At 44.1% G+C, this 71,931-nt stretch overlaps 2 protein-coding genes and 1 long non-coding RNA gene across 18 annotated transcripts in view; all 3 read right to left on the reverse strand.

Annotated features, from left to right (window-relative positions):
- Positions 1-14,350, reverse strand: part of LOC146651703 (titin-like) — a 175,950-nt gene extending 161,600 nt beyond the window's left edge. For 13 of the 16 annotated variants that reach the window (XM_085384070.1, XM_085384057.1, XM_085384069.1 and 10 more), the window contains exons 1-18: positions 14,107-14,349; positions 9,584-9,687; positions 8,067-8,270; positions 7,385-7,672; positions 7,216-7,301; positions 6,923-7,131; positions 6,620-6,758; positions 5,069-5,329; positions 4,493-4,606; positions 3,848-4,108; positions 3,176-3,238; positions 2,830-3,088; positions 2,486-2,549; positions 2,155-2,355; positions 1,468-1,610; positions 1,128-1,273; positions 279-506; positions 1-167 (exon numbers count right to left, since the gene is read on the reverse strand). The exon at positions 1-167 is cut by the window's left edge and continues 75 nt beyond it. In XM_085384070.1, coding sequence (XP_085240196.1) covers positions 1-167; positions 279-506; positions 1,128-1,273; positions 1,468-1,610; positions 2,155-2,355; positions 2,486-2,549; positions 2,830-3,088; positions 3,176-3,238; positions 3,848-4,108; positions 4,493-4,606; positions 5,069-5,329; positions 6,620-6,758; positions 6,923-7,131; positions 7,216-7,301; positions 7,385-7,672; positions 8,067-8,270; positions 9,584-9,674 — 2,924 coding nt within the window. In that variant the 5' untranslated portion in view covers positions 9,675-9,687; positions 14,107-14,349. Of the gene's footprint in view, positions 168-278; positions 507-1,127; positions 1,274-1,467; positions 1,611-2,154; positions 2,356-2,485; positions 2,550-2,829; positions 3,089-3,175; positions 3,239-3,847; positions 4,109-4,492; positions 4,607-5,068; positions 5,330-6,619; positions 6,759-6,922; positions 7,132-7,215; positions 7,302-7,384; positions 7,673-8,066; positions 8,271-9,583; positions 9,688-14,106 lie in introns of all 16 variants that reach the window. The other 3 variants (XM_085384072.1, XM_085384056.1, XM_085384059.1) reach the window with 3 other exon arrangements.
- A 12,146-nt stretch (positions 14,351-26,496) lies between these two features.
- LOC146651707 (uncharacterized) lies at positions 26,497-33,175 on the reverse strand. The gene is made up of 5 exons (XR_014907956.1): positions 32,857-33,175; positions 28,907-28,972; positions 28,401-28,556; positions 27,856-27,948; positions 26,497-27,557 (listed from the first exon to the last, which is right to left on the reverse strand). It is a non-coding gene; the product is annotated as an uncharacterized LOC146651707 (long non-coding RNA).
- Positions 33,176-33,842: 667 nt separating this feature from the next.
- LOC146651708 (uncharacterized) lies at positions 33,843-49,824 on the reverse strand. The gene is made up of 6 exons (XM_085384533.1): positions 49,799-49,824; positions 41,077-41,124; positions 40,827-41,007; positions 34,298-34,396; positions 34,148-34,225; positions 33,843-34,022 (listed from the first exon to the last, which is right to left on the reverse strand). Exons 1-6 carry the CDS (start codon positions 49,822-49,824, stop codon positions 33,843-33,845), a joined length of 612 nt encoding a protein of 203 aa, XP_085240659.1.
- Between the last annotated feature and the right edge of the window lie 22,107 nt (positions 49,825-71,931).

The raw sequence follows: 71,931 nt of genomic DNA on the forward strand, positions 1-71,931 counted from the left end.
CCAGAACTGACAGCATTACCCTTCATGTTGGTGGCAAACGCGGTGTACACGCCTTCATCTTCGGGTATCACTACAGGCAGGCGAAGGCTGGCCCGTCCATCCTGAAGAACCTCTATTTGGTAATGGTCTCCAGCCCTAATACGCTGGCCATCTTTGAACCAAGCAATCTGCCAAGAGATACGACGTGATCGTAAAATCATGTGAACTCTACTTTAGAGCTTTTTATGTATTTCAAGACCATTTCTCTAATTGTAACATATTTCTTAAAGATTCAGCACCTTGGGGAGCGGCATTCCAGACATCTTGCAGTGGAAAGTAGCGCTCATCCCCTCCATGATCCTGTAACTTTTCACTGGCGTGTCAAAGGCTGGCTGTACCGCCTCAGTCTCAGTGGCAGTCACCATCAACTCTCCGTCCTCTGTCACAATCTCTCTGTAGCTGATTTTCATAATGGTAAACTCAATCTCCTGGATGATCCTCTGCTCAATGACAGACAGATGGAATTCCTGCAGATATGATATGATGTCAGTCAGTGGGTCCTGATCATAGTCAAGCCCAAGGAAAGGTCTTTGTAGATTACGAAAATGATGATTTTTATGCTTGCTTTAATTTTTATGCATCGGTTATTATATTTTCTTCCCAATAACGTGCATATTTAACGCATATTTAAAGGCACATAAAGGTTTTACTAAAGCTGGATAGTCAACCAGGTAGTGTGGGAAATTCAACGACACCAATTCTAATGAGAGCTTAGTCTGACAGTGCGCTCTGAATTACAATATCAACTGCAGTTACTACTGACAACAGCAGTATCTGCAGCTACAGGGACCCCAGGTTTTTACTTAATCTCAAGGTAAAGTGCTTACTTAAGTTTGTGCTGTACTCATCGTCATGATGTGATATACAGCACACAAAATGATAGAGGTGTCCACATACTAACTGTTCTATCAGGATTTGAGACTTTGTGGCATCTCCAGACTTTTTTTTGTAAACAGCTCACTGGAGCTCATATAAACTATTACACAGGATAGTGACAAACACTCCACATAACCATCTAGTTCCTTATGATGGCTTTGACATGGTTTGGTTTTGTATTATGATCACAGCTATGGCTAAGGATTCTCTACCTGTCCAGAGATAATGGTGGTGGTTATCTTCTCCATTGTTGTGACAGTGACAGGGGGAATATCTCCCACCTTGGGCTCTTGCACAATGGATGTCACTTCAGTCTTAAACATTGCTTCCTGTTTCTTCATGTAGGCTTCATATTCCTCTGTTGGCAAAAAAACAAAATAAAAAAACAATCCTATGAGTTCAAGTAGTTTCCATCATCTCTTTAAGGACTGTGCAAGCTAACTGTTTCTGCATGAGCTGTATGGCATAATATCCACTGACAGTCCCTTTATCTCTGCTCCTTGTGTTATATCTTTAGGACAGCAGTTTGCCATCACTGCAGTATTTACTGACCTTCCTCCAGCAGACTGGCGGAGGCAGAGACTTCTCCAAGCTTATTCTTGGCAAACACGGCATATTCTCCAGCGTCATCGGCGAAGGTCATGGAGATCTCTAAACGGCACTCTCCAGTCTCCTTCTTGTAGGCAACTTTGTATCTGATGGAGGGGAATGAGCATTACAGGCCCCTGAAGGCTGCAGCGTGATCCATCACAATAGGAGCAAACAGTGTCCTAATATTTTACCCATACTTCGTCTTACCAGCACCGTTTGTCCTAAGAGCCCACTGAAGATAAAATCATGGATTCAGGTCTAAAGGGATTGATCTCAATGCAGAAGCAGGAATGAGAGCTGGAGCTTAATGTGCTGGCAGCTCATTACTGGGTGAGACAGTTGACCTTAGCTGAACCATGAGCCAGATGTTTGGTTTTGCTAATCCTGTGTTATATCTGACAGGGACTTTAGGATTGGTGTCAGTTGGGTTTGAGAGGGGGGGTCCGAGTTGTGTATTCTGGTAGAAAGCTGAGCTCTAATGACGTGTTCATTTCTTACAGTTTTACAGTGATGACTTTAGCACTTTAGTCCTTGAGTTAGGGGATTTGTTTTGCAGCTGCATTCACACGTCAGATAAAATATAGATCACGTAAACCACAAAGGTCTCCATGTAAGGACAGTGAAAACCTGAGCACAGGTATTACTCACCTGTATCCGGTAGTGAGTGGGACACCACTCTTCTTCCAGATGATGTGTGGTTTGGGGCTTCCCCCAATCTGACATTCAAACACAACACTTCCACCCTCCACTAGCTTCTGGATGGTGGGTTTCTTGATAAAGAAGGGAGCAGCAGCAGCAGACTCTGACTCCACCATGCTCACCTGGGTCTCCTCTCTGGTTTCTCTTAATCTGGAAATAAAAATGTTTCCTTATTTTCAGGCCCAACCTGTACCGCTTGTCATCCGTTTCAGTGATGTAAAATAAGAAACCAATATGTTTGACGATTTGATGAATGTAACTCAAACTTTAAGTGACTCACTGAGCAGTTTCAACATGTTCTGTAACAACAGCAATCTCCTCTCTGCTCTCGATGTCTTCAGACACTGGTGGGGAAAGACAGTTCATCACTGTAAACGCATGAATATGCAGAACGTATAGACGGGAAGGGATGAGATTATGTTACGGGAAGATTTCAGGTCCTGTGTGTATCAAGAACAGGGCTCGGTGCATGCATGTGAACAGTCTCTGAGGAAAAAAGGGCTCAAATTAAAGTTATCCTGATATCTGCTGGACAGGCTGGGCATCGTTCCTCAGTATGTTACAGCATACTACGAAAGAAGATTACTTCCTGTGTGAGTGACACTGCATTCTGCTTGCACTGACCCTGGACAAGCAGGTAACAGGACGTGCTGACAGTTCCCGCCTCATTGGTAGCTGTGCAGGTGAAGCGGCCGCTGTCTTCAGCGAATGCTTCACGGATCACCAGTCTGGCAAATCCGTTCTCGTAGGTGATCTGGAAATCAATGGAGCTCTCAATCTTGTAGTCCTCTCTGAACCACATAATGATGGGGGTGGGATGACCGCTGATCTGGCACTCCAGGGTCACAGACTCGCCCTCGATCACATTTGTGTTCTTCAATCCCTGCACAAAAAAATATCACAACATCTTTACAAAAAGGTCTCTTTCCCTAAACAGTGTGGACATGTGATCTGAGGGCAGTCCACTCACAGAAATCAGCGTGGGAGGGACCACGGCACCACCGGCAGAAGGCACCGCAGCTGCCTCCACCACCTGTAAGATATTCACAGGTATGTTGGGAACATTAGGCTGAAAAACTACAGCAGCTATAGATCCCACACATGGACACAGTGACAGAAACAACCAACACACACACACACGATGAAGAAGAGATAACACAGCACATATGATGGAGGGAAGGCTGGATGGGCTGCAGAGGTGAGAATGAGGTTGTCAATAGCATGGAGAAGCCAGTTAAAGTTTATTACAGGGATATTTAATTATGGATTTTCACAGAAATCAAGAAAACCATCAAGAGAAGTTGTAAAAACCAGAAGTATGACCTGTGTCCCACAACATTTTTCTTCAGCTGTTCTTTAGTCTAATAAATGGTGAAAATGTCAATGAAATCAGGAGCATTCAAACCCGGGGTAACTTCTGCCCTTTCAATCAGATTTTTCCAGGGTTCAAATAGAGGTTTTTCAGCCTGTGAACGAGGATCTAATCAGGCAGCTCATATTAGGATTTATCATCTTGAAAATATCTGATAAAATTCACGATACTTTGGCCAGCTGTTGGCAGCTAACGGATCGTATGGATCTTACATCCACATCAGGTTTTCTTGTCCTGTTTAGACCCAGCTCTCTGAGCTACATTACAAACCTGGGCTCCCCAGTCCTCATACATTCTCTCCATTCTGCCTGAGTACACCACCCCGGTCTGTAACTCAGAGCCAGAACGACTCTGATGTTTGTCAGTGAAGTGTTTGAACGGTGGTGGGATGGTCTCCAGCATCTCTCTGGTCTCTGCAACTCTGCGAGATGGACTGGGAGACTTGACAGGCTTGATGATCTTTCGAATAGTGGCAGAAGACGAGGATAACTCTTTGTGCAGAGTGGCCATGGCCGAGCCGGCGATGGAAACCTGACCGACCCAAAGAGGAAGAGCCACACCGTCATCAAGAAAATACTGTTGAGTCTTTTCTGAAATGTGTGTTAAACCACAGCACAGAGGAGCTATGGCACGTTAGTCTGATTAATGCTACAACAGGGTCAGATAGAGGGACTTTAATTAAGATGGATTAATAGGAGGTACCGGATCAATCAAGTTTATTAAATAAGGGGATGAAGCAAAAGAAGGTTAAGGGAGGATTGATTTAGTTATTTTATGGATAATATTTGATCACGTTGACACTGCATTAAAACACAAGTTTGCATTTCAGCCAATCAGCAGTTCAATAAGCTTGCCACAGCAACGGTCCTATCACATTATTATTGTCCACAGCTCGCCTGATGCTTCCTGTCTTACCTCACTGCTAGACTCGAGTTTTGGGACAGACACTTTAGAAACTGTGAATTGTGGAACTGGAGACGGGGTGAGACCAGTGTCCACACGGGAGGAGATTTCTGTCACTCCCTGAATCTGGAGCAACCAACACAACAAGAGTCAGAACCTCAGGAGGATTTTAAAATCTGCACAGTATATTTAGAAGATGACTATGTGATTATCAAGAGATTTGTGCTTCAAATGTCTTTTTTATGGTTGACTACGAGGTGACTTCACAGAGATGAATCGGTCATTATTCACCAAATAATTCAAACAAGACTTTGCCCAAAGACACATTTCATACATAATTAAATAATTGATCGGACATATGGACTGTTTTTTCTAAGATACTCTTTTTGTAATTGTGCAAAATCATCTTTTGTAACTTTTTCATTTTGATGGAAAATAAAACATCCATCTGTTCTCTTCAGCAAAAAGGGGGGGGGGGGGGGGGGGCTGAGTAAAATACCAAAATAAAAAATAAATGAAAGAATTCAAATCTGCTGATAGTTTGGTCAAATCTCTTGGTAATCGTTGTTCACTGGAGGCCTAGCTAACCTGAGGCTGCAGCACGGCTGCTTCACGTGTAAACTCCTGAGCAGTAGAAAGCATGTGCCCACTTTGCACTCTTGTTGATGTCAAAGCAGCTTGATAGCTTTGATCAGCAGCCACGGCGGCGGCCTGCTGCCTTAAGTCCACCTCTACAGCCTCGTCCTCTTCAGCTCGACCCCCCTCGACAAGCGCGGGCTGACGGACACGAGCAAGGTCGACGGCAGCCACCACGGTGGCCACTGCCCCCGCTCTTTTCCCTCCCTCAGCCTGGAGACACAACAGATCTCAGGACATCCAGCACAGCGGTACAGAAACAGACAGGTTCATGGGGGAAATCACTTTGGTAAGTATCTCCATCCCCTCGTTCAAAGAAAAATACAGAGCTGGGAGAAAGACCTGATTTGCCCAAATTTGCATATAGACTGGGTTTAGTTAGCTCGACTCTGTTAACGCAGGTCTAAAACTCTGGGCTGGATGGTTGTCCAATAAACAAGAGGCTATTGAATGAGCTTCAGAGGTAGATCTTGGATTACGGGCAGAGCCAGATTAGCTGTCTCCCCAGCTTCCAGTTTTTTGCAAAGCTTAGCCTGACTCCAGTTATCCAAATGAGATAATGAGGTACTACGGTTTTTAAAGCCTGACCCATGCAAGCTTAAAGGTTTAAAGTCATTTGAAGACAGCACATTGGTTCATCTGTTTGTCAGCAGTAACATTAGCTGCAAAGAAAAGTGACAGCCACAATCTTGTGGCGACACAATAAAACAATAAGACCAGTCTTCTGAGTTAAGCTGAAGCGATCTCAGACACATCAGGAGGATGTGGTATCAGGAGGACATCAGGTATTCTGACAACATCGTCAGCTGAACCGAGCCAGGCTTGCTCTCTACTGGAAACAGGTGCTAAAGTCTTGTGGTTAAACACAGAGGACACAGCTCTTTGAGGGTGTATTTTCCTCCTCTTCTGTGAGTAAAGATGTTGCTTCTTGGTTTTTAAAGTTTTCACATGTTTCCCCCCCCTCACCGTATGAATCTGTGTGGGGCTGAAAGAAGTTACAGTCCCGCCCAGCCTGCAGAGATGTCCCATCCCTCATCATCCAGGGTAAAACGCACATCATCAGCTTCAGATGATTCTCTTTTCATTTCAAAGACCAAATGTTCAGACTGCTGTGTGATGCTGTGCCAATGATGTGAATATGAGCAGGGCAAACAATCAGGCACATTAGAACAAGGAACACATGGAAAAGAATTGGCTGTAAGGTGGAGGAAGGTGGATGGCAGGTTCTGTTTTTCAGAGTAAACCCATAATACCTTTAAACAAGGACCTGAAATCCACCGCAGAGGCTGTGAGACATGAACGTCACAAATAGAGAAGTGGAAGTAATATTTCATGACCAAACACAGTCAGGGAGCTGATGGTAACGCAGCTGAACCCGAAGAAGAGAGACTCAGGAATCTGGGAACCTCACGTTTCATTGAAAATGCCCATTTTTTGTGAAGTGTCTCCTGGAATGGTTTATCTGTGGATGGGAATATGTCGTGCTACCCCAGGGATGCTCACCTGTTTGACCATGGTGACCTGCTGCTCCCGGACCAACTGAGTGACAGTCCTGCCCTCGGCCACGTAGTCTTCCTGCTTCCAGGGCGGGAGGACGTCACCGGCGGCCTGCTTGTGTGCGGCGATAGGGGACGGGACTGCCCTGAAAGGTGAGACTGAGAGTTACACAGCTGCCCTGATTGGTTTATTCATCGAGCACACCGATCAGCAGATCTCTGTCAGTAATCATTCGCTGACTTCTTTCCATGTAAAAGTTACGAACAGGCAAATAACAGCCAGCGTTAACCCCTCCCAGACTCTACCCACCTGACAGGCGTGGGTGTGGGTGCCTTCACATGTCTGACAGGTGACGGTGACTGTTGCCGTCCCCCGGTCACCTTGGCCACCAGTGATGGCTGACTTGGTGACTTGGATGTGGGTTTCGGAGGAACTCTGGGTGGAGTCTTGTGAGCCAGCTCTGCGCCCTCTATCTGCATCTCCATCATGGCGGAGGCCTGGAAACTGGCCTCCATCTTCTGGGGACGGACAGCAGAGTTCATGAAGTTAGATTAAGTATGAGTAAATTAGACAATCACACATTTCTTTGAGGATTTTTTTACCTTTTCTACTCTGGTGTGTCGGGTCTCTGAAATCTGGGCGGTTGAAATCAAGGTCTTTGTTTTCTTTGCTGGAACGGCTTCTTCGCCTGAAAATGTCTCTTCTTTAGTCTGTGTTTTTCATCAAAGCAATTTCCAAAAGGAAGAAGAAGCAGAGACGAACGGTTCTTACCCTGAACCAGCAGTTCGGCTGTGGAGGTGGCCCGTCCGCTGCTGTTGGTGGCTGTCACCGAATACGTCCCAGAATCCTCTGGGAAGGCTTCAGCAATCAGCAAGCTGTGCAGGTCTCCGTCCTGGATGATTCTGAAGTCGGTGGAGCTCTGGATCTCAGCCCCTTCTCTGTAGAATTTTACCCCAGGTGCGGGGATCCCGGTGACTCGAACATCCAGCCTCACCTGGCTGCCCTGTCTCACCGTGGAGCTCTGTAGTCTCTGAATGAAGCTCGGAGGCACCGTCTCCGCTGGAGAAGGAGGTACAGGTCGCTTTATATCAGCTGATCTCAGCATTTCGTTGTGCAAGTACACAATAAAATAAAGCCAGTTTATGACTTTTTAGAAAACTGAATTTTTAATAACAGTTTGTTTTCAGTTTGATTCAGACGGGTGTTAAAAATCAGCTCATGATGTTGCAACGTCTGCCGACCGTTATCCACTGCTGTTTATCCTTTGAGAACTCTGGATGGCAGCTAAATGATAACATATACACAAACAAACCTTCTTTACAATCTATAAATATCAAAATTTTAACATTAAAATTTGCTGTTCGTAGCAGCTTTTTTGAAAAGAAATGTATGGGAAATGTTCATGGAGCAGAAGTGCTTTAGTTTACCACTTGAAGTCCTCCTGTGAGCTCACCTGTAACTAAGAGTTCGGCTGTGCTTGTGGCTTGTCCAGCACCGTTGGTGGCTCTGACAGAAAATCGTCCGCTGTGCGCGGCGGTCACAGCAGGAATCCTCAGAACAGCGCGGCCATCGCTGAACGAGATCTGAACGCCGGGCAGAGCGGCAGCAGAAAGTACCTGGCCATCACGGAACCAGCTCACCTCAGGAACTGGAGAACCTGCAAAGAGATGCATGAGACTCTGTCGGAGAACCCACAAACCAACATGCACCAAAGGATCCGGGACTAAGACCTGAGCCACAAAGTCAGTGCTTTCAGTAAAACAGTGAGATTTTAATGCATGAAACAAAAATGTGAAAGGAAAAGCAAACGACGAACGAGTGGGAGAAACTTTATTAAGAGTTTAGCAAATTTTCATGTTCAACTTTTTATTTGAAATTTAAAAAAATCATCTTTAAGATTAACGTTGTTCACATGAGGTTTTCAAATTGTTTAAAAATATAGAAACTGAAAATGTGATATTTATTTAGCTAAAGTAGAAATTAAACATTTTAAAACTGGGTGGATGGATTCAAAAATACAATTACTGTTTAAAATATACGAGAGCTTTAAAGGAAATAAGAACTAAGATCAATACAACAAAGAGTAATTCTTTTGAATCATGAGACCGTCAGTGAGATGAAGTCAGAGCAGAAAAACGTCACTATCAGGTTTGTTTTACCTGGTTAATCATGAAAGAATCAAGACTAAACTTCAGAAGCTTCATATGTTTCCTTCATGTGGCTTCATCGTTACCTAGCTCGACCTGCAGAGCCGTCCCTGTGTGACTGATTGCACCAGTCTGTCAGGAGAATAAAGGACGGCTGCTCTTATACTCACTGGTTAAACTTAGAACAAATGACATTTCTCCTTTTAAGTCAAGCAATCATTGGGTCAAAGCAACAAGAAGCAGATTGTTCTCCCCTCAAACACTGCCACCAATAGCAAGCAGCAATGCAGCAACCATCTCAGCTCCCTGTGGTTTGGGCTGTTTGGACTTAAAACAGAAAACTGAGGGAGAAAGGCTGAAGAGCCAATCAGGAGCTGTCTGTGTAAATGTTGGCACATGCTTCCCCTGAGTTCCTGAAAGGGAAAGGCATCTGCTGAAATTCTGTCAGCTTTATTTTTATCACAGGCATTGACTCCAACCTTCCAAATGTCAGAATGTCCCTGAAAGCAGCAGCAGCCTGTAAAAGCCTCGCTCGCCACGAGAAAAGAAAGAAAGGTGACGAGAACATTTACCCCTCAAAAGTCCATCATTTCTCTCTATAAATACAAAGAGTCCAGATATGAATGTTGCACAGTCTGCAGTGAACCTCTGTACCAGCTGCATGGCTTCAATGTCTAATAGTTTTTATATGAACTTTAACATTATTTCTCTCCTTTCTAACTAATGAAGTCAAACATCTGCTCATTCTTTGTATCTCCAGTGTAAATACAACAGTGTCAAACATCGTCCTCTGCAGAACGTCACCATCACACGTTTCTCTTACCACTAACTTGAGCCTCGAACGTGGCGGCACTACCCTCCAGTGCCACGACGCTCTGTAGCGGCTGCGTGAACGTCGGCGCTTGAGTTGACATGATGATCGGCACCCTGGAACACAAACGAGGTGATCAGCCCAGAATAAAGAAAACAGCAGCAGGCTTTGGTTTCATTGGCAGAGAAACTGACAGATCAGCAGCAGGTGGAGCTAATTCTCCACCTGCTGCCACTAAACCAGTGCAGGAGTAGAGCAGCCACTAACAGCTGCAGATACAAACAAACCTGCAGCCTTTTTAATACGAATGAAAAAATCATCAGATTTTCACTTTATTGTTTCAGTCATTGCAGGACAAAAACGAGATTACAACATGTTTTTACAAATATGTAGATTTTATGGCTGCATGAGATCAATGCAGTGAGATGAAAGATGAATAAGTGCTGCCAGGCTGAGGATGCAGACTGGGTCAAAAGGTGTGGAGAACTGTGGGTGTAGCTGGGTGTAGCTGGGCGTGCAGAGCAGCGGAGGAACCAGAGTGGAACCTAATCTGAGCAAATACAGAGAGACGTGAGAGCAGAACAGCCAATCGGACGGCCTCAGGCTGGAGGCCGAGGTGGTGGAGCAGCAGATGGAGGCGAAGCTGCAGACGGAGGTGGAGCATTGTGGATGCTTCTTCTCATAATGTTGTTTCTCCAGAAAACTTCAATGATTCAGTTTCAGTTTAGCTGCTGTGTTATTTGTTGCAACCTGTGTTTACTAGTTTATTCGAATCCGTATTTTAACTTTATCTTCTGTGATCAAATTTAAAACTAATAAAACAAGTTTTATGTTAAATACTCGTTTTGTCAAATTTTACTTTCATTGAGATAAAATAAATGATTCATTCAGTCATTTCTTTCTTCTAGTGCTGATCGCTCATCCTATTCTTTATATCACTTCCTGTTTCCCACGCTGATGCTGACATCATCACGCTGCCTGCCTTCTGTGAACCAGTCAGCTTCCATTCTCTGCTTTAAATCACAAACACGTGTTTTTCTGCTGCTTTTCTTGCTGTGTGATACATTTCTTTCCTGATAATGTACAAATGTCTCTGATATCCTACATGTGCATATCCAGATTGTTCATTTGAACCTTTAGATTTCTTTAGTCTTCACACTGGACAGTCCACAGGTGAGTAAATGGTTGTGACGTGCACTTGGGTATGTTGGCTGTTATATTCTCTGTTCTCTCAGTCCTTTGATTGGCCGTGTTGTTGTGATGTCATAGCTTTGTGACGATGCTAAGGTGTAGCTGATCCCCCGCTGGGATGGTGCTGTAGATCCTGTGTTTATAGATGTAACCAACATATAACAGAAACACTTTTCTGATGTTAGTCGTTGTTTGCAAAGGTTGAAGAACATTCGTACACTTTCAGCTCCGTCCATCGGTCCACAGAGCCCGTCTGTGTCACAGGGCGAGAAAGCTCTGTCGCGTTAGAACCACAAAGGAAACGAGAACCTGTGAAAGCCCATCGAGACGGTCACCGACGCAGCAGCTACTGCGACTCATGCAGCACACTCTGGGTGGAGACGTGTTAGATAACCACTGTGTGAAAGAGTCACTGAGCAATCATGTGGCTGAAGTGACTCCTGTGAGGACGCCTCATCAGTCCTTCAGCAGGATGATGTAACAGTCAGGCAGAGCTGCTTCCTCTTAACAGTGAAACTGGTTTAATGATAACTAAGTACCGTCTGCGTGAGCACGCCGATGAACAAGCTGCGCGCTCACAGCAGTGTTCAAACGATCAGAGACGCTGACAAAGGGTTTCAAAGGCTCATCAGTGGCAGCATTAACTGACTATTATGATCTAAACACTGCACAAACTGGGAGTCCCCGTGCTGATAAACAGCTTAGGATAAACTATAGTATAGTTTATCCTAAGCTGCTGTAAATAACAGAGCAGAAGAAGAAATCCAGTTTTTACACTGAGGTGACCCAAACTCTGAGCTCTGCATTCAGAGTTGCACCTGCATGTCGTGCTTGCCTGGGTTGGTAGGAACACAGGATGCATTTGACTAATTGATGAAGTGATTAACTCTACTCGGGTTTGTGTTGAGGGACACATTTACATGTAGTTAAAAGCAGCTGGATGGAAATGTGCTGAGTGTCTCTGCAGCTTCACTCAGAGGTTTGAGTTTCAGAGCTGTGAGACAGGTGAGACGGACGGCGGCTATAAATGTCTGACGGGCGGCAGCAGCTGCAGGTTTGCACTTTTACAAAGAACATTTATGCTGCCGCTGACACAGAGATGAACAACATGACTCTGATTAGCATGCTGGAAAAAAACAAACTGATTTTAAATAGAAATAAAAGTTTCCCTGAAAATACAAAGTCTGATGAAAAACTCAAATGTGTTCTGGTGTGAACTGTTAAAGGTCCACTGACCAAACACTGATCATGTCCACTCTGCTGTGACCTCAGTGTGGACGTGGACCAGTTTGTCTTCATTGATATAAACAAATTCAATTCAACTTTATTTATACAGCACCAATCACAACAGCATTCAGCTGAAGGTGCTTCATACTGTAAACTCATCCATCATCTTCAACATTTAATTAGCTGTTTCCAAGTAATTATAACCATCAATCATCAGATCAGATCTAAAGCTGAGTCTGCTGTTTTAACTCTTTGGTTCCTGATTTTACTGCAGACTAAAAACCATAATAATAATAATAATAATAACAACGACGCATGTTATTAGTCAGTGCAGTGATGCAGTGGATCTTCTCACAGGTTCGTGATCTTTAAATAAATGGAGCTCGTTGTTGTTTCCACTTCATGTGACACAAACTCTTACAGGTGAAATGTGCTGTGGAGTGTTTTTATCCACCACATTGTTATTTAGACATGATTCTGTGTTTATGTTGATTTTGTTCTAAAATCTCTTCGTGGCAGAATTTGGACTGAAATGTTGATTAACACAAATCTTTGATTTTGCTGTGAAATCTTTTCAGACGAGTCACTGTGGGTTTTCCACGTTTGTCTCCACTCATGTTCTTATTTCAAGTTTCTTTCTCTCTGCACTCTGGTTTCATGTTGCTGACAAATAACCACGTTACATATTATTGAAGCATTAAATTAAATGGTTCTGATTGTTGATTATTCGCTGTGGTTTTTGTAAAAAACAGAAACAAAGATGTTGTGCTTTCAAAAGCTTTTTCTGCCGTAATTAATTAAAAACATCTTTTGTTTTGTTTTTTTATTTTGTTACAATTTTATGAATTTAAAATTTAAAACCTCAATTTTCTCATCATAAAATGGAACCACATAACGTGTTGGTTATAATTATAAGTGTGATGAAATTAGTCAGTTTATTGATATTATGAGACTAAAGCTCGGGTAACATAAAGTCATTTTTATACTTTTTTGGCACAAACAGGCTTCCATACTTATCTGAGAATCAAACAGTCAATAAAGCTTTGATTCAAAGACAACTCCCATTGAAACCTTATAATGACAGGAATAAATGAAATCTTTCACCTGTAAAAGCAGCTTAATGACACTTCATGTAAATGTGACGATCAGATCAAAGACACGAACAAACATGAAGCCGTTTAAACGTCGTTCCTTTTGTGTCCACGATGCAGCTGCAGTAATCCTGGTTTAACGCTGGCTGCAGTCTAGCGTGCAGCTGTTTCTGCTGTCAGACAGTTATTTAAAAACCTTTACTGTCACATGGTTAACATCTCGAGTGTGACGTCGCATTTATTGACTTTGGACGCTCAATCACAGAAACCCTGTAAAAACGTACAGCTGGAGTCTGAGGACGAGTGTGAAGCTCCTTAAAGTAAGACTAAAAATCCTCCAGTGCTGTGAATCTGAAGTCTGTGGAAACAGGCTGAACCACTCTCACACCTCTTTAAGGAGCTGGTGATCAATAATCAGTTACTGGTGATTGATTTGTTCCTGCTCTCTGACTGTGACACTGAACGCCTCGCTGGGACAGCTGCTGCTCTTTTTCAGCGCTGTCAGCTGATTTCAGGCAGAGTTGTGAGTCTCTCACCTTCTCTGTGAACTTTCAGCACCTGATCAGCTGATCGCAGCCTTATCAACAATCAATACGAACACTTCGCTTCATCATAAGCCAAACAGGATCAGACCTGATAAACTCAGCCCATATTTACAGATCGAGCTGAGCGACAGATAAGGCAGTGGCCAAAAATATCCACCACCCCCTCCCCAACCTCGAGCAGCTTGATTGACAGACAGCATGTGGCGCATAGCTGGGGGTGAAGTGATAGCCCTGCTGCTGATTCCCTTAAAAAGCCATCAGCCGCCCAGCTGACAGTCCACTCTCATGCTATCAGCAGCTATTCTTGGCCTTCCTGGGGTCAGTGCACAGCCCGCTGAATAGGGCCAACCTGCAATCTGCACCCGAAAAACATCAAACCAACACAAAACCCAAACACAGTTCACCCAAACCCCGAGCCCTGACCCCCCAATCGCCGTAAACCCCACGAGTCAGCATCATTAGGGGACCGGCGAGTACTCACTTGTATCACAAGAGTGCCTGAAATGATGGGACGGAGCCCGTCAGAGCAACGAGCAACGGTCTCCTTATCCAGGAAGGTTTTTCCAGAAAAATCCAAGATGAGAACGGTCGAGCCTCGAAATATCCCCCGAAAAAAAACAAAACTACACAGAATAGAGGCCGTGTAGTTTTGCTTTCCCTCCTCGCAATCCCTCCACCCGAGGCGAGGTTGGGAATGCTCAAACTGCTCAGGAGGGCCCAGATGGTGCTTTAGGGTTTTATACCAGGGGGACAACCTGCATCATCAGAGCACCGACGCTCCCCATTGGCTGCTGAAACACTCAGGGGGCATGATGGGACATAGCAGCCATTTATGCACCCTGCAGCCTGTGAGGCTGCCCACCCCGATCCTCTGATTCGGATCAGGCTAAGAGTGTGTGACGGCAGCTCGTTCACACACACCTGAACCTCCGTGTTTTAAAGGAATCGCAGAGAACAAGTTCATCTGCAGACCCAGAGTCACTGAGAACTGCTGAGCAAAAGGAGGCAGAGGCTGTTCCTGTCAGTCAAAGCCCCCCTCCCACCGGCCGGCTGTTACAACACCCCAACAAACCCACGCTTCATATCTCAGGAGTCAGCGGAGCTCCTGGGGCTCATCCTGTGGATCAGAACCTTTCTGCTGCTTCATGGTTTGGTAGCAGAGTTTAGTAATGCAGCTGTCAGTCGTCCATCATTGTCCTAGCTTGACCTGGAGGTCAGTTAAGTCCACTAATGTAAGAAGTGATTTCGGTGACAGCACATTGTGTAAGTTGTGTATTGTTGCTCTTTATAGACACTTTCTGTTTGTCTGGATCAGTTTTCATGAAAATTTGGTTGCACCTAAATATTATTTACATTTTTTTTCAACATTTTGCTTTTTGACTTGTTGATTCCTGAAGGTAAAATCTGCCTTACTGAACTGTACACCTGAAGTGTGTCATGAGTCTCAATCTTGGTGAGTTTTTCCTGCTTTTATCAATCAGGTCATCCAGTGACAGATGGAAGCAGTGCTGGAATCTACTGCAGGAATGTCTTAAAGACATAAAGACCTGGATGGCCGCTAACTTTCTGCTTCTTAATTCAGATAAAACTGAGGTTATTGTACTCGGCCCTGAGAATCTTAGAAATATGGTATCTAACCAGATTCTTACTCTGGATGGCATTACCTTGGCCTCCAGTAACACTGTGAGGAACCTTGGAGTCATTTTTGACCAGGACATGTCCTTCAACGCACATATTAAACAAATATGTAAGACTGCTTTCTTCCATTTGCGCAACATCTCTAAAGTTAGAAATATCCTGTCTCAGAGTGACGCTGAAAAACTAGTTCATGCATTTATTACTTCCAGGCTGGACGACTGTAATTCATTATTATCAGGAAGTCCAAAAAACTCACTGAAAAGCCTTCAGCTGATCCAAAATGCTGCAGCAAGAGTCCTGACAGGGACTAGAAAGAGAGAGCAGATTTCTCCTGTTTTGGCTTCCTGTTAAATCCAGAATTCAAAATCCTGCTCCTCACATACAAGGTCTTAAATAATCAGGCCCCATCTCATCTTAATGACCTTGTAGTACCATATCACCCTATTAGAGCACTTCGCTCTCGCTCTGCAGGCCTACTTGTTGTTCCTAGAGTATTTAAAAGTAGAATGGGAGGCAGAGCCTTCAGTTTTCAGGCCCCTCTTCTGTGGAACCAGCTTCCAGTTTGGATTCAGGAGACAGACACTATCTCTACTTTCAAGATTAGGCTTCAAACTTTCCTTTTTGCTAAAGCATATAGTTAGGGCTGGACCAGGTGACCCTGAATCCTCCCTTAGTTATGCTGCAATAGATGTAGGCTGCCGGGGATTCCCATGATGCATTGAGTTTTTCTGCTTCACTCACCTTTCTGTACTTAATCATTAGTTGTTAAGCTCCGGCTCTCTTCCACAGCGTGTCTTTTTCCCGTCTTCCTTCCCCTCACCCCAACCAGTCGTGGCCCCTCCCTGTAAGGACAAACTGGTTTAGTTGCTGCTGTTTCACACGTGCTTGTTTCTTGTTAAACATCTTCCTGTGGAGGATTACATGTTTGTGTTTCCACCAATCACAGTTAAGCTCAGATGTGAAGCAGCCCTCACTCGTCTTCACATTAAAGGTGCCTGAAGTGACGCAGCTGTTGTCAGTGGTGTGAAAGCCTCAGCAGGTCGATGGTGTGCAGGACTCATCGTCTGTGGCTGAAACAGACTCACACTGCGGTACTTTATTCACAGCTGTGATCTTGAATGTGTTTCTATTGTAATTCTATTTTTAGTCACAGATGTGAGCGAGCGTAGTGAGAGTTCCCGTGTCTGCCTGGCTGGGCCGTCTGTCGGCTAAAAACAAGCTTCTTCACAGGAAGTTAGCCGGGACTGAGGAAACTATAAATCACAACAACAACGGAAGACTGGGAAGATTTATTGGTTTAGTAAAATGTACTAAATTAAACACATAAATGAGGAAAGCTGAGACTGACTGCAGGAGGCTCCAGGCCTCATGAAACACGTCCTTACATATAGGCAGTTCATCACGGCTGCTCACAGATCTACTGTTAGAGGAGACGTGGTTAGTGACGGCACAGGAGGAGCTTCCAGTGGTTTAAGAAATACTTATTTCATGTTGTAATTCAGGCAGTTACCAGTTAAGGATTTTGTGATCTAAACTGAGGACTAATTTTGCCATATGAAGCCTTTTAAATGAAAATAAAGATACTTTGTCACAGGACTGACAGGTCAGTACAAAACTGGACTCAGCAGGTAGGTTTACAATATATTTATTAGTTAAACTGGAAATCGTGACAAGGCAACAAAACATAGAGCTTGTTGTGGCCTGGGTAACGTGGCTCGGTGGACGTGGATCTAAAAACAGGGAACGGGCGCAGAGATGCAGACTGGAACGGGACAGTTAAGGAGTCACATTGTAGGAGGAGGAAATGATGGGAGAGGGGTGACGTGATCCGGAGTGAGCTGAGCGGTGTGGAAAGGCGGTGTGACCTGCGATCCGGACGTTCCTGCGATCCGGACGTTCCTGCAGGACGGCAGGCAGGTGAGACACAGAGTGATTTCCCAAATGGAGAGACAAATGTCAGCGTGAGGCTTAAATCACTCTCTTGATGGCCTGCCATCAGCTCCAGCTGTGAGGAAGTGGAGGAGGACGTGGCCCCGCCCAGGGACGGATACCAGGTAGGCTCGGGAGCCTGATGGAAAGTTCCAGCCACAGACCCGGACCATGACCCGAAGACTGCAACAGAAAAACGACAGAGACAAAACGCAAAGAGACAAAGAACACACAAACATTCACTGCCAGGTGCAAACGTAGCCCATGTGAGGTTTGCAGAGCACTGAAACGTAGGAAGGACCAGAGTGTGAGCTCGTTAGAGGGATAAGACACACGGGCTGCTTATTCAAGTATGAAAAAGGTTCTCACAGGACAGCAGTGAATATTCCACCAACAAGTGTAAGCACCACAAACAAAGAGACGTTTTCCTCTGGTTTGGACTCTGTTAGCTTTAATCGGACGAACCAGGATCCAGTCAGGTTGTTCCAGCGTCACACAGGTCACCTTCTCCTTCAGCGAACACTGAGCAGCTCCTCGGGGTAACGAGGTGTTCAGGTTAAGAGGTTCATCATCAACGATGGTGATTTTTCATTTTTATCTTTGTTTGTTTTTGTATAAACAATGAAAGGTGGTGGATTAGCCAACTGGTCATGATCAACTCTGGGCTGGACCAATCACAACACATCCGTATGTAGGTGAAAGGGAAGCGATTCGTGCCGGACTTCAGCTGGAATGAAACAAAGACACAAAGCTGCAGTTATTCTGTGTCTTTGCTGCCCAGCTGCCTCTTCTCCTCTCATTCTCCCCCCTCCCTCTCCTGTTGCTACTTCAATCATGATCAATGATCAGCTGATGGTGATCGGGTGGTCAAGGCGCGGACTCCCTCCTGAAGTGAGCTACTTTTTAATATCTGAAACTTTTTAAATATCTGAAACCGGTTGCTACTGTTGACCGTACATCGAAAGCTTTGAAATGAATTCTAGCCTCTGTGTCTGATGACTGGCTGCTAACATTAGCTTCTTTGTTCAAATATTATCTATGTTAGCTATGGCCTCCACAGTCACCTGACCTGATCCCAGTGGAGATGGTTTGGGATGAGATGGAGCGCAGAGTGAAGTTAAAGGACCAACAAGTGCTCAGCATCTCTGGGAACTCCGTCCAGGCTGTTGGAAACCATTTCAGGAGACGACCTCACGGAGCTGATGGAGAAGAAGAGCGAGCAAAGCAGGGATCAAAGTAAAGGGGGCTGTTACAAAGAAGCTAAAATATAAATCATGATTTGAGTTATTTTATTTTACACTTTTGTGTTTACTACATGATTCCTACATAATGTGTTCATTGATATTGTTGATGGTGATGGAAATAAAGAAAAAACATTATGTGAGAAGGTGACTGACTATGCTGGATATTACAAGTTATTTTCATGGAGGAGGATATTTTCAGCTAGTAGCTGCTTCAGATTAGTTGTACCTGGGCAACGTCAATGTTTTAATGTCAGCATCCTCACTTCTGATGTTAACTTGAAATATATGCACCTCTTATTTTCTGATGAGAGAAGTGTGGAGCTGAAGGTTATCAGCTTGCTAATGCTCGATTCCTAATATGTGAAATGACCTGCAAATGCTGTGCTGAGACACTTAATGTCTGAATGTTAATCTCACTGTAACATTATCATTTGTGAATGTCAGAAGCAGCTAATACTAACCTACTAACATTTGTAATTAGGCAGTTGCTGTTTTTGCAACTACCTTGCTATAAGTAGTTAAACTTGGCAGTTAATGTAATCCTGACTGACGCCGAGCATGTAATGCTGATTTCTGTGTCTGAAATATCTATTGTCATGTACCAGTAACTGAGTAAAACTACCAGTTGAATAAACCCAGCTACACTGAATTAGATTCAGCTAAATTAACGAGTACTGACCGCCTAACCTAACCTAACCTTAGCGTTTAAAAATACATGATTGAATGGGTAAAGTGAAAGTCTGAGGCTGTGCTGCTGCTGCTGATCCATTTCTGTCTCTGCGGCTCAGATATCATCAAAACTAAATGTGTTTAGACCCTGGAGCCATTAGAGCTGCTCAGAGCAACAGCGCCTTCTAAAGGCGCTCAGGAGTACTGCAACAAACCCACACTATCTGCATTCACTGATGAACTTTATCTGCATTCACTGATGTAAAGCAAACGTATACACAGTCTGATTTTTACTTTTCTTTATGTGACATCAATGTACGATCCAATCGAGTTACTGTCATATTACTTTACTTTTCTTTGTTTTTTAGTATTATTTCATCGCTCCAACCTGAACAAAGAGCATTAATAATTTAATGATTCATGGCAGCATAGTGCACGGTGATTAGCAAGAAGGTCGTGAGTTTGATTCCACCACCTGGCCGGGTTTTCATGTTCTCTCCGCGTACTTCCTCCCACAGTCCACAGGCATGCAGTTAGTGGGGTTAGGGTTAGTGCAGGGGTGGGCAACTCCGGGCCTCGAGGGCCGGTGTCCCTGCAGGTTTTAGATGTGTCCTTGAACCAACACAGCTGATTTAAATGGATAAATTAGCTCCTGCAGTTCTCCAGAGGCCTGTAACGAACTAATCATGTGATTCAGGTGTGTTGACCCAAGGTGAGATCTAAAACCTGCAGGACACCGGCCCTCGGGGCCTGGAATTTCCCACCCCTGGGTTAGCGGGTGAATCTAAATGGCCCACAGGTGTGAATGGTTGTCTGTCTCTATGTGTTAGCCCCGTGACCTGCCTCTCGCCCTATGGCAGCTAGGATAGGCGAACCCTAACCCCACGACCCCGACAAGGATACGCAGCATAGAATAGATGAATCACTGAAATAAGAATGAGCGCTTCCACAGCTGATCAATGGCTTAAAGAGAAAAATAACCATATATTCAGCTACACGACTTAAACACACAAACATCAGAAAGCTCCAAATACATTTATTGTTCACAAAAGATGGATGGATACCATGAAGCTTTGGTTAAAGTGACAAGATTTCAGTTTGATTTAGTGGCCCTGAAACTGCTCGCTGTCAGTGGTTTGAGATCATCTCAGGATGGATCAGTTGTTGATGATTTGCAGGCTGAAGTTTCCTGCAGCTCACCTGGATGAACAGCTGGACGCACCGGAAGAAAACTGTTCACGCCAGATATGATCTCTGCTATGCAAACATTTCACTCTCCCGCGTTTCTATGCATTTTAAAGCTCATGATCTCAGAAATCACAATTCTGCATCTTTTCTTGTGTTTAAAATGGACCATCGACACCATCACTCTGCAGTGTGGATCAAGCTTTCTCTTGGGTCGGAGCTCTAGGATAAGCAACAACGCTTTGTGCCAAAAGAAAAAGTCAGCTGACTGCTTTTGTTGTTTTGCTTTCTGGGATTTTTGGATCGATTCCAAGACGACGCTGAGGCTCAAACTGTGAAAGAGCGAACACAGGGCAGCACTTTCCCACACGGACGCCGTGCAGTCGAGATCTGTACCAGACTGAGAGTCGCTGGGATATCCTGGAAAGGACAATCAATTGTATGATATTCGCACAATATCATACAATTGATTGTCCCAAAAATCAGAACAGAATTGGGGGAAAGAGGCTTTTAAATACGCTGCCCCTGCTTCCTGGAATAATCTGCAGAAGGAACTGAAATTATCAGACTTGGTTACCTTGGGAGAGTTTAAGTCTGTCTTAAAGGAACGAGAGAACAGCTCTTTTACTCAGTGTGATTGTTTTTAATGTAATCTTAATTTGATCTGTTATTGTATATTTTACACATGTTGGTATAGGATGTTGTATTTGTTTTAAATGTTATATACCTATGTGGTATGTGACTTTTGTTGCCATGATGCCAGGTCTCTCTTGGAAATGAGATTTTTAATCTCAATGAGATTTTTTACCTGGATAAATAAAGGACTAATAAAATTTTTGGTGAGCGTTGCATAGGGATGGGTATCGGTGTCCGGTGCCATGATGGCACCGGTTCTGACATAAACGGTAGTAACCAGACCGAAAAGCAGCGCACATTTCGGTGCTTTATTTCGGTGCTTTTTTTTTCCTGAGCTGTGATACACTTCTAGCCAATCATTTTACGTTTCCGAGGATAGTAGGCGGGGCCAGGCACGTACGTTCTTTTAGAGCAGAGCTACAGATTAAAAATGCCCAAGGCGAAGCGGTCAAAAGTCTGTCTGTACTTCACAGCAAAATATGCAAACTCAGCAGCAACAAGTGCTTTAAGCTGATACTGTGATACTGTCAAAGGAGGTAACACCAAGAATCCGATGAAACACCTGGCGACGCATAGCGTTTTTTTTTAAAGCCGAGAAATGCGCCGTATTTGATAGCTTGCTGCGAGACCTCACACCGAGCGCATCTACTGCGGGTGTGGTGCCTGTTATCGGACCCGGATTTAGCAACATCCCCCAAAAACCCGAAGAGGAGAGTCCTGGCCCCTAGCCCTGCCAGTGTAGCAGAAATGATGAGGATGATGTTGCGGCTACTCCAACCAATGGCCGCGGCAGGCTAAACATGAGGACCCTGATGACGCGCAACAATAAACGCATACCATACACTTCTGTATCATTTGCTTCTTTATTTCCACATGCAACCATCCAATATATACATCGGCACATAGGATTAACTACTAAACAAACGCACAGATTGCACAAACAAATAACTGCAACTTACGAATAACTGCACTAGCTACTATGTCAAAATTGCAGCAGCAGGAGATACCCATCCCTAGTGTTGCATCATCTTTATAATTAACAAAAAACAAAGATGCACAACTCCAGATAGAAATCAGTGTCAAACTGAAAACGAACCAATCGCTTTAATTAGCCCTTTAAAGCCCCGCGTATCGTATTTGACACGTGTGATTTCTACATCATCAGTGTGACTTTTTTTTACCCTCAAAAAATTATATAAATTACATGACACATTTTAATGACTAAATTGCAAAAATATGGCTAATGTAGCAAATGTGATACAAATGAAAAATCATATACAGTGGGGCAAAAAAGTATTTAGTCAGCCACCGATTGTGCAAGTTCCCCCACTTAAAATGATGACAGAGGTCAGTAATTTGCACCAGAGGTACACTTCAACTGTGAGAGACAGAATGTGAAAAAAAATCCATGAATCCACATGGTAGGATTTGTAAAGAATTTATTCGTAAATCAGGGTGGAAAATAAGTATTTGGTCACCTCAAACAAGGAAAATCTCTGGCTCTCACAGACCTGTAACGTCTTCTGTAAGAAGCTTTTCTGTCCCCCACTCGTTACCTGTATGAATGGCACCTGTTTGAACTCATCATCTGTATGAAAGACACCTGTCCACAGCCTCAAACAGTCAGACTCCAAACTCCGCCATGGCCAAGACCAAAGAGCTTTCGAAGGACACCAGGAAAAGTATTGTAGACCTGCACCAGACTGGGAAGAGTGAATCTACAATAGGCAAGCAGCTTGGTGTGAAAAAATCAACTGTGGGAGCAATCATCAGAAAATGGAAGACATACAAGACCACTGATAATCTCCCTCGATCTGGGGCTCCACGCAAGATCTCATCCCGTGGGGTCAAAATGATCATGAGAACGGTGAGCAAAGATCCCAGAACCACACGGGGGGACCTGGTGAATGACCTGCAGAGAGCTGGGACCAAAGTAACAAAGGTCACCATCAGTAACACACTACAACGGCAGGGAATCAAATCCCGCAGTGCCAGACGTGTTCCGCTGCTGAAGCCAGTGCATGTCCAGGCCCGTCTGAAGTTTGCCAGAGAGCACATGGATGATACAGCAGAGGATTGGGAGAATGTCATGTGGTCATATGAAACCAAAGTAGAACTTTTTGGTATAAACTCAACTCGTCGTGTTTGGAGGAAGAAGAATACTGAGTTGCATCCCAAGAACACCATACCTACTGTGAAGCATGGGGGTGGAAACATCATGCTATGGGGCTGTTTTTCTGCCAAGGGGACAGGACGACTGATCCGTGTTAAGGACAGAATGAATGGGGCCATGTATCGTGAGATTTTGAGCCAAAACCTCCTTCCATCAGTGAGAACTTTGAAGATGAAACGAGGCTGGGTCTTCCAACATGACAATGATCCAAAACACACCGCCGGGCAACAAAGGAGTGGCTCCGTAAGAAGCATTTGAAAGTCCTGGAGTGGCCTAGCCAGTCTCCAGACCTCAACCCCATAGAAAATCTGTGGCGGGAGTTGAAAGTCCGTGTTGCTCGGCGACAGCCCCAAAACATCACTGCTCTCGAGAAGATCTGCATGGAGGAATGGGCCAAAATACCAGCTACTGTGTGTGCAAACCTGGTAAAGACCTATAGTAAACGTTTGACCTCTGTTATTGCCAACAAAGGTTATGTTACAAAGTATTGAGTTGTATTTTTGTTATTGACCAAATACTTATTTTCCACCCTGATTTACGAATAAATTCTTTACAAATCCTACCATGTGGATTCATGGATTTTTTTTCACATTCTGTCTCTCACAGTTGAAGTGTACCTCTGGTGCAAATTACTGACCTCTGTCATCATTTTAGGTGGGGGTACTTGCACAATCGGTGGCTGACTAAATACTTTTTTGCCCCACTGTATATGCAGATTAAAATTTGATGTATTGTTATATATTTTGCCTAAAGGCTCAACAAACACACTATTTTGAAAAAAATTTAATGTTTCTGGCAGTTATTTCATGGTTCAGGTTTTAAAGGATAAGGCATAATACATGACTGAGGGTTAGTGGTAGACAGTATATGTGATCCTGGACAGCCTCTAACAGAAAGATTCGCTGTTGGAAACTGTTAGGTTTTGTATTGTTGATTGTCATTTATGCTTAGAAATATTTAACCATATATGCTTAGAGGTGTATAATCAATTGTGTAGTGATAGGCTGTGTGATCTTTAGCAGGCTACAAAGGCTTGGTGTGTATTCCACACTAGAATGCACACCTACATCCTGGGAGTGTGGGAAGAGGTCGTACCTTGTCTTATTGTTTTATGGTAGGATAAACGTGGCTATGTCTGTTTTGGGCTAAGTGCCTTTTGTTTAGATGAACTGTTGGACTTCCAGACCAGCAGGTTTAGGGAAGTCATTTATGGGGTCACACTCTGACCCCCCCCCCCCCCACACACACACACACACACACACAGTATTCTTTGTTCACATGTATACCTATGTAAGATGCTATGGCAAGAAGGCAGCGGGTCCAGATGGCATCAGCTCGAGGGTCGTCAGGTCCTGCCGCGGACCAACTGTGTGGGGTGATGGAGCACCTCTTCAACCTGAGCCTGAGGTTGGGAAGAGTCCCACAGCTCTGGAAAACCTCCTGTGTTGTACCAGTGCCAAAGACTTCACGCCCCAAGGACCTCAACAGCTACAGGCCGGTGGCTCTGACATCCCACCTGATGAAGACCCTGGAGCGGTTGGTCCTGGCTCAGCTTCGGCGCCTAATAAGCTCATCACTGGACCCACTTCAGTTTGCCTACCAGCCTGGCATTGGAGCGGATGATGCCGTCATTCACCTCCTACATCGTTCCCTCGCTCACCTGGAGACCGCTGGAAGCACTGTGAGAATCATGTTCTTTGATTTCTCCAGTGCCTTCAACACCATTCTTCCCTCGGTTCTAAAGGACAAGCTGGTGAACTCTGGAGTGGACCATCACCTCACTACCTGGATCCTGGACTACCTCACCGACCGACCACAGTATGTGAGGACTCAGGGCTGTGTGTCGGACAGGGTCGTCTGCAGTACGGGGGCCCCACAGGGAACGGTTCTGGCTCCGTTCCTCTTCACCATCTACACTGCAGACTTCTCCCACAATTCCACCCAGTGCTTCCTGCAGAAGTTCTCTGATGACTCTGCAATAGTCGGCCTCATCACTGATGGGGACGACAAGGAGTACAGAGGTCTGACCCAAGACTTTGTGGACTGGTGCCAGCTGAACTACCTCCAGATCAACGACAGTAAAACCAAGGAACTGGTGGTAGACTTCCGCAGGCACAAGCATTCTCCACTGCAACCACTGAACATCCAAGGTATGGACATTGAGGCTGTGGACAGCTACAGGTACCTTGGTGTTCATCTGAACAATAGACTGGACTGGACTCATAACTCAGACGCCCTCTACAGGAAAGGGCAGAGCAGGCTGTACCTGCTGCGGAGACTCAGGTCGTTTGGAGTGGAGGGCCCACTCCTGAAGAAATTCTATGACTCTGTTGTGGCTTCTGCTATCTTTTATGGTGTGGTCTGCTGGGGCGGCAGCATCTCTGCTGGGGACAGGAAGAGACTGAACAGGGTGATCCGAAGGGCCAGCTCTGTTCTAGGATGCCCTCTGGACCCAGTGGAGGTGGTGAGTGACAGGAGAACGGCGGCTAAGCTGTCATCCCTGATGGACAACATCTCCCACCCCATGCAGCAGACTGTGACAGCACTGAGCAGCTCCTTCAGTGCACTCAAAAAAATGAAACGTTGACTTTAATTAAAATTATTTTGTCAACAGGTTCCACGAAATTGAATTATGTTAGTTTAAAGCAAAAATCTTTAGTTCATCTAATTTAAAAAAACTACTTAAGATTAACAAGACATATTTAAGACTAACTAAATCAAGTTATGTTGTATGAACATAGATGATATATTTTCAGGTTAGATAGTTTAGATTAGTTACTTCAACACATTTCTTATTTGTGGCAGTAAAATGTTAAATTTAAGTTAGATTAATTCAAATATTATATTTTCAGCCACCTTGTGCTTTATTAATTAGTTTTACATAAATCTATTTTGTCAACAGGTTCCACACAAATGAATTAAGTACATCCAACTTATTTTTTTAAATTTATTTTATTGCCAACACATTCAGTGAGCATTTGTGTAAACCCAGTCCAAAATAAAACACAACAGCTCATTAGGGTTAGTAATTAACAGTATGTAGACAGATGCAACATCAAGACTTTAAATTAAATGTCTGTATCTACCAGAAATAGAAGAGAAAAAAAAACGCATTGAAGATCACATAACACATTGATAAGATGACACTTGAGTTATGCACATGTGATGCTAGTAAGGTCTGTGAGTGTTTTTTTCTTTTAGTGTCTAAAATGGATAGCAAAGTTGCTATTTGCAATGATTGCTTAGGGTCAGTCCAGTAACACAATGCCAATGAAGTGCTTTCCTTTAACAATGCAAAGTGAAGTGTCCACCTCAACAGCCACAATTTAAAAAAAAAAAAAAAATGTAACAACAACAACAACAACAATAATAATAATAATAATAATAAATAGTCCACTGATATTAGCAATCAAAGAAAATTACATCACCATCCCAAATAAAACTTTAACAAAACATGCCAACATTATGGTCTAACAATAAAACAGCTTGTCAGCGTTCAGTTTTTTTGCAACAGCACAGCAGTAACCATTTAACACTCGCCACTGTCAACATTTATTTTACCAGTGTTTGGGCAAAAAACTTCAGATGGAAACATTTTAACATGGAAACAATTGTTCGTCTTTAAAAGTCCACAAAATATACATTCATCCTGCATTCCCAACTTGGATGATCTGATATCCTCGTGTTGGTGTTGTTCCCAGACCATCATGAAAATGTTGTTCCAGGTTCAACATTGCAAGTGACCAATCACATTGTTGTGACGTTATTCTATTCCAAGCCATTCGTGCATTTATGAAATTCCAATGTTGCAAGGACAATATCAATTCTGCTTACTGTTTATTAAAGGGTTACGGTTAGGGTTAGGGTCAGTTGATCGGCGGACAGAGGCAGTTTCACGCAGCTTAAGTACAGTTTTTTGTTTTACGCCGGTTTTTCCCGAAGTCGCAAAAGTATGACGTCACAACATTCTGATTGGTCACTTGCAATGTTGATCCTGGAACAACATTTAGTATGATGATCTGGGAACAACACCAACACGAGGATATCAGATCAACCTCCTAACTTACCCTTAATTTTAGTATGTATTGCAATTACCTTTACAATGCACACAATATAACACAAACTGAATATGAACATATTTCCACCTCATAACAATATGCCTTGAACGCTAATATACACACCACCCTTCAACATTTCTGGTGCAGTATCATCTCTCAATTAAATCCTTTAAATCTCAATACTTTTGATTGTCTCTTAGCTTTCAGTCTTGAGGTTAACTGAGATTCAGTGCATATATCCCACCCATTAAGAGTGCACATGCAGAGGCCAGGTCTTCCAGGTCATGCAGGACACACTAGATGGTTATACCCACATCGGCTGGAGGAGTGCTGGCATCAGCTCTTTCGATGGTAAAGATAGCAAGGGTAATTTGTTCCAGCTCCCTCTGAACAGCTGTAGCTTAGACACAAAAACATAGAAAAATGGCATCCAGTTTTAAAAAAAAGAAAGAAAAAGGGCCAAAGCTACCCTTTAATGACATAAACACAATATTAGGAACATGCACCCCAGTGCGCCACTATTTTAGACTACAGATTCAACGATAAATATAAATAGTTTGGGTATACAAGAAGATTTCCCAAAACATTTAAACAGGTTCCATGCAAGTTACAACAACAACAACATTACAACATGCAACAACATTAGTTATTCAAAATTTGGTTTAATACAGATAAAAAACTAAACTAAAATTACCAACCAATTATTCTTTGAAGAGGATGCTTGGGTCTTCATTCAGGTAAAAAGGTAGTGCCCTGAGGACACACTCCCTCCCCTTTTCAATGGTTTCCTTCTGTAGAGAGTGGCAGAGATACAGGAAGAGAAAACAGATATACTTTAGGATGACAGAAACTCACATTATACGCAAAATGAATGACATATCCACTGCACAGATAGACATGTACACAAGACCAACTGATCATCACATGGACATGAATAGTTAACCTGTTGGGCAGGGTTTCCACCACATTAGATATGTCCATAATGGAGGTAAAGACAAACTAATACATCATCTTTTTTGCATTCAAAACATAACATAAAAACATTCACTTCTGGTTTAACCTAAATCAAGGGATCAGATTTTACATATGTTTAGGTAATTTAAATTTTCCAACGTTTTGAGTACCAAACTTTGTCTTGCTTAATATAAATGTAAGTGCACTGTGCAGCTACCATACACTAGCTGTTTAAATTTGAAAATGATCTTATTAGCCATAATATTTTGCTACCAACAGAATAACGCACCTGTGTGGCTGGGGCCAAAGTTTGTCTAATTTTCTTCCCTGCAACGCCTCCTTTTTTCTTGAAGACTTTTATGAGCTGGTCAGTGTATTGGTCAAGTTGTGTAAAAAGCCTTGGAACATGTGCAGCAGTAGTAATCCTCACATATTCTGCTTCCACCTGAAAATATGTCAACAAACACAACATACTGTACTGTAAATATACATACTATATGTACACATATACAAACTACAACTAATGTAGTAAGACCTCATTAAAGCTATAATTTTAACACAAACATTTACACAAAATGCTAATGGAGCCATTACAGCTTTTATTGTTATTTATCAAGTTCCAAAAAATATTGATCACAGCTGATCTGAAAAGAATTTCATGCCTCAGGCCCTTGAACTGCAACCTTTACCATGGTTCAGATGTGGAGAAGAAATAACAGGGGCATGGGATGGGTCACAAAAGAAAACTTAACTTATAAAACAGTTTTGTTTTTAAAAGTATAACAGTTCACATACCACATACAAGCTCAGCAATACCACATACACCACATCAGTATAGGAGGGAGCAGGTAAAGGCAGGATCTGAGATTTATAAAGAAAAAAAAAAATTAATTCCTTAATTTCAAGAAGCAAATTATTGTTTGAATTACAACTAAATAAAATACTACTCAGTAGAGCTGGGTGATAGAACGATAACGATATGTATCGCGATATAACTTTTACTCGATAGAGAAATTAAGCTATCGCGATAGACCTCGCCGCTCTTGTCCTCAAAAAAAAAAAAAAAAAAAAAAAAAAAAAGGTCAGCCAATCCAAATTAAGTAGCGCAGAGCCGAACCAATCACAGCCGCAGCGTCACGTCGCGTGACTTGTTACATACAGCACAAGTGCCAAGCCGCACGTGTGTTTGTTTGGGAAGCAGCCAGGCGTAATGGAGGAAATGAGTGTGCCGACTAGAAAAATCAACCGAGCGTGACCGAAGAGAAAACAGATGATGGTTCCAACGCCGGAGAGATTGTCGAACGGAAGAGCCAGAGAAGCTCCGTAGTGTGAAGGTATTTCGGCTATTTCAAGTCTGACAAAAAACAGAGTAGCGTGCACTGTAAATGTGCCGAAAGCAAGTCTGGAAATACAATAAACTGGTGCATGCGTCACACTGTGCGCCACGTTATTGTTTCGGTGAAATGAATTTCTACAATACTGTTACTGTTAATTCTACTCTCTGCAGTGTTTAAATGCTTACATATACACACAGTTACTGTCCCTCCACACATACGACTCGGTTCTGCTTCTATGCCCCAGCTTTGTTTACTTTTTCCCACCGAGGCTTCTAGACTTCTGATTGGCCAACATTTCTGCACGGTTAGGAATCTAGCGCCACCTGCTGCTTTGGCATGTTCATAGCAGCGTTTTCCTTCATTTCTGCCTTTATGTGTGGACGGGATTATTTTTTAAAACGGAAACGGAAAATCTCCGTTTTCAAAAATACCCGTGTACGTGTGGACGTAGCCTCAGTCTCTGACTGGAAGCGCTAATTCGTCATTCGGCTTTTGTCAGACTAAAGTAACTGTTAAAACTGTTTGAAAAGCTCAGCTATACAACAAGGACAGATTGAGAATTTCCTTTTAGTTCTCAGTTTCTTTGATATTGACAAAAGTTAGTCAGTTTTGTCTGTTCTTCTGTAAAACAAACTAAGATTTATTTTTAGAATTCATATTTTGTTTCTAAGTGGAATTGACAATTTAGTCTGTTTCGTTTGTTCTATTTTGAAACTTAAACGCTTTAGCGGCTGCCTTTTGTGTAGTTTGCAATATTTGCCTTTATTTATCTGAAAAAGTCTCATGTTCCTTAAGTACATCTACCCTGTTGAACTTATTATGGGAAATAAATATTTAAATAAAAACAAGCTGCTGATTATTTCACATTTTACTTGTGAGCAACGGCACATTTAAATCTTACAAATATAGTTATTTGGCTGATATCGTGATAGATATCGTTATCGCCTGAAATGAAAAAAACATATCGTGATGTGAAAAAATCTCATATCGCCCAGCTCTACTTCCCAGAAGAAAAGCAAGAGATTGACACGGCCATGTGCTAACTTTCTATAGAAGCAATTATCACCAGGTCTGTCGACCTCCATTGTCTGTCCACTCATATGTCTTGAATAATTTTATTAAAAAAATTAAGTGTGTACTTTCACAAACTGTAATTTATAACTACATTGATATTAGGGTTGCCAACTCCCTGAAAAATAAATAAGGGACACCTCATGGCCAGGGCCGGGCGACCCAGTTGTCTTCACCCTTCCCAGTGTGGTGAATTTTCTAGCTCTTTTTTTGTGTGTGAAATTATTTTTTTAACCATTTGACTTGAAGTTGATTTAAGTACATGCATATTCTATTCTTTGTGATATGAACACATGTGAAACAAATGATCATTTAGCCATTTATTTTTAGCTCAAAATGACAACATTAACACAGTAAAACAGGTCTCTTTCTTAAACAGAAGCCTGTCATGCTTAACTTTTGAGAATATAAGTAAATCTTTCTTTAAAAGAACTCTGTCCTGCTTAACTTAAAATAATAGAAAACAATAGAAAGAAAAATATTCTTGTAACAGTGCACATTTAGTGCATTTAGTACAATTGGCTTCAGTTGAGGTATTATTTCAGCTTTTCTAATGCTAATCAGCTGCTCCTGTTTGTAAACCCGCTTGTTCCCATGATTACGCATCTTAACTCATCATCATTATTCATCTATGTATTACTTTTATGTATTAGTCATCTATTTGTTGTAATCATCTATCCTTGCAGTTGTTTATTACACAAAATAAATTATATTATCACACTTCTGGCCACATAGCGCTGATATTCACTGCACATGCCCATATTAACTTTTTCCAGCCAGGTGTTTTCCTTTTCCCATTCTTCCCTTTCTCTGAGGGGAACAAACATTGCTGCTCTAATGCTGGGCTTACACTGTGCGGTTTTAGGCCCATTTTGAGCCGATTTTTGAGTGATCGGACCGATTTTGGCCTTCATCGTGCGTCGTGTAGTATACGTGGGGTAACGAGAAGTGATTAACACCTCACGACCAGCTCCCGATCATCAATCGCTCGTGAGGGTGTCACCACAGGCGCTCACACTGCTCACGCGCAAACACGTAAACGTCGGTGAAAAAGACGGAGCAGCACAGCAGTGCAGCGTGTGATCTGGACACAAGCGATGGAGGCACTACTTGTAGAACTTCGAAAAGGCTCGGATGAGCTTTCCAATGTGGCCTCACAAAATGATCACGACCACAACAACCGTGAAAATAGTTGGATTTACATTGCTGCTCAATCACAGCTGCCTGATCATGTTTTTCATTAGCAATTTAGCAAAGTTGATGGTGGTGGTGTGTGTGTGTGAGTGAAAGACAGAGAGAGAGAGGGAGAGCGACAGATTTTCTGTTATAACCTTCATGTTATGGAGGCACAGTGTGCGCACTCAGGTCGCATCAGAGCATCGGGCGTATAGTGTGAGACCCTGCATCGTGACCTACCAACTTCTAACCCCTGCGAGTCAATCGTGCAGTTTGAGCAGGAGCTGAATAACGTGACTGAAAAAATCACACAGTGTAAGCCCAGCTTTAGGTGTACTGTCGTCCGAGACTTGCACCGCAGTGTCGGGGTTTGTTTCCCTGTTGGCCATGCTTCTTGTTGTGGTCATCTGTTGTCTTCCGGTATTTTCTCCGTAAGCGACCTTTCCTCGACCAATGAGATGAGCGGTAATCTGAATTGTCATACTCGAATTGTCATAAGTGTGCTGTCAGCTCATTGGTCACAAAGCAGGAGAGGGGCTGGGAATTATGTTTTCAAACAAAGCGTTAATTCCATTAACATTTATAGACTACTTTTGATTCTCACTGTATTACGGGACAAAGTGCGTCCCTTATTAGCTCAATACGGGACGTGTACTTTTGTTTCGAAATACGGAACGATTCCGTATTTTAAGGGACGGTTGGCAACCCTAATTGATATGTATAACTCCGCTAGGAAACATGCTGTATTTACAGACCATTTTTACATAATACAGATTACTGATAGAGCAGAACAATGGTGTCACAGTGGCTTTCGCCCTTGACTTTTTGGATTTTAAATGTCACTTTATGCTATCCTTGCTATCCTATTCGATATTTCCGACTCTCGGATTACAGAAAAGGAATCCCAAGAAAGCAAATGGAAAAATAACCCCTTGAAAGAATAACCCCATGAACCCCTGTAGCTAATCCCTTAATAAAACAAAAAACAATAAAAATGTTTCTTACACAGTCCACAAAATAAGCATGTCCAGGACCCAGTAAAACTAATGTAAAACAAGCACACGCAAACGATATAACATGTCTTGTAAGACAAACGCAAAATATAACCATGCTGGACATATAGATACTACACAACATAGTCAAAGAAAAAAGTGGTCTTACCTCTCAAAGAAACAGCAGCTTGGCGCCAAAACAGCCTTTTTCAGTTAAATTTGAAGTCTTGCGCATGAGCAGGCACAAGCCGTGAAACCTTCTTGTTCTGCGCGGTTTCATTACAACTGTTTTTGCATTACTGCCACCTTGTGGATATACAAGGTATATCGATCCTAATTGACTTAACTTAAATGTTATGCGATCAAGTAACACATTAGTATTATGTACGTTGAATAATAGACACAATTACGTAGACTTGATTAGAAAAACATATGTTAACTTAACAAAAACATATATTTTAAGTAAAATGAAAATAAATAATTAATATACACTGAACAATCCACCTCATTCATTTTTTTGAGTGTGGGAGACTGCGGCACCCACGGTGTGGGACGGAGAGATTTCGCAGGTCTTTCCTCCCCACTGCTGTCAGACTCCATAATAAAGACTTTAACTGATCAAGCACACACATCCATACATATGCAATAATACTAAGTGCAATAATCCTTTCTGTCATTGTTGTATTTTTACTCAGTTGTATATAGTATTTGTATTTGTATTCTATTTTTATCTTATTGTATATTTATTTTATTTTATTCTACTGTATATAGTATTTTATTTTATTCTATTCTGTACAGTTGTGTACTGTATTTATTCTTATTGTATTCAAATTTTTGCCTCATAACTTTTGCACTGTCCACTTCCTGCTGTGACAAAACAAATTTCCCACGTGTGGGACTAATAAAGGTTATCTTATCTTATCTTATCTTATCTTATCTTATATGTTAATGACCCTATGCATATTCATGTAACCACAATAAAAGGAGTGCTATGGGGAACGTGGCTGAGAGTCTGACGGAGGTCAAGTGGTGGAACGACACTTGGCTCCAGGCAGGTCTCCCTCATGCATGAGTAAACCAGAGAACGTTGCCTACTTCGTGTCTTGCTCGCTGTGTAGTTATATTGTCCTCAACGTTCCAGCGAATAGGTTCAAGCTACAAACCTATCAGAAACAGCTGCAGTTTTCGTGGGAAAACGTCCCAAGCGTCCATCCCCAGAACGTGATTGTCCCAGTCAGGGTGAAGAGGAGGACTGTTTAAAGCCATCAAACAGCCGAGCCAGTAACATTCAGAGTTAAACTGCTCCACCATGTTCTGAGGATTTTCATCTTTCGCCTGTTAGGAAGAAAATATTGTGCTGCAAAACTCAGCTTCAGCAAAGATTCTGTAAGTTATTAATGCCAACGTCAGCTGCACTGAACTCCTGTACAACTGACAGCTTTGTCTAAAACATGTCGTACCTTTGGGTCAGGCTGTGTCCTGCTGCGGTAGATGGCCAGCTGCAGGTTCTGTGCCGCTAGCAGCCTGAAGTCTTCAACCTGAAACCACAACGTTGCTTTAAAGAGAGCAGCCGAAGTTTTTAGGTGTAGTTTGAGTTTTAGCTCCAGTACCTTGTGAGACGTCCCAAAGCTGAGCTCACTCAATCCAAGCACTTCATCTATCTGCCTCTTCTTCTTCTCCATCTCAGTTAATCCAGCTTTAAAAGCTTCCTAAATTCATCAGTTTACATTTCCCAGATAAACAAACCATAATCAGGTTGTAAGTGTTGAATAATGGACGTATGTTATACACAAACATCTATGTGTACACTGAGGTTCATTACATGGAATATAAATGGAGCTGGCTCCAGAGTAAAGAGGTTAAAAATATTTAACCAACTCAAAAAACTACAGGCAGATGTTGTCCTATTACAAGAGACCCACAGACCTCTTAGAGGTTCGAATGAACTTAAAACACCTGAGTTTCCCAATGTGTTCTCAGCTTGTCATAATTCTAGACAAAGGGGAGCAGCAATTTTAATACATAAAAATATTAATTTCACAGTACTCGATACAGTTATAGATCCAGAGGGCAGATTCTTAATCATTAAACTATCTATACGTGATAAAAAGCTATGTATTGCAAGTGTATATGGTCCAAATGTTGATGATCCCTCATTCTTTCACGGTTTTTTCAGTGCACTCTCTGAACACTTAGATGGCACACTTGTTCTTGGAGGCGACCTCAACCTTGGACTAAATGAAGACATGGATAGGCTCAATACAGCGGGAACTCAGCGTAATTGGCAGTCCACAAATATAATCAAACAGTATATGAGCGACTTTGGTCTTTGCGATGCATGGCGCTCCCTTCACCCCACCAGTAAGGAATATACTTTTTTCTCACATGTCCATCACTCCTACTCTCGTCTGGATTATTTTTTGGTCAGCAGCTCACTGCTGAACGACATTTCAGACACTGAGATTCACCCTATAGCTGTCAGCGATCATGGTCCTGTATCTTTAACACTAATGCACAAGAATAATACCACGCCAAGAAAAAACTGGAGATTTAATATATCACTGCTTAAAGATGAAGACTTTAATTAAATACTTTAAAAAGGAATGGACTTCATATTTAGACTATAATGACACTCCCGAAACATCAGCTTCTGTTCTATGGGAAGCAGGGAAAGCTGTGATGAGAGGTAAAATAATTTCTTTCTCATCACATAAAAAGAAAAAAGAAAACAAAAATATTCAGGAATTAGAAAAAAACATCAAATCACTAGAAGAAGCCTACGCGTCCCACCAAGATCAGGAAACATTGAACAAAATACGCAAAACAAAACTAGAATTAAATGAGATAATTGATAAAAAAAACAAAATTCTTAGTACAAAGACTACGCCTACAAAATTATGAACATGGTAATAAATCCGGTCAATTTCTAGCAAACCAGCTAAAAATAAATAAAGAAAAAACAACTATATGTGCTGTTCAAGATTCATCTGGGAACACAATATATGAACCGATACAAATAAACAACATTTTCAGGGATTTCTATAAAACGTTGTATTCACCACAAATAAACCCGTCTAAAAAAGAAATTGATCAGTTTTTGGACAACATAACTCTTCCAAAATTATTGGACACTCAAGCAATGGCACTGGATTCACCACTGACACCAGGTGAACTCCAGGAAGCCCTGATAAGTATGCACAATAATAAGGCTCCAGGTCCAGACGGCTTTCCAGCAGAATTCTACAAAGAATTCTGGTCGATTCTAGCACCAGTTTTCTACAGAACGTTGTTAGAAATTAAAGAAAAGGGCAGACTTCCATCAAATATGAATTCTGCAAACATTAATCTCCTGCTAAAACCAGGCAAAGACCCTGTATATCCCTCAAGCTATCGTCCAATATCCCTTATACATGTAGACCTTAAAATAATCTGCAAAGCTCTCTCAAAGAGACTAGAGAAAATAACCCCCCTCTTAATTCATCCTGACCAAACTGGTTTCATAAAAGGTAGGCACTCATCAACAAATACACGTAGATTACTTAATTTGATAGACTACTCATACAGTAAAAACCTAGAAACTACAATATTCTCCTTAGACGCAGAAAAAGCATTCGACAGAGTTAACTGGAAATTTCTATTTGCAACTTTACACAAATTTGGTTTTGGATCCTCTTTCATAAACTGGTTAAAAATATTATATAACTCCCCAACAGCTTGTGTCAGAACAAATGACCAGACATCCTCCAACTTCTGTCTCTTGAGGGGCACCAGGCAGGGATGCCCACTCTCCCCTTCACTGTTTGCAATTTTTATTGAACCACTAGCAGCAGCAATTAGACAGAATTCAGTAATTAAGGGCATAAAATGCAAGAACGTGGAACATAAAATCAGCCTTTATGCGGATGATGTGTTACTTTTTCTCCAAAACTCACAAACCAATATCTCTGGGGTGATTGAATTGATAAACTCTTTTGCAAGAATATCAGATTAGTCAATTAACTGGTCAAAATCTACAGTTCTACCGATTAATTGCTCCCTCCATAATTCCTCTTCTACACCACTGCAATCGGGAAATATAAAATATTTAGGTATTAATGTTTCTCCCAAGCTTGCAGATCTAACTAAATTAAACCATATCCCACTTTTAAAGAAGGTAGAAGATGATCTGGCTAGATGGAAATGTCTACCCATATCACTCATGGGAAGGGTTGCCGCTATAAAAATGATGGTCTTACCAAAAATAATTTATTATTTATTCTCAATGATCCCAACTAAACCGCCACAAGATTGGTTCAGATCTCTAGATTCATGTATGTCCAAATTCCTTTGGAAAAATAAACCCCCACGTATAAGCTTAAAAACACTACAAAAGACCAAGGATAAAGGAGGACTAGAACTGCCTAACTTTCAGCACTACTTCTTAGCCAACAGGCTTCAGTTTATCTCAGGATGGGTAAAACATACCCTCTTAGATGAACCTTGGCTAGATGTAGAACAAGCACTCTGCAATAATCTAGAGATCTCAGACCTACCATTTATCAGCTCAAACATCCAACGACATGAATGCTTTAAAAGCATCAACATCAGCTCTTCTCTGACAGCATGGTGGGAGTTTCTAAAATTGACGGCATCTTCATTAATCCCATGCAAACGTACACCTATCTGGAACAACCCTGACATATTACAAAACAATAATATGATAAACTTTTCAGATTGGAGTGATAAAGGAATCAAATATTTAGAACATATACTAGAAGGAACAGAATTTATTTCATTTGACGGACTAGTTACACAATATGGGATCAACAAGAAAAGATTTTTAGAATATCAACAAATTAAATCCATAGTAAAAAAGAAATTTAAACCAGGTCAAGTTGAACTACAAACACCACCAAGTGTGGTTCAATTTCTTACTCTTAAACCCCCCAAATTACTATCCAAAATATACAGAATGCTTTCTAAAACAGATGAATCAATATCACTTCCTATTGCAAAATGGGAAGCGGATTTATCAGTTAACTTAGACCTAAACTTCTGGTCTCAGATTTGCTTAAAAACCTTTCATCTAATTAGAAATCCCAGTCTTCAATTAATTCAATACAAAATATTACATAGAGTGCACTATACAGGTCATCGGATGTTCAAGATGGGCTTTACGTCTACCAACAACTGCTCACACTGCCAAACCAATTCACCGGACAATTATATCCACGCTCTTTGGTTCTGTCCACCAGTTCAGAAGTTTTGGCGCGAGATATGTGAAGACTTATCGAAGTGTCTGAAATGTAACATTCCAACTTCCCCCTTAGTGTGTTTGTTGGGCAGCTTAGATAATGTCACTTCAGAAAAGAATATCGCCCATATGGTTTTCACTGCCCTATGCATAGCCAAGAAAACAGTCCTCATGAACTGGAAAAATAAAAATAATCTTAATTCTAACCAATATAGAAATTATCTATTAGATTACATTAGTCTTGATACAGCCTCTGCCACCACATCAGATCAATTGCTCTGGGCTCCTTTGATCAGCTCCATCACCTAGTGGGGGTGGGGGGTCATAGTTTGGTCCCGCCTTCACTGTTGTGATTGGTGTGGGGGTAGGGACAGGCTTAGGGCGTCGGGGGGTTCCCCGGAGGCATCTTCCTTGGGGGGCTCAACCCGGGGTAGCGGTCATGTCCGGTTAGGGGCTCTGTTGGCTCTCAGGTGACTGTTTCCTCGCGGCTGCGTGCAGCGGGGCTAGGGGAGGGTCTGTGCTGACGGACGTGGGTTACTGACCTGGTAGCCTGGCTGCCCCTGGGTGGGTCCGGGATGGGCGTGAGGTTCTGGGGGCGCTCCGTCTCTGGGCTGGGACCCGGACCGGGCCTCGGGGGCTTGGGTCCTGGTTGGTGTGTTGCCGGGGTTGTGGGCGGGTGGGTGCATGGGGGCCCAGCCCTGGAGCAGGGTGCCGCCGGTGCATCGAGCCACCTGGGGGGCTCTTCAACTGGTGGGGGAGATTGTCACATCTTGCAGGAGCTTTCCTCTCCTAAGGAGCTCCCTCTGCAGGAGGGGGAGATACAGGAGAGGTGGAGGAAGATCTCAGCCTGGGTGTTTATTGTCTTATGTAGTCTGGAAGATGAGTGGATGGTGGGGTGGGTGCAGTTTTCTCTGTGGTGGGGTTGGGTGGACTGTCCCGGGCTCTGTGGGGCCGGGAGGCGCTGCTGCACTGGGCCCCGGTCTGGATGGGCCTGGGCCCCCTTTCCCTGGCGGGTCGCGGAGTATGGGGGTGCCTACTGGGGTCAGCGGGGGAGCTGGCCCCAGGGAGGGGTCACTTGCCCCTCCCTTCCTTCCCTCCCCATCTCCAGCTGCCTCCCTCTTCCCGCTCCACCACAACCACCCACACATGCAGGGCCTTGGAGTAGGGGTATGTCACCAGGGTGCAGAGGAGGCTACCCCCCCCCCTCTGTTCCCTTCTGGCTGCCTCTGCCTCAATTTTATCCCACAACTTAGACATTCACATTACTCACACTCTCATTACACATACATATAGGATCTTGGGGGTGGGCACGATACACGGAATCCAAAGTACCATCAGGGTGTACACCCCACCCCTGGCATCGTTGCCCACCTCTCAATTTTAAATACATGTAGACATTGAGGGCTAGCAGGAGGGACCATGCGCTTACCTGCTGCTCTCTGGCAGGTAGCTCCATGCCCTCCTGGGTTTTAAATGCACCTTAGAACACACATGCATCAACACTACAATGAGCGGGTGGAGGGAGGTTTGGAGTCTTCTCTCACCCCCGTTCTCTGCGACCTGCTGGAGCGGGGGGGCTAGGAGGAGGAGTTGGCCGTCCGACTGCGGTCTGGAGTGTGGGGCCTTCCTGCTGCTGCGGAGTCGGGGCGGTCTGCCTCCCCCCACCGCAGGGAAAAGGGAAACACCACCTGGGTCTGGGTGCAGTTCCCCCCTTCAGGGGCAAGGGTACCTAGACCCGGTTTGTAGAGTACGCTTGGGGAGTGTGATCGTGTGTACAACGTCTCTTTATGTCTGTCTCCACGTTGGTTGAGTGTGGAGTAAGTGCATATGAGAGCATGAGGGTGGGAATGTATGTTTGTGTCTGTGTGTGCCTGTATGTCTGTGTCTATATGTCAGGTTGGGTGTCAGGCGCCACCTCTCTGGGGACATCTCAGGCCCTCCAAGGTTTGGAGGCCTATCTCCCCCTACCACCACTTCCCCTGCCAGTGGCGGACCCCCTCAGACATCGGTGCATTGGTGGTTCTCTGTGTCCGGGGATGGGCGTCCAGGTACACACCGGCTCACTCCTTGGCGGCCGCTTATCGGGGCCTGGAGCCTGGGGCTCGCTCGGGCCACTTCGGAGGTGGGGTGCCCCCGGCCTCTCGGCCTGGGGCTCGGTCACTCAGGCGCGGCTGGCTGCCGGCGGAGCTCACGGGCGCGTCACTGCAACCCCCCTGGCTTCTGCTCCGCGGCTGCTGAGTGAGCCCTCATCTGGGACTCTCCTCAGCTCTTTCCGGGACAGTGGCGCGGCTGCCCCTCTGTTGGTCTTCCTTGGTCTCTTGTGTTCTGGGGGCCTCTGGATGTCTGGAGTTTTGATCTCCTCCATACCTGCTTCATGCCCTGGAGGACGGGGCTGTGGCCCCCCCACACCCTCTAGCAGATTATTACAAGAAGGAACCTTTTAAAAAACAAAAAACAAGCGCATCCATGCTCACAGGTGTACACACGGGTGATCACACCCACAAACTACACCCTTTTTGGCTCCTACCTCAAAGCACACTGTGTTCTGTTGGTCTTGTGTGCTGCACAGTGGTGTTTAGTGTTTGGTATTTGCTGTCGTATTCCCATGTATCATTGTGATGTTGTTTATTCTATTACTCTTGTTCTCTTCTGCTTGCTTTCTTTTTTCTTTCTCAGCAGGTGACCCAGGTGATCGATATATGCATTTTTTTTCTCTGCCCGTTCTGTTGGTTTTTGTTTTTTGCCCTTCTCCCCCGTCCCTCTTCTCAGCTGTTTCTCTTTCCCTCTTTCTTTCTCCCCTTCTTTCCCCCAGTCAAGTCTGTCCCGTATTCAGTAAGTGAAAATAAAAGAAAAAAAAAAAAAAAAGAATAATGGACGTATGTGACAGTAATCAGACATTCCCGTACCTGAATGCGGGCTCTTACTGATTCCGAGTTTCCATTATTGGATTTCAGGTGTTCTTTGACCTTTGGCCACTCCAGCCTCAGCTCTTCATACATCTGTATGAGCCTGGTGTTACTGACAGGGTTGTTCATGCTCTCTGTGTTTTTCCCCATCTTCAGTGAAAGGGCGACCTCTCTCGTGACTCTGTGAAAAAACACGACTGATTATCTGAAGCGGATTTGCCGTACTGATGTTTGGTGGAGCTGCATGTACCTGTCTTTGAATGATTTTAGTTCTTCGTCTTTGTCATTTAGAGCTGCTCTGTGGAGTAGAAACAACATTGTGTGACCATGCGGCATCACGTTGAGCCACCCACCTCTCACATGGTCTCCGGTGAGTCGTCTCAGGTCACTCACACACCCAGAAGGATCATTAATGCTCATGAATACCTGCATTGAACACATTCTGCTCATGATGACATTTTAAAGCAGACGCCAGAACGAATGATGAGAAGTGACTTTAATGCTGTGCTGGTGCTGGATGAATCACTACAGTAGTACTCATATACAGTGATGGTCAAGTTACTTGAAAAAAGTAATCAGTAACTAATTACTGATACTTCCCAAAAAAGTAACCCAGTTACTTTACTGATTACTTATTTTCAAAAGTAATTAATTACTTAGTTACTTAGTTACTTTTTAAAAACACGATTTACAACCTGAACAGGTGATAAAGCGATAGATCTTTCAGCCCAATTCTACTTTTTCTGCATAATCCATCATACAAAATGTAATCAAATGGAAAAGTCTCTTTTTAAAACTTGTTTTATTAGTTTTAATCTTTTAACTTTATGCATCAAGCAAACATTAAATTATCTGCAACATTCTCTGACTGGAAGAAATTAGTTTAACATTTAAACCTATTTTCTGCACATTCCAGCACATAAAATAAAATATTTTTTGTGTTTACACTCAGTCTTTCAAATAGATGCAAGTAAAACACAGCAGAAAATAAATAAAGTCAAAGTCTCAGCGGTCCTGTTGCTCTATTTTCACCTGTAAAGCAGGAGTGGGGTAGGCGGAGGTTTACCCTGGTGCAGGTGAGCCAGGGTTTAGTAACGCAGTAACACAGCGTTCCTACGGGAAAGTAACGATAATCTAATTACCGTTTTTGCAATAGTAATCCTTTACTTTACTTGTTACTTGAAAAAAGTAATCAGATTACTAGTAACGAGTTTACAAGTAACGCGTTACTGCCCATCTCTGCTCATATAGAGTAAATAATGAAACACTCTTTTAGTCGCTGCAGTCAGTATGATCTGAACATGCATAAACGACTGTGACAAAGGCAGCGCTCGTCCCCCCCCCACACAGCTGATCACTGTCCCTTTGGTCACAGCTGTGTAACTCCCCGTGGGTGGGCACAGCTTCAGAAAGCATGCGTGCAAAGGCTTTTTTTTTTTTTTTTTTTTTTTTTTTTGTGTCCTGTTTGGATCTTTAGCATCAGAATTGTTGTCTTAAGGCCAAGAAAGATGCCAAGCGGATTTATTTTACCAAGTGGATCATCATGGCCTTGCCATATTGGTCCATTTGATTGACCTTTATTATAATTATGAATTTATTTTATTTTCAGTTGCTACAAACGGGACAGACATGACTGGGGGATAAGACAGGGAGAAAGAATGAAAGAAAGAGAGGGAGAGAAAGAAAACCAAAGGGGAGAAGAGACGGTGAGAAGGGGGGGAAGAAAGAAAAAACAAACAAACAAAAAAAACAAAACACCTGGATCACCTGTATGGAGAAAAAAACAGAAGAGAAAGCAAACAACAAAGAGCAACATAATAAAAAAAACGGCACCATCACAATAAACTAGCTAGCAGTAGATATCAGTAGATACTAAATAATAAACGATATTGTGCAGCACGCAAGATAGACAGCGCACAATGTGCTTTGAGGCAGCAGCCAAGAAAGCTGTAGTCCACGTCTGCGAATACCCGTGTGTACACCTGTGTGCATACCTGTGTGGATCAGCATGCTTGCATTCCAAAGGTTTCTCCATGTAACAATCTGATAGGGAGTGTGGGGGGGCCACAGCCCCATCCTCCAGGGTATGAAGCAGGTATGGAGGAGATCCAGGCCCCAGACATCCAGAGGCCCCCAGAACACAAGAGACCAAGGAAGACCAACAGAGGGGCAGCCGCGCCACTGTCCCAGAAAGAGCTGAGGAGAGTCCCAGATGAGGGCTCACTCAGCAGCCGCGGAGCAGAAGCCAGGGGGGGTTGCAGTGACGCGCCCGTGAGCTCCGCCGGCAGCCAGCCGTGCCTGAGTGACCGAGCCCCAGGCCGAGAGGCCGGGGGCACCCCACCTCCGAAGTGGCCCGAGCGAGCCCCAGGCTCCAGGCCCCGATAAGCGGCCGCCAAGGAGTGAGCCGGTGTGTACCTGGACGCCCACCCCCGGACACAAAAAACCACCAACGCACCGATGTCTGAGGGAGTCCGCCACTGGCAGGGGAAGTGGTGGTGGGTGGAGATAGACCTCCAAACCTTGGAGGGCCTGAGATGTCCCCAGAGAGGTGGCGTCTGACACCCAACCTGACATATAGACACAGACATACAGGCACACACAGACACAAACATCCATTCCCACCCTCATGCTCTCATATGCACTTACTCCACACTCAACCAACGTGGAGACAGACATAAAGAGACGTTGTACACACGATCACACTCCCCAAGCGTACTCTACAAACCGGGTCTAGGTACCCTTGCCCCTGGAGGGGGGAACTGCACCCAGACCCAGGTGGTGTTACCCTTTTCCCTGCGGTGGGGGGAGGCAGACCGCCCCGACTCCGCAGCAGCAGGGAGGCCCCACACTCCAGACCGCAGTTGGACGGCCAACTCCTCCTCCTAGCCCCCCCGCTGGAGCAGGCCGCAGAGAACGGGGGTGAGAGAAGACTCCAAACCTCCCTCCACCCGCTCATTGTAGTGTTGATGCATGTGTGTTCTAAGGTGCATTTAAAACCCAGGAGGGCATGGAGCTACCTGCCAGAGAGCAGCAGGTAAGCGCATGGTCCCTCCTGCTAGCCCTCAATGTCTACGTGTATTTAAAATTGAGAGGTGGGCAACGATGCCAGGGGTGAGGTGTACACCCTGATGGTAATTTGGACTCCGTGTATCGTGCCCACCCCCAAGATCCTATACGTATGTGTAATGAGAGTGTGAGTAATGTGAATGTCTAAGTTGTGGGATAAAATTGAGGCAGAGGCAGCCAGAAGGGGACAGGGGGGGAGGGGGGTAGCCTCCTCTGCACCCTGGTGACATACCCCTACTCCAAGGCCCTGCATGTGTGGGTGGTTGTGGTGGAGCGGGGAGAGGGAGGCAGCTGGAGATGGGGAGGGAAGGAAGGGAGGGGCAGGTGACCCCTCCCTGGGGCCAGCTCCCCCGCTGACCCCAGTAGGCACTCCCATACTCCGCGACCCGCCAGGGAAAGGGGGCCCAGGCCTATCCAGCGTGCAAAGGCTTTGACTGGATGTGCCAATCAGAACATATAACAGCATCACCCACATGGCTGCAGTGTAGACATCACATCTGTGAAGTCTGAAGGAAATGTTGCAGCTTGTGTGAACACTGCATGAACGGGCCGGCATGTCACTCCTGAGACGTGTGGCAGCTGTCCTTCATGTTTTTCATGGTGAAGTTTCTCTCTCTGTGGGACGGTGGTTTCCCAGACTGATGGGACGTCAGACGCGTCTCTAAGATCATTTGATGTCTTTCCTCCCTGACGCTGTGGTAACACCTGAATGCAAACTTCATGAAGGTGCTCTCACTGGCTGACTAATCACGTGTATTGATTATCTCTGTGGATGCAGTCCACACACTGCTTCTGGATTTTGGTTTGTGTTAGAAACACTCAGTGTAACATGTCATGTCACCATCAGCCAGCAGGCCACAGCCAGGCTCAGCAGGCCACAGCCAGGCTCCACCACCAGCCAGCAGGCCACAGCCAGGCTCCACCATCAGCCAGTAGGCCACAGCCAGGCTCCACCATCAGCCAGCAGGCCACATCCAGCAGACACAGCCAGGCTCCACCATCAGCCAGCAGGCCACAGCCAGGCTCCACCATCAGCCAGCAGGCCTAGCCAGGCGCCATCATCAGAAATTCCGCTTCCGGGTCCCTCGTGGTGGCCGCCTCATGCTCTCGCTTCAGTATGCCACCCAAGAAAGGCCCAACACCAGAGGAGGTTGAGGACATTAAAACCTCCCTCGGAGCGCTGTGCGGAGACGTGGCCGCAGTCAGGGCACAGCAGGAGCTGCTTCTGGGGCTTCTGGAGGAGGTAAAACAGCTACGCCTCCAAAATGCCGAGAAGGACAGACGGATCATGGATCTCGAGCGGCGGGTGGATGAGCTGGAGCAGTACACCCGTACGAATGACGTGGTCATCAGCGGTATTAAAATCAAGCCGCGCTCGTACGCGCGCGCGGTGGCCGGGAACGTCGGGGAGCCCAGCGACGAGGAGACCCGCTCGGTAGAGCAACAGGTGGCGTCCTTCCTCCAAAGCAAGGGGATAGAGATGGACCTGGAGCACATAGAAGCATGTCACTCACTGCCCAGGAGGAGTGACAGACTGCCGGCCATCATTATGAGATTTGTCAATCGGAAGAACAAGGTCGCACTGCTGAAACAAGGACGCAAACTGAAAGGCACGGACGTTTTCATTAATGAGCATCTGACACGAAAAAACGCAGACATCGCGAGGAAGGCAAGGCAACTGAAGAAGAACGGTAAAATACAACATACATGGGTAACAAACTGTAAGATTTTCATTAAGCTAAACGGGACACCAGAAGAGGCAAAAGTACTGATAGTGAGGAACATGGAGGATCTGGACAAGTATAACTGACACCAATGTATCAATTACACCAGGAAATGACATGGACACGTTGAAATTAGTTCTTCAACAGAAAGTAATTGATCTAGATTGTGAATATAAGGAGCATAATATAATAGATCCAGAAATAGATTCTGAAAGTAACTTTCTCTCTTCTTTTGTTAAAAATTGTAATTATTTCACTCAGGAACAATATGAAAAAGAAATTAACCTAGACGGGAAGCTCTCATTAATTCACTTTAACAGCAGAAGTATGTACTCTAATTTTGATTTCATTAAGGACTATTTGCAACAATTTTCTCGCCCCTTTAGTGTTATAGCCATCACTGAAACTTGGTTCAATGTCGATAAAGGAATAGATTTTTGTTTGAATGGATATGATTTAAAATACATGAATAGATTAAATAAGGCGGGCGGCGGGGTTGCTATATATGTTCATAACTCTATAAAATATAATGTTGTAACAACTATGTCTATGGCTATTGATGGAATTTTGGAATGTTTGACTATTGAGATTATGAATGAAAAAAAGAGAAATGTTATAATAAGTTGCATATATCGGACACCCAGTTCAAGTATTGACACTTTTAATGAATGGATAGAAAAAACGTTTGCTTCGGTGAACCAAAAATTACTATTTATCTGTGGTGATTTTAACATTGATTTGCTAAATCCAACAAGGTTAAAAGCCATTGATGACTTTACTGACACAATGTACAGCTTATCACTATATCCAACAATAACAAAGCCAAGCAGAATAACATCACATAGCGCCACTATTATTGACAACATTTTTACTAATGTCATGGATTTCCAAATTAATAGTGGCCTGCTTGTCTGTGATATAACTGACCACTTACCAGTTTTTACTTTGTGTGACTGTGATTTAAAAAAAATAGATACCAAGATCATGATAGCAAAGCGAACAATAAATGAAGAAGCAATTCATGCCTTCAATTTCGATTTAGCACAACAAGATTGGAGTTCGGTGTATGAAGAGTCAGATGTGGACAAGGCTTATGATAATTTTCTAGATATTTTTACTATGTGGTACAATAAACATTGTCCTGTAAACGAACACATGACAAAGAAAAAAAAGATAAAAAGTCCTTGGCTCACAAAAGGAATTATTAATGCTTGCAAAAAGAAAAACAATCTGTATAAACAGTTTATCAAAGTAAAAACAAAAGAAGTGGAACAAAGATATAAAGCATATAGAAATAAATTGACTGATATTATAAGAACGAGCAAACAACTTTATTATAGAAGAAGATTATATGAAAATAAAAACAATATAAAAGGAACTTGGGATGTGTTAAACAACTTAATTAAACAAGGATCTTCTGGAACATCATATCCTGAATATTTTACTGATGCAAATGGTGAAAATCACAACATGAGTAATATTGTCGATGGGTTCAATAAATTCTTCATAAATGTTGGCCCTGAACTAGCAGCGGACATCCCGTGTCATAAAAATGAAAATATCAGTAATATAAAATCAAATCCCTTTTCACTGTTCCTCTCAGCTACAAATGAGCAAGAAGTAATAAATATCACATTAAAATGTAAAAGTAAGTCTTCAATGGATTATCATGACATAAATATGTCTGTAGTTAAACAGGTTATTCTGAATATTGCTAGTCCCTTAACATATATCTGTAATTTATCATTTCAGTCCGGTTGTTTTCCAAAAAAAAATGAAAATTGCGAAAGTAATACCACTATATAAAAGTAATGACAAACACAGTTTTACCAATTATAGGCCTATTTCTCTACTGCCTCAATTCTCAAAAATTCTAGAAAAACTTTTTAATTCAAGATTAGAAAAATTCCTTGAAAAACATCAAATAATAAATGTTGGTCAGTATGGTTTCAGAACGCAAAGAACCACTTCAATGGCGATAATTGAGGCAGTAGAAGAAATTACTGATACACTGGATAAAAATAAATATGCAGTTGGTATTTTTGTTGACCTCAAAAAGGCCTTCGACACAATCAATCACTCAATTTTACTGGATAAATTGGAAAGATATGGTATTCGAGGGAAAGCTGGTAACTGGTTAAAAAGTTACCTAACAGGTCGGGAACAATATGTTAGCATAGGGCATTACCATTCAGAGAAACTTGGTATTACATGTGGTGTTCCCCAAGGGTCAGTGTTGGGACCAAAACTTTTTTTCTTTTTTTTCTTTTTTTTTTGCCTGTCCTGTTTGGCTCTTTTGCATCAGAATTGTTGTCTAAAGTCAAAGAAAGATGCCCAACGGATTTACTTTACCAAACTGACCATCCCAGCCTTGCCGTAATGGTCCATTTGATTCACCTTTTATTGTTTATTTTATTTTCACTTACTGAATACGGGACAGACTTGACTGGGGGAAAGAAGGGGAGAAAGAAAGAGGGAAAGAGAAACAGCTGAGAAGAGGGACGGGGGAGAAGGGCAAAAGACAAAAACCAACAGAATGGGCAGAGAAAAAAAAATGCATATATCAATCACCTGGGTCACCTGCTGAGAAAGAAAAAAGAAAGCAAGCAGAAGAGAACAAGAGTAATAGAATAAACAACCAAAACTTTTCAATGTATACATAAATGATATTTTTGATGTTTCTCAAGTACTTAAACTCATACTGTTCGCAGATGACACCAACATATTTTTCAGTAGCGATGATTATACTGATCTTGTAATGACCGTAAACAGGGAGCTAAAATTAATAAAAAAAATGGATGGACATAAATAAATTATCATTAAATATAAATAAAACTAAAGCAATGTTTTTTGGTAATTTAAAATATAATATAGAATTACCAATTATCATGGAAGGTGTACCAATTGATAATGTGAGTGAAAACAAATTTTTGGGAGTTATAATTGATAACAAAATTTCATGGAAACCCCACGTCAGACACATAAAAACCAAAATTTCTAGAAGCCTCGCAGTTTTGAACAAAGTGAAACAATTCCTTGATAAAGATGCACTTCGTACTCTGTACTGTACTCTGGTTCTTCCATATCTTACATATTGTGTGGAAGTGTGGGGAAACACATATAAAAATACAACTAATCCATGAGTCACAGTACAGAAACGAGCACTGCGTATTATTCACAAGGCTGGTTATCTAGATCATACTCACAAATTCTTTCTTCAGGCAAAGTTACTTAAATTCCAGGATCTGGTTAATTACAATACATCCATAATTTTGTATAAAGCTTTTACTAAACTTTTACCGGCAAATTTACAAACTAGATTTGAAATTCGAGAAAAGGTTTATAATGTGAGAGGCTTTGGAGAATTCAAATTACCCAGAACTCGAACAACCCGTAAAGGCTTTTGTGTGTCTGTATGTGGTGTGAAAATCTGGAACAGTCTGAGTTTACAATTGAAACAATGCAAAAATATTCATAGATTTAAATTCCTCTACAAACAGTTGGTCTGGTCACAGTATACTCAATGATGGGTTTTAGTGTGCTCTGTAATGTCTGTCCTCTTACCATTGCTGGTATGGATTCCAAAAAAAAATAAATAAATAAAGTGTGCGTATGTATGTACATATATGTACTTGTGTGTGTAGATATATATGTATGTATATGTATGTGTGTTTGTTACTTGTAGTTATTACTGCCTGTTACCTGTGGTAATGCAATTTATAATTTATATATTCTGTATTCAGTTATGAAGGCTCTAATTGTTGGTTGCGAGCTGCCGCTTAGATGCTTGTATCTGCCCGGGGCTGTTGATGGGTCTGTATGCAATGATGGGCGTAGCTGCGGGAAGTTTATTGTTTTTTTTTGTTGATGAGTGAGTATAGGGGTGGGATTTAATAAGTTTTCTTCGTCCCACTCCTTTTTCAGGCAAGTTTTGTTTTTTGTTTTGTGTATTTTATGTTCAATATAGGTATTTGTTGTGCCTGAAAATGAATAAATAAATGAAATGAAATGTACTAGAACTGAAAGGTGGTTCAGTGTCTTTGTTCATATAACTGATATATGTTTCCCTTTGCTTGGTCCCACACTTGTTAGCATTTAGCACATCCGTTTATTCTTTCTTACTGTGTGCTGATAAGAGTTTGTGTAGAATTAAACAGATTTATATAACTGGCTGCTTCTTACCTTGTCTGGTCATATTTCTCTTCCATCTCTCTGAGCCTGTTTAAAAACACCACAGTAATGTCTCTCTGGTTAAATCACAGAATTTTACTTTCAAAATAAAACCGTTTTTGAGTAAACTTCCTGTGTCTGTAGAGAAGGAAATGTGTTGGTAAAACATGTTTTAGTTCATTTGTTCTCTCAATGAATCACATACACGTCACCTTTCCTTGACTGATTTCAGCTCTTCTTCTTCTACCACAGCAGATCTGTGGGGTGAGATATCCAGTGTGAAAATGGTTATCAAACCAAGTCAAGAGCACGAGCTGACATTATTCACTGAAACACCAATCATGTGTCTGTACCTTGTGTGGTCATGTTTCACTCCCATCGTTGCCATTCTGTTTAAAAGCACCACAGCAGTGTCACCAATGTGGACTTTTAAAATCAATGCATGTATTTACTGATCTTTCTTATCACAGAGATCACACACAGGCAGCACACAGAGGAACAGGTTATCAGGAATGAAGTGAACTACCACAACACAGAGGCCAGCCAGGGAAGGGTCACCCCACACAGCTGCTCCAGCATCAGCACAGAGACGACACACAGAAAGCAGCTGGATAGATAAAGTCATCCTGCACAGACCAGAACGCAGAGGTTACCACCATCTTTAACTACAGTCTCATGAATCTGCCACAGTCATTGCAGTACCAGCGTACAGGCACCTGCCTTCATGCAGTTACCCCATCGTCCCTCTCCAGTCTGAAATCCTGCTAACTTGGCAGACACCAGCTGCAGCCCGCACAGCTCTCCACAGGGTTTCAGCTTTTAACACTGTCATCACCCACAAACTGGTCCCAAAGCTGAGCTTAGATGCTCAGTAAAAGACCCCAGAATACCCACTCATCCTGACCCCTTGGCCCCCACAGGGGGTCTCTCCAGACCCTCTCACACAACCCACAGCACCATCAGCTGATGATTGTCAGGTGTCACAGGACCGCTATCAACAATGATGACATAATAGTGTGAGCACAGGAGTCCTTAAACACTACAAAACCCAAAGACAGTCTTACATAAACAGGAAGGAAGTAGAGAGGGTGGCTGGTCTCACCTGGACTGCACACATCTCCCATCAGGTGAGACCGGCAAAGGCTCCTCCTCCTGAGGATGTTAACGCACACTCAAATCCCTGATCACCTGCTGACAAAACTTTATCGGGGGGCGAGGACAGGACAGCATGTCATCGGATACCCTCAGTGATATTTACACTGGCTCCCCCCCATCCTGGGCGCCGCCTGTTTGCCCCCACCGTCTCAGAGGAGATACACATCAATCAAAACCAGACGTCACAGAAAAGGTTTCACTAAACCAGAACCAGTGATATGCTTTAGTCAGGCTTGTTCTATTCTGCTCTACTCATACATCCACTGTTGTCTTTTTAAAACTCTTTGGTTTTCCTGCCTCCTGGTTGAAGAAATGTGACGTTGTTCATTAATCACGTACTGTTCTGTTCATCAGGACGTAAGTTTTGTTGGAGAAATGTTTCGTCACACATCCAGGTGACTTCTTCAGTCTCAGCTGACTGCAGGTTTCCGGAATCTTATAAACAGGATCGGGTCCCCGTGTCATGGTCTGGTTGGGCACCTGCAGGTCTCAGACAGCGGCTCCTCCTCCTTTAGGCGGAGTCCGGTTGCCCCTCCCTGGCTGACCACCTGTGAGCAATCGTGCCAGCGGTATATCAGACCTGCGCTCTCAACCATTCATCGCCTGAGTATCTGCTATCCCCATGTTAGTTCAGTGGAGCATCATAAACCTTGTCCTGACGCCGTGTGATGACTCACCTGTTTTTTCTTGTCCTCAGAGATAGCACCCGGAGTGGAGATCTCGTTCCCCTCGCTCCCGTCCTCCTGGACCTGGGCCGCCTGCTGCTTACACAACGTGGCCTGCCGGCCCACCGCTCACCTGCCTGCCTCCCCACGCCTCGACCGCTTCCGGGCTTTCCGCTCCACCTGTCCCCTCCATCTGAAACCAAGTAAGGCAATTCAATTCAACTGCGGAGGATTGTTGGTTGTCTGCTGGATCCCTCTGATCGTGATCTCCTCTTATTCCAGTGTCCCCGGTCCCTACCTAGTCCTGTTTCTACCTCCCCGCTGCCCCCGCTGTTCAGCCGTCTCCTAGAGGTGTCTAGGTCGCCCTCATTATTCACCGACGAATCCTACGCGCCACTAGTGTGGTGGCGTCGCTTTGTTTTTTACCTTTGTTTACCTGTGGGCGGAAATAAATCATTTGTTCTCTGTCACCTCGCTTCCGGGTTGGTTTCTGCACCTGTGTCCATCCCTGTTCCCTCGTGCCGCTGGGCCGTGACACCCCGACACAAACAGAGTAGCATAGTGTACGCTGTTAAGTGCCAGGATTTATACATCGGGGAAACCAAACAACCTCTGGCTAAGAGGATGGCACAACACAGAAGAGCCACCTCGTCAGGCCAGGACTCTGCAGTCTATTCACACCTACAGGCCAGTGGACACTCTTTCAATGATGAGGATGTTCACATCGCTGGTTTGAGGGCGGAGTCAAGGAGGCCATTTACGTGAAAAGGGAAAGACCATCTCTGAATGGAGGAGGGGCCTAAGGGTACATCTGTCACCATTGTACAATGCTGTGATTGCAGCCATTCCCCAACTCTCTGTGAATGGGACTCATGGCCATTGATCAGTGGTATTTGATCAGTGGTCTTTGATCAATAATCTTGAGAATTTGCATAATTAAGATTAAGGAACTGACCTCCCAGCCCATCGTTCCTTCAGTGGGCTGGTTTCAGTCATTATGCAAATGTCCTGTTTATAAGATTGAAAGCTGCAGTCAGCTGAGACTGAAGACGTCACCTGATGATGATGAAACGTTTCTCCCACAAAACGCTGCGTCCAGATGAACAGAATCAACTTTTGGAGATTTGCTTTCCTGGATGATTGAGATGCATCACGACTTTCTTTGAGAGATTTCAGATCTTTGTTATTTTCTTCCACAGCAGATCTGTGGAATAAAACAGAGGAAAATATGATTTCAGAAACTGCAGACTGATCTGAATTTGTCAGTGGCTCAAACGTGAGGCTCATGCTGGGTTTACTGCAGACAGCTGTATCATCCTACAGCAGATTCAAAGCTCGGTGTCTTCAGTAAAATCATTTTTAAAGGTACCTTGTCTGGTCATGTTTCACTCCCATCTCTGTGATTCTGTTCAAACATCACAATAATGTCAGTAAGGTGTTGATGTTCCTTCATGTTGGATTTCTTTTTTTTTTTTTTTTTTTTTTGGCCTGTCCCGTTTGGCTCTTTTGCCATCAGAATTGTTGTCTAAAGGCAAAGAAAGATGCCCAACGGATTTACTTTACCAAACTGACCATCCCAGCCTTGCCGTAATGGTCCATTTGATTCACCTTTTATTGTTTATTTTATTTTCACTTACTGAATACGGGACAGACTTGACTGGGGGAAAGAAGGGGAGAAAGAAAGAGGGAAAGAGAAACAGCTGAGAAGAGGGACGGGGGAGAAGGGCAAAAAACAAAAACCAACAGAACGGGCAGAGAAAAAAAAAATGCATATATCAATCGCCTGGGTCACCTGCTGAGAAAGAAAAAAGAAAGCAAGCAGAAGAGAACAAGAGTAATAGAATAAACAACATCACAATGATATATGGGAATACGACAGTAAATACTAAATGTTAAACATTATTGTGCAGCACACAAGACCAACAGAACACAGTGTGCTTTGAGGTAGGAGCCAAAAAGGGTGTAGTTTGTGGGTGTGATCACCCGTGTGTACACCTGTGAGCATGGACGCGCTTGTTTTTTAAAAGGTTCCTTCATGTAATAATCTGCTAGAGGGTGTGGGGGGGCCACAGCCCCGTCCTCCAGGGCATGAAGCAGGTGTGGAGGAGATCAAAACTCCAGACATCCAGAGGCCCCCAGAACACAAGAGACCATGGAAGACCAACAGAGGGGCAGCCGCGCCACTGTCCCAGAAAGAGCTGAGGAGAGTCCCAGATGAGGGCTCACTCAGCAGCCGCGGAGCAGAAGCCAGGGGAGTTGCAGTGACGCGCCCGTGAGCTCCGCCGGCAGCCAGCCGCGCCTGAGTGACCGAGCCCCAGGCCGAGAGGCCGGGGGCACCCCACCTCCGAAGTGGCCCGAGCGAGCCCCAGGCTCCAGGCCCCGATAAGCGGCCGCCAAGGAGTGAGCCAGTGTGTACCTGGACGCCCATCCCCGGACACAAAGAACCACCAACGCACCGATGTCTGAGGGGGTCTGCCACTGGCAGGGGAAGTGGTGGTAGGGGGAGATAGGCCTCCAAACCTTGGAGGGCCTGAGATGTCCCCAGAGAGGTGGCGTCTGATACCCAACCTGACATATAGACACAGACATACAGGCACACACAGACACAAACATCCATTCCCACCCTCATGCTCTCATATGCACTTACTCCACACTCAACCAACGTGGAGACAGACATAAAGAGACGTTGTACACACGATCACACTCCCCAAGCGTACTCTACAAACCGGGTCTAGGTGCCCCCGCCCCTGGAGGGGGGAACTGCACCCAGACCCAGGTGGTGTTTCCCTTTTCCCTGCGGTGGGGGGAGGCAGACCGCCCCGACTCCGCAGCAGCAGGAAGGCTCCACACTCCAGACCGCAGTCAGACGGCCAACTCCTCCTCCTAGCCCCCCCGCTCCAGCAGGTCGCAGAGAATGGGGGTGAGAGAAGACTCCAAACCTCCCTCCACCCGCTCATTGTAGTGTTGATGCATGTGTGTTCTAAGGTGCATTTAAAACCCAGGAGGGCATGGAGCTACCTGCCAGAGAGCAGCAGGTAAGCGCATGGTCCCTCCTGCTAGCCCTCAATGTCTACATGTATTTAAAATTGAGAGGTGGGCAACGACGCCAGGGGTGGGGTGTACACCCTGATGGTACTTTGGACTCCGTGTATCGTGCCCACCCCCAAGATCCTATATGTGTGTGTAATGAGAGTGTGAGTAATGTGAATGTCTAAGTTGTGGGATAAAATTGAGGCAGAGGCAGCCAGAAGGGGACAGAGGGGGGGATAGCCTCCTCTGCACCCTGGTGACATACCCCTACTCCAAGGCCCTGCATGTGTGGGTGGTTGTGGTGGAGCGGGAAGAGGGAGGCAGCTGGAGATGGGGAGGGAAGGAAGGGAGGGGCAAGTGACCCCTCCCTGGGGCCAGCTCCCCCGCTGACCCCAGTAGGCACTCCCACACTCCGCGACCCGCCAGGGAAAGGGGGCCCAGGCCCATCCAGACCGGGGCCCAGTGCAGCAGCGCCGCCCGGCCCCACAGAGCCCGGGACAGTCCACCCAACCCCACCACAGAGAAAACTGCACCAACCCCACCATCCACTCATCTTCCAGACTACATAAGACAATAAACACCCAGGCTGAGATCTTCCTCCACCTCTCCTGTATCTCCCCCTCCTGCAGAGGGAGCTCCTGAGGAGAGGAAAGCTCCTGCAAGATGTGACAATCTTCCCCACCAGTTGAAGAGCCCCCCAGGTGGCTCGATGCACCGGCGGCACCCTGCTCCAGGGCTGGGCCCCCATGCACCCACCCGCCCACAACCCCGGCAACACACCAACCAGGACCCAAGCCCCCGAGGCCCGGTCCAGGTCCCAGCCCAGAGACGGCGCGCCCCCAGAACCTCACGCCCATCCCGGACCCACCCAGGGGCAGCCAGGCTACCAGGTCAGTAACCCACGTCCGTCAGCACAGACCCTCCCCTAGCCCCGCTGCACGCAGCCGCGAGGAAACAGTCACCTGAGAGCCAACAGAGCCCCTAACCGGACATGACCGCTACCCCGGGTTGAGCCCCCCAAGGAAGATGCCTCCGGGGAACCCCCCGACGCCCTAAGCCTGTCCCTACCCCCACACCAATCACAACAGTGAAGGCGGGACCAAACTATGACCCCCCACCCCCACTAGGTGATGGAGCTGATCAAAGGAGCCCAGAGCAATTGATCTGATGTGGTGGCAGTGGCTGTATCAAGACTAATGTAATCTAATAGATAATTTCTATATTGGTTAGAATTAAGATTATTTTTATTTTTCCAGTTCATGAGGACTGTTTTCTTGGCTATGCATAGGGCAGTGAAAACCATATGGGCTATATTCTTTTCTGAAGTGACATTATCTAAGCTGCCCAACAAACACACTAAGGGGGAAGTTGGAATGTTACATTTCAGACACTTCGATAAGTCTTCACATATCTCGCGCCAAAACTTCTGAACTGGTGGACAGAACCAAAGAGCGTGGATATAATTGTCCGGTGAATTGGTTTGGCAGTGTGAGCAGTTGTTGGTAGACGTAAAGCCCATCTTGAACATCAGATGACCTGTATAGTGCACTCTGTGTAATATTTTGTATTGAATTAATTGAAGACTGGGATTTCTAATTAGATGAAAGGTTTTTAAGCAAATCTGAGACCAGAAGTTTAGGTCTAAGTTAACTGATAAATCCGCTTCCCATTTTGCAATAGGAAGTGATATTGATTCATCTGTTTTAGAAAGCATTCTGTATATTTTGGATAGTAATTTGGGGGGTTTAAGAGTAAGAAATTGAACCACACTTGGTGGTGTTTGTAGTTCAACTTGACCCGGTTTAAATTTCTTTTTTACTATGGATTTAATTTGTTGATATTCTAAAAATCTTTTCTTGTTGATCCCATATTGTGTAACTAGTCCGTCAAATGAAATAAATTCTGTTCCTTCTAGTATATGTTCTAAATATTTGATTCCTTTACCACTCCAATCTGAAAAGTTTATCATATTATTGTTTTGTAATATGTCAGGGTTGTTCCAGATAGGTGTACGTTTGCATGGGATTAATGAAGACGCCGTCAATTTTAGAAACTCCCACCATGCTGTCAGAGAAGAGCTGATGTTGATGCTTTTAAAGCATTCATGTCGTTGGATGTTTGAGCTGATAAATGGTAGGTCTGAGATCTCTAGATTATTGCAGAGTGCTTGTTCTACATCTAGCCAAGGTTCATCTAAGAGGGTGTGTTTTAGCCATCCTGAGATAAACTGAAGCCTGTTGGCTAAGAAGTAGTGCTGAAAGTTAGGCAGTTCTAGTCCTCCTTTATCCTTGGTCTTTTGTAGTGTTTTTAAGCTTATACGTGGGGGTTTATTTTTCCAAAGGAATTTGGACATACATGAATCTAGAGATCTGAACCAATCTTGTGGCGGTTTAGTTGGGATCATTGAGAATAAATAATAAATTATTTTTGGTAAGACCATCATTTTTATAGCGGCAACCCTTCCCATGAGTGATATGGGTAGACATTTCCATCTAGCCAGATCATCTTCTACCTTCTTTAAAAGTGGGATATGGTTTAATTTAGTTAGATCTGCAAGCTTGGGAGAAACATTAATACCTAAATATTTTATATTTCCCGATTGCAGTGGTGTAGAAGAGGAATTATGGAGGGAGCAATTAATCGGTAGGACTGTAGATTTTGACCAGTTAATTGAGTAATCTGATATTCTTGCAAAAGAGTTTATCAATTCAATCACCCCAGAGATATTGGTTTGTGAATTTTGGAGAAAAAGTAACACATCATCCGCATAAAGGCTGATTTTATGTTCCACGTTCTTGCATTTTATGCCCTTAATTACTGAATTCTGTCTAATTGCTGCTGCTAGTGGTTCAATAAAAATTGCAAACAGTGAAGGGGAGAGTGGGCATCCCTGCCTGGTGCCCCTCAAGAGACAGAAGTTGGAGGATGTCTGGTCATTTGTTCTGACACAAGCTGTTGGGGAGTTATATAATATTTTTAACCAGTTTATGAAAGAGGATCCAAAACCAAATTTGTGTAAAGTTGCAAATAGAAATTTCCAGTTAACTCTGTCGAATGCTTTTTCTGCGTCTAAGGAGAATATTGTAGTTTCTAGGTTTTTACTGTATGAGTAGTCTATCAAATTAAGTAATCTACGTGTATTTGTTGATGAGTGCCTACCTTTTATGAAACCAGTTTGGTCAGGATGAATTAAGAGGGGGGTTATTTTCTCTAGTCTCTTTGAGAGAGCTTTGCAGATTATTTTAAGGTCTACATGTATAAGGGATATTGGACGATAGCTTGAGGGATATACAGGGTCTTTGCCTGGTTTTAGCAGGAGATTAATGTTTGCAGAATTCATATTTGATGGAAGTCTGCCCTTTTCTTTAATTTCCAACAACGTTCTGTAGAAAACTGGTGCTAGAATCGACCAGAATTCTTTGTAGAATTCTGCAGGAAAGCCGTCTGGACCTGGTGTCAGGGCTCTGTGTGCGGGCAGGCAGAGAGGAGGATCCAAATGCAGGACTCGGAAAACGGAATGCAACTCAAAAACCTCAGCTTTATTGCTGGCCAGAAAACAAAACATGAAGTGAGGCCTGAACACCGAAACCAAAAACACACAGGCATAATCTGAGGGTACGACGCGACACTGGGCATGGGAAAACACAGGGCTTAAATACACAGCGTAGTAATGAGGAAATGGGCCACAGAAGGGAGACACAGCTGGGAGAGATCAGGGCTAACGAGACATGGGGAACAAAGCTGCACACACTAACATAAGACAAAGTCTTTCACAATAAAACAGGAAACATGAATCACAACTCAGAGACATGGACTCAACACAGAGACAGAAAATGAAACATGGAACTGAACTATACATGAAACCACCATTCCTAAAACATGGATAATAGAAACATGAAACTCTAATAATGATGATAATAATAATAATAATAATAATAATCATAAACATCACAACAAGAGAATGAGAAACAATCCAAAACGCCAAGATAACTGAAACACAAAGTACCAGAGAAACAAAGAATAATCCATGATGCAAAAGTGAACCAAAACATAATAAACTCAAAATACTGGGTCCAACGGACCCAGAACCGTGACACCTGGAGCCTTATTATTGGGCATACTTATCAGGGCTTCCTGGAGTTCACCTGGTGTCAGTGGTGAATCCAGTGCCATTGCTTGAGTGTCCAATAATTTTGGAAGAGTTATGTTGTCCAAAAACTGATCAATTTCTTTTTTAGATGGGTTTATTTGTGGTGAATACAACGTTTTATAGAAATCCCTGAAAATGTTGTTTATTTGTATCGGTTCATATATTGTGTTCCCAGATGAATCTTGAACAGCACATATAGTTGTTTTTTCTTTATTTATTTTTAGCTGGTTTGCTAGAAATTGACCGGATTTATTACCATGTTCATAATTTTGTAGGCGTAGTCTTTGTACTAAGAATTTTGTTTTTTTATCAATTATCTCATTTAATTCTAGTTTTGTTTTGCGTATTTTGTTCAATGTTTCCTGATCTTGGTGGGACGCGTAGGCTTCTTCTAGTGATTTGATGTTTTTTTCTAATTCCTGAATATTTTTGTTTTCTTTTTTCTTTTTATGTGATGAGAAAGAAATTATTTTACCTCTCATCACAGCTTTCCCTGCTTCCCATAGAACAGAAGCTGATGTTTCGGGAGTGTCATTATAGTCCAAATATGAAGTCCACTCTTTTTTAAAATATTTAATAAAGTCTTCATCTTTAAGTAGTGATATATTAAATCTCCAGTTTTTTCTTGGCGTAGTATTATTCTTGTGCATTAGTGTTAAAGATACAGGACCATGATCGCTGACAGCTATAGGGTGAATCTCAGTGTCTGAAATGTCGTTCAGCAGTGAGCTGCTGACCAAAAAATAATCCAGACGAGAGTAGGAGTGATGGACATGTGAGAAAAAAGTATATTCCTTACTGGTGGGGTGAAGGGAGCGCCATGCATCGCAAAGACCAAAGTCGCTCATATACTGTTTGATTATATTTGTGGACTGCCAATTACGCTGAGTTCCCGCTGTATTGAGCCTATCCATGTCTTCATTTAGTCCAAGGTTGAGGTCGCCTCCAAGAACAAGTGTGCCATCTAAGTGTTCAGAGAGTGCACTGAAAAAACCGTGAAAGAATGAGGGATCATCAACATTTGGACCATATACACTTGCAATACATAGCTTTTTATCACGTATAGATAGTTTAATGATTAAGAATCTGCCCTCTGGATCTATAACTGTATCGAGTACTGTGAAATTAATATTTTTATGTATTAAAATTGCTGCTCCCCTTTGTCTAGAATTATGACAAGCTGAGAACACATTGGGAAACTCAGGTGTTTTAAGTTCATTCGAACCTCTAAGAGGTCTGTGGGTCTCTTGTAATAGGACAACATCTGCCTGTAGTTTTTTGAGTTGGTTAAATATTTTTAACCTCTTTTCTCTGGAGCCAGCTCCATTTATATTCCATGTAATGAACCTCAGTGTACCCATAGATGTTTGTGTATAACTAGGGATGTATGCTGTGTGCGTCGCTTAGACAGGTGGAGAGAATACGTCACTTGTTCATAAATAAAGAGAAGGAGAGAGAGAAAAAATGTGTGGCGAGATGCTCCCTGAGTCTGACTTTGTGTATGCATAGTTACTAATATGAGTAGGCTTGGCTTAAGTGTGTGTGTATCTTATATGACTGTGTGCGCTGTCTGACTGATGTAAATGTGCTGCCGTTGAGCGCATGGTGGGTATGTGTCGAAATAAAGGATGTTTGTGGATGAGTGTCGAAGCAGGTGATCGAGGCAGTGAAAGGAATAAAGAAAGAAACCAAGGACAGGGGTGAGCAGCATAAAACCAAGAGGGGGAAAAGAGAGGAAAAAAAAAAACGAGAAGAAAAAACAAACAAAAACAAAACGTAAACATTCCAATTAAATCACTGACGGAGAGTGACGGTGTTAATTCTGCTATGAAATCACACTTTAAGATGTGATTTGATACTGGTAAGTTAAACAGATGTTAATGCAAGTTAGTGTGAGTGGATAGGGAAAGGGTGCAGCTGATTCTTATCTGGTGTGAGGTTAATACAGCCACGGAGTGATGTTGGGGTCGCGGTGGAGCTGTCCGTCCATGTACAGCCGGTCCACAGCGATGACAGCGCGGGAGCCCTTCTGGATGAAGCCGCGTCGGATTGGGAAGAGGACCCTGCGTCGTTCCAAGATCTCTTTGGGGAACTGGTCGTTCACGCTGAAGTCCGTTCCTTTTAATTCCCTGCCGCGGCTTTTCACATGTTGCTTTTGTTTGAAGTGGCCGAATTTGGCCACGATAGGACGTGGTCTCCCGGCCGTAGCCCGAATGGGGCCGAGGCGATGTACCCGATCGAAGACGATGTTCTTCACAGTGTCCTCCGGCAGCTTCAGGTGGGTTTTGATGAAGCTTTTTACCGTGGTCTCCGCGTCCTCTCCAGCGGCTTCTGGAATACCAGAAAATACCAGATTATCACGCATGCTACGAGCTTGTAGATCGATAACTGTTTCTTTTATTTTTTTATTTTCTCTATTGAGCTGGGTAACATTATCTGTGAGACATTTCACCGACTCCCTTAGCGTGGCATTTTCAGCAGCAAGCGTTTCCACCTGCTGCTGGCTGTACTCCAGGGATTCTCGCAAGCATTTAAATTCTCGGTGAAGAATCTCCACCAAGGACAGCCTTGCGTCGAAACTGGACAATCGCTTGTCGATTGACTCCAATATGTCGGCAATATCTTTGCCGGCTGGCGATGTTGAGCCGGGGGAATCTGCCGGGCGTTGTCTTTTCGACGACGGCGTCTCAGGTTTGGCCGGGGAAGCTGCACACGGGGTCTTCTTCATCACGAGATCCTGAAAGCACTGATCAATATAATCTTGGAGAGTCTCTAAACTCTCCTCGTTGTTCTCCAGGGTGTTGGAGATTATTTAGACAAATAGTGTTAGTTATAAGACAATTGATAAGTGTATTTGGTAATGCTGAAGCTTAAATGAATTTGTTCAAATCTAAACTACCATTTGCTTTAATTTTCCGCCAAAATCTCCGGCGTCTGACGTCAGTTACAACATGAGTCGCTTACCTTGTCCGTCACTTCCGTCACTTACTCACCTGCTCTCCTCACTTGTTGGATTTCACACTCGTGGATGGATCAGTGTATTTAGGTAAAATCCCAGTACCTGTCGTGGAGTAATTTAATTTCTTTTTCTTTTTCGTTCAGAGCAGATCTGTGGAAACAAACATCACACTGCATGAATGGACTGATCAGAGACACCTGAATCACACAGGAATTTCGCTTAAAATCATAAGAAATTAAATGTAAGAAGTCTTAAGCTCTTCAGCTGAAGGCGACTGGACTGCCTTTCAGGTTCTTGAAGAGGTTTCACCCAACAAGATAACGATGATGTGGAGTCGCAGGTATTTAGCTGTAGCTTAGACGTCACCTTAGAGGCGGCCCTGCTAACCTTCCTGACACCGTTTCAGTAGAACAATTCAATTCAATTCTTTATTTATTTGTCACATGTAGTTATAACTAGTACAACACACAGTGAAATGTTTTTTCCGGCTAAAAAAGTACTCCCCCCCCCCGACTGTGCATCTTACTAAACTTATAATAAAAAATATCTATATAAAAGTATAAAAATTTATAATATCGTGCAAAATATTACGCTGTAATAGTTAAGAGCTATAGTGTACGTATTTACATAAATACAGATGTATATGATAAAATACAAATAAAAATAAGGATAAAACTCAAAGGAAAATTATATACTGTGTATGGAATTGTCCATCATGTTGTCCGATTTGTGTTTTGATTGAGGAGTCTCACTGTTTGTGGGTAAAAACTCCTCCTGAACCTTTCAGTTCTTGTTTTCAGGCTACAGAGGCGTTTCCCTGACCTCAGTGGCCTGAACAGTTTGTAAGCGGGATGGCTGGAGTCGTTAGTGATCCTGATGGCCCAGGATCTGCACCTTTCAGCGTAGATGTCCTGCAGTGTTGGTAAAGATGTTCCCATAGTGCGTTCGGCTGTGCGCACGACCCTCTGCAGGGCTTTCTGTTGCTGTACTGTGCAGTTCCCGTACCACACCGTGATGTTATTACACAGGATGCTCTCAATGACCCCGGTGTAGAATCTCCTCTGGATGTTCTTGGAGATCTTAAACTTCTTTAAACGCCTCAGATGATAGAGGCGCTGTCTGCCTTTGCTGATGAGGAAGTCCGTATGTGTGTTCCAAATAAGGTCCTCGTTGATATAAACACCGAGGTATTTAAAATTAGAGACTTTCTCCACAGGGTTTCCATTGATCTGAATTGGTAAATAAAAATGGTAAATGGCCTGTATTTATATAGCGCTTTACTAGTCTCTAAGAACCCCAAAGCGCTTTACATATCCAGTCATCCACCCATTCACACACACATTCACACACTGGTGATGGCAGCTACATTGTAGCCACAGCCACCCTGGGGCGCACTGACAGAGGCGAGGCTGCCGGACACTGGCGCCACCGGGCCCTCTGACCACCACCAGTAGGCAAGGGGTGAAGTGTCTTGCCCATGGACACAACGACCGAGACTGTTCAAGCCGGGGCTCGAACCGGCAACCTTCCGATTACAAGGCAAATGCCCAACTCTTGAGCCACGATCGCCCCTGGGGTGTGAGTTTTCTCGCCTCTCTGTCTCCTAAAATCAATCACCATCTCCTTTGTTTTGCTGATATTCATGGAGAGGTGGTTTGCCACACACCACTTTGCTAATCCGTCCACTTCGCTTCGGTAGGCCCTCTCGTCATTCCCGGAGATGAGTCCTACCACTACTGTGTCGTCAGCGAACTTCACAATGGAGTTAGTGGGGTATCTGGCCGTGCAGTCCGCGGTGTAGAGGGAATAAAGAAGAGGGCTAAGCACACATCCCTGGGGGGCCCCTATGTTCAGTGAAAGGGTATGAGAGTACACATCCCCTACTCTCACCGACTGTGGTCTCGCAGTCAAAAAGCTGTGAATCCACCTGCACAAGGATGTGCTGAATCCCAGATCCCGGAGCTTATCCGTAAGGATGTGGGGCACTATGGTGTTGAACGCTGAGCTGTAGTCTATAAACAGCATTCTCACATAGTTCCCACATCCCTCATCTAGATGGCTCAGTGTGGTGTGCAGGACCTGTGCTACAGCATCTCCAGTGGATCTATTTGTCCGGTATGCAAACTGCAATGAGTCCAAGTCGGGAGGGAGGAAAGAACTAATAAAGGGTTTCATGAGCCTCTCAAAACATTTCATCACTACAGATGTTAGGGCCACTGGGCGATAATCATTTAGGCTGGCTGGGCGGGTGTTCTTAGGGATCGGAACAATCACTGATGTTTTAAAGCAGGTGGGGACTACCTGCTGGGCCAGGGAGGCATTGAAGATGTTAGTGAAAACTGTAGTTAGCTGATCTGCACATACTCTTAGCACACGTCCCGGTATGCTATCTGGTCCCGCTGCCTTCCTGCAGTTGGTTGCCCTCAGAGCTCTCCTCACGTCATGCTCAGAGAGTATCAGTGGTGCTGGTTCAGCAGCGGGGGCAGGTGTAGGGCTCTGAGATTGAAACTGAGGCGCCTCAAAACGCGCAAAAAAAGCATTGAGTTCGTCAGATAATTCCGGTTTCGTACATCTCACAGTGCTGGGTTTATAATCTGTGATTGTTCGTAGCCCGTCCCATATACGTCGGGAGTCGCCATATTGGAAATGCGACTCCACCTTGTCCTTGTAACGCCTTTTAGCCGCTTTCACAGTCTTCCTTAAACTATAAGAAGCTGCTTTATAGTTGGTCATATCGCCCGATGTGAGCCCCATATTGTAGGCCGTGGTCCGTGCTTTGAGAGCTCTCCTGACAGTAGAGTCAACCCAAGGTTTTTGATTGGGAAAGGTCCGAATTGTAGTCGAGGGGATGATGGTATCCACTAGCATTCCAATGAAGCTAATCGCTGTGTCCGCAAACTCGTCAATGTTTGCGGAAGTATCCTGGAATACGTCCCAGTCTACATCACCGAGTACGTCCTGCAGCGTCGCCTCTGATTGGACAGTCCAACGTTTGACCTCTCGCGTCACCGGAGCTTCCTGATGAAGCCTTTGTTTATATTCCGGGGCGAGTAAAATGGCGGCGTGGTCCGATTTCCCAAAAGCCGGTAGGGAGATGGCTTTGTAGCCGCCTTTAAATGGACTGTAGCAGTGGTCCAGTGTGTTGTTTCCCCTGGTGGGACAGGTAACATGCTGGTGAAAATTAGGCATGACCTGTTTTAATTTAGCCCTATTAAAATCCCCCGCCACTATGAGGGCGGCATCTGGATGTTTAGCCTGGTGGCCGCTCAGCACATCATGGAGGTCCAATAGCGCCTTGTTGTTATCCGCTTGTGGCGGGATGTAAATCGCAGAGATAATCACAGCCGTGAACTCCCGAGGGAGGTAAAATGGCCGACAGAGGATGGTGAGAAGCTCCAGATGGGGTGAGCATGACCGGGACAGGACCGTGATATTCTGAGGGTTACACCATCTGTTATTAACCATAAAACAAACCCCACCACCCCGCAGTTTACCGGATTCCGCAGTTCTGTCCGAGCGGAAAATAGAAAATGATTCCGCCGGGGTTATCGCATGGTCCGGCACAGAGCTGGACAGCCAGGTTTCGGTCAGGCAGAAGATGTTGCAGTCCCTGATGTCTCGCTGGTAACTGGTTCTCGCCCTGATGTCGTCCAGCTTGTTCTCAAGTGACTGGACATTAGCTAGCAATATGCTAGGCAGTGGAGGGCGGTATGCTCTGGTACGAACAAACCAGTTTATGAAGTAAAAGTCATGAAAGAAGGCTGCTGTATTTACACGTGAACATCAGAACAGCAGAAAATCTCCCAGTGAAAACCTGCTGCACATAAAAACACCTGCTCTAAACGATGCACGGCCTGCTCTGACCAGGTGAGCTTCAACGTAAGTTTTCATGGTGGTTTAAAAAGGAGACAGATTCAGTGTGCTTCCAGTTTGGATTCAGGAGACAGACACTAGCTCTACTTTCAAGATTAGGCTTCAAACTTTCCTTTTTGCTAAAGCATATAGTTAGGGCTGGACCAGGTGACCCTGGATCCTCCCTTAGTTATGCTGCAATAGACGTAGGCTGCCGGGGATTCCCATGATGCATTGAGTTTTTCCTTTCCAGTCACCTTTCTCGCTCACTATGTATTAACAGACCTCTCTGCATTGAATCATATCTGTTATTAACCTCTGTCTCTCTTCCACAGCATGTCTTTATCCTGTCTTCCTTCTCTCACCCCAACCAATCACAGCAGATGGCCCCGCCCCTCCCTGAGCCTGGTTCTGCCGGAGGTTTCTTCCTGTTAAGAGGGAGTTTTTCCTTCCCACTGTCGCCAAAGTGCTTGTTCATAGGGGGTCATGTGAGGCGACTTATGTTGTGATTTGGCGCTGTATAAATAAAATTGAATTGAATTGAATTGAATCGGTGCTCAGTCAGCGCTGGATCACTGAGCATAGCTTGTTAGTACAGTTACAAGCGTGTTTTTGTATTCTAATGCCCTCTTTGGATGACCTTGTCAACATTTCATCTTTTGCACTAGGAATCGGAGGAGAACATGGGAGCTGTACCACCATGTATGTATCTTTGCATCTTTTTGTGACTTCCTGTTTTTGCCTCACAGCAAGAAGGTTCTGGGTTCCCGGGTGGAGTTTTGCATGTTCTGCCTGTGGCTGTGTGGGTTCCCTCCAGCTACTCCTGCTTCCTCTCACAGTACATTGGGCTTAGAGAATGAGTGTGAATGGATGTCTGTCCCTCTGTGGCAGCCCTCAATCGGTTTTACTTTCAGGCCCTGTGGTGACTTCTCTCCTATCTGTTGTCCAAGCACTATCAGCATTATGTAGTAGCCAATCAAAGCTTTATTCGTCACATGCAGGTTGCCCTGCAGTGCCCTGCATATAGCACAAACATTACATGGGGATACAGGTCGGAGATTGGTAGAATCAGAGAAAAAAACATTGAAATGTACACTACAATGGGGAAAGTACAAGAGGAAAAAAAGAGACCCCTACTCATGCTATGCTTCCATGGTAGGACAGCATGAGAACAGGAAACAAAAAAAACTCCTCTGCACAAAAAAGCAGATAAATGTCCACAGCACAACATTGTGAAGACATGACAAGCCACAGGGGTGGGTGGGGGGTGAGGAGTAATCCGAAGCGAACACAGCAGCCGCCCTGCACAGCGCTACCATTCCAGCGCGGCACATAGACCCACCGTGTTCCCTCGCAGGAAACAAGCATCGAAGGCGTTGGAAAGGGCATGGGATGGGAAGAATAGCCGTAACACAGTCGTTATCAGGGAGTGATTGTTCGGCTCCAGCCTTGGGCCTGCAGCTGGCGCCGTGATGGGGATCCACAATGTTCATGTTGATTTTGTTAATTTCCATGCGAGTAGCCCAGAGCATTCAGAGACCAGTTGATCAAATCCATAATTCTCTTTTAGGTTTTAGAGAACGACAGTGGGAGGCTATTCCAGGGAAAGTAATGCACACAAGACAAGACAAGACAAGGACATAGAGGCTAAGCAGGGAAGTTAAGGGTGAGGAGGAGAGGAGAAAAGTGCGACCGCCTTCGCTGAGAGCTGAAGCCAGTGTTGGGACTAACGCGTTACAGTAACTACGTTATTATTGTGGTAACGAGCACGGTAATTAGTTATTATGCCAAAACCAGGAATGCGTTACTCGTTACTGGGATTTAGATAGGCTCGTTATTTGTTACTTCGTGTGGTGGCATCGCGGAGCTTCCACAGATTCAGTAACATTAGCAAGTGGTGGAGGCCAGCAGGTGGATGAAGGAAAGGGGAGGCAGGAGGAGGAGAGACAGGAAGAAACGTCCGAGGGTGAACTGAACTTCAGGTAAGAAGTTATGACCTGCAGTCCATCTGGGTCAGATATAAACCAAGTTTAGGTGGAGTTTATTTTCGTTATGCTGACTTTTTCGTACTGCGTGCTAGCTAGCATGACGCAGTTTCTATACAGTTGAACAAACGTTTGTCCAGCAGGAAACATGACGTCCTCCAGCCTGAAGCTGTCCACGTTTCACATGAACTCTGTGGCTGAACATTTCACAGCATTCAACATAAAGTTCAGAGGTCACACACTGTACAAACATCTAATAAGAGCTCAAAGACACAGATCTCTGTGATCTCTGTGTGGAAAATTATGAAATGGATGATCCCACATCATGATCCATTTAAAAAGTTCCTCTCGTTAGCGATGCATCAGTCACAGCTTTTCCTCCTGATGTAACTAATGATTGTTTCCATCATTGATATATGAGAGAAATATCTGATTAACTTCATGGACAAAACAAGAAGTCACACAGTTTAATGTCATCACTGATCCATCTGCAGGTTATTCATAATCTAAATGTGTTATTATTATTACCCTGATCCAGATGATTAGTTTGAAAATAACACGCTGACAGGAAACAAAAGGTCCAAATGAATTAAAAATTATTTTACTTTCAGAAAAGGAAAAAAACAAAAATTAAATTATAAATACTTTAATTATTAACTGATTTATTGTATATGAGGGATTATATAAAAATCCGGACTGTCAGTGTGGATCCACATTTTGTTGTTTTTATTTAAAATGACATATAACCTTCAGATATATTAACTGAACATAATTCATAGAGACGTGTTTATCAGCTGAGCTGCACTGTTGCTGAGCGTCCAGCAGAGGGCAGAGCAGGGCTGATGAAACAGCTGAAGCAAAGAGCAGCAAATCAAATCACTTTTATTGTCACATCACACGTGCAGGTACACTGGTACAGTACATGTTCTACTTTTTCTGCATAATCCATCATACAAAATGTAATCAAATGGAAAAGTCCCTTTTTAAAACTTGTTTTATCAGTTTTAATCTTTAAAATGTAAAAATTAAAATTATCTGCAACATTCTCTGACTGGAAGAAATTAGTTTAACATTTAAACCTATTTTCTGCACATTCCAGCACATAAAATAAAATATTTTTTGTGTTTACACTCAGTCTTTCAAATAGATGCAAGTAAAACACAGCAGAAAATAAATAAAGTCAAAGACTCAGCGGTCCTGTTGCTCTATTTTCACCTGTAAAGCAGGAGTGGGGTAGGCGGAGGTTTACCCTGGTGCAGGTGTGCCGCGGTCAGTGGAAGAATCCGCGAGTTTCTCTGTGAGTTTCCCATTACTTCGTAGCTACTCGGTGCTTGTTTGGAAGTTTAGGGGTTTTTCGCTGTAAAAAGAAGTTTTCTTCCCACGCACAGCGGACACTAATGTTTTTGTCACTTTTTATGGAATCAAACTCAAAGTAAGGTCAGTACTTCCACGCTTTAAACGCTGCACGCTCATACTCTCTCTGCACTCGATATATGATCCATTGTTGATCTGAGATGCTGAAAAGCGTGTTCATGCAAACATCCTCGGGTCTGCCGTGATATGTTTACAATGGGACTTCTGCTCCTGAACCTCTGAACAGCAGGACTGTAAGCTGTCGTCTGTGAGGCGTGAGCGGTGTTTGTTTTTAACACAGTTCACGGTGGAGAACAGCTGCTGACATAATGTGGATCCGAAGATCTATAACTGGCCTACCCGGGGTTGAAAGTCTCGATAAATGCACGGCGTGTCGGCGGGTACACCGTGAATGTGACGCTTATTTTGAGCGATGAAAAAATAATAAAATATTTTCTTTTTATATTTCAATATCACAATAGTCTTCCAATGTAGAACTACAAGTTAAAAAAAGAACTAACATAAATAAAATACACTTCAGCTAAATACTTGTTTATTACTAATTTATTTTCCGAACCGCGGAGCCGCACCATAAGGACCATAAGGTTGCCGACCCCTGCTTTAGGGCGATGCCTGTAACACGCTGCCTGTTGCCTTCATATTAAATGATTTTGGAATGATAATTTTTTAAAAATATTTCTTTGAATCATTATGTGGGCCGCAAGTAGAGGTGACACGGGCCGCGAGATTGAGACACAGACATTAGAGCCTCTTAATGCGGGTTTTGTTTGGGTTTCCATCCGCGTGGAAACCAAAAATAGAGAGAGCATAGCGGACATATGAAACCGGAAAATACCGCCGTGTAATCCATTTATTTCAGCAAAGTAACTGTATTCTGAATATCTCCTTTTTAAACGGTAACTGTAACGGTATACGGTTTCTCATATTTTGTATTGTATTGTATATACGTAACGGCGGCACGTGTACTCCGTTACTCCCCAACACTGTTCATTAGTGAATTCTCGCAGTGACATTTGAAGATTTTATTTTGTTTTTCATTACATTTAATCAAATGTTTTTTAAATATTCAAGAAATTGTGACGTTCCAAACACAAACATGGCACGAAAAATGAACCTGCACAGTAATCTGGATTACAGCTGGATTATCATCAGGCCCTGAAACGTCTCCTCCATTTGTCATGTTCGCCATCATCAGACTAGAGCAACAACAGCGTTCTGTGGGTTTGATGATGCTGGATGATTCAATTTACATCGAGCTGTAACTGGAAGCATCGGATTCACTTAATGAAGCTTTAAAAGGTGCTGCGCAGCAGGGGGCGCTGCGGAGCTGTCCTCGGACTGATGGACAGTGAGGGAGCAGGCTGGTCCTCACAGAGCAGTGTGGCAGCGAGCGCCGGGACACTGCCGCTCTTCTCCTGTCACACGCCTGCTGGGCCAGAGGTTCAGGTTCAAGTGTCGAGTTCACGACAAATACGTGGCGAGCAGTGAGAAGCTGCTCAGGTGACCCTCAGGAAGCTCAGCGTCCAGCAGGAGACTCGACACGGGCTGGTGTCGCGTGCTTTTGATCCACACCATAAAAATATTCAGTTCAGGTTCAGGTGAAGTCTTTCTGTCTGCTTCTACCAGGTGAAGCACGTTAATGCATCACCTGGTGCGTCACCTGTGACCTGCTGGAGGTTCAAAAGGTTTCGACAGGACGTCACCGAGTGTTTGTGCTCACAAAATGGAGGCCAGTGACTGTCGGTGATGTCATCGATGACCTCACAGACGTGTCACAGACTGCTGCTGTCCGTCAGCATTAACGCTCTGACGCTTCCATTTGAAATGAAACGATTTCTCTTTTTCGCATTTCCCAAACGGGAAAATTAACTCCGACTTTGATCCCGACCACGACTGCAGATCAGCCCCCTCCTCCACCCTCCTCCACACCCCCAGAGTCAGAGACATGAGGGGAAGCTGTTTTTTGCCGGCACACAGACAGTGTTTGAACAAACGTCTGGTGGCCTCCTTTCCACCTGAGGAAGGACAGGTCAGCGTGTGAGGAAGGCGTCGCTGTGGTCGCTCTCCTTCAGAAGTCCGGGTCATCGGCGCCGGCTCTGATTCACGTCAGTGTGAAAGGGTGAAACCACACGCCGGACCTGTCTGAGCTGCCGGGCCTGGGTCTGTGCTGTTTGTGGTGAAAGTGCTGGCGCGTGTCCTTAAAGCGGTGCTGCCTGGCGTGCTGATGCAGGCGCAAACAGAGAGTGATGAGGGGGAGGGTGGGGGAGGGAGGGGAGGTCTGTCTCTAAAATGAGCTTTCATGGTTTTTAATGAAGCTCGGAGGACTTAATCAAAGCTCTCTCTGAGCCCCTGGAGTGTCCAACACTTCATTACTGCAGAGCGACAGTTTGAGGCTGGGTCACGTCCTCGCTCTCTCTCATCCTCCGCTCGCTCGCTCGCTCGGGTGTGCTCTGGGGGAGGAGACGCGCTGCTTCACGTTTCCACGCTCGGGCTCAGGACAGGAGTCAGCACAGGTGCACAGACACACCTGTGCTGACTCCTGTCCTGAGCACTCTCACCTTCACCTGGATGAGTGTAAATGTGAGGAGGTGAACATCTGCTGATGCTGGGAAACAGCTGCAGTTACAAACAATCCCAGAATGCAACCTGCTGAGAGGCCAGAGCGAACAGAGTGACCTCGGGGGTCATTTTCAGGATGACTCAACGACAGCAGAGACGTTACAGGCGAACAAAAACCAGAGATCAGTCCGAGAATCTGACCGAGCGCAGAGAGCAGCGGCATGAAAACCGTTTCCTGTGAGTCAGAGCAGAAGCACGAAGCTGGTGGGGAAATGGGCGGGGCCAGTTTCTGTCAATTCTGTGTGTGTAACCTGAATCAGTTTCTCAGCCGTGTTACATCCACGAGGCTGAGAACAAACCTGCAGTTCCTCTAACATCCAGCAGAGGCAGCGGGGAGTCAGTCCCCACAGACTCCC

This window comes from Rhamphochromis longiceps, linkage group LG16, assembly GCF_057381845.1.
Source record: "Rhamphochromis longiceps isolate RC_006_pf linkage group LG16, R_longiceps_female_GT1.1, whole genome shotgun sequence".
NCBI lineage: Eukaryota > Metazoa > Chordata > Actinopteri > Cichliformes > Cichlidae > Rhamphochromis > Rhamphochromis longiceps.

Excerpts from the sequence above, each read along its gene's own strand:
- LOC146651708 (XM_085384533.1), bottom strand. The coding sequence starts at position 49,824 with ATGGAAGAGAAATATGACCAGACAAG. Across the intron at positions 41,008-41,076 it reads CTAAAATCATTCAAAGACAG|AGTCACGAGAGAGGTCGCCC; the intron begins GTACATGCAGCT and ends GTTTTTTCACAG. Across the intron at positions 34,023-34,147 it reads GGACACAGCCTGACCCAAAG|GCGAAAGATGAAAATCCTCA; the intron begins GTACGACATGTT and ends TCTTCCTAACAG.